This window comes from Dendrobates tinctorius, unplaced genomic scaffold (assembly GCF_039654945.1).
Source record: "Dendrobates tinctorius isolate UK_male_01 unplaced genomic scaffold, ASM3965494v1 ptg000011l, whole genome shotgun sequence".
NCBI lineage: Eukaryota > Metazoa > Chordata > Amphibia > Anura > Dendrobatidae > Dendrobates > Dendrobates tinctorius.
Window position 1 is genome coordinate 49,192,568 of NW_027361679.1, and position 72,089 is coordinate 49,264,656.

Genomic DNA, 72,089 nt, shown 5'->3' on the forward strand with positions numbered 1-72,089 from the left:
ATGTTAAGGTGGACGCCCTCTCTAGGAGTTTCTTTGTGGATTCTCTTTATGTGACCAAGCCTACTTCCATTCTAAATGAGGGTGTGGTTCTTTCCGCCATTTCTCCCAATTTGAGACTTGCCCTGGAGCAATTTCAGGAGGACAAACCTGAACGATGCCCTATGGGGAAATTGTATGTCCCTGACCAGTGGAGGAGAAGAGTAATGTCTGAAATTCATTGCTCTGCGTTAGCTGGTCATCCTGGTATTTTTGGTACCAGAGATTTGGCGAGTCGGTCTTTTTGGTGGCCTGCCTTATCTCTTAATGTCAGGAATTTTGGCAGTCCTGTGGGACTTGTTCTCGGTCCAAACCCTGTTCTCTTTCTAGTGGTTTGTTAATGCCCCTGCCGTTGCCCAGGAGGCCATGGACCCATATCTCAATTTATTTCATTTCTGATCTCCCTGTCTCTCAGAGAATAATGGTTATCTGTGATAGATTTTCTAAGATGGTCCATCTTGTACCACTCCCAAAGTTGCCATCTTCTTCTGAGTTGGTACCCTGGTTTTTACAACATTTGATTCGTTTGCACGGTATTCCTGAGAACATTGTGTCTGACAGAGGAGTCCAGTTTGTTTCCAGATTTTGGAGAGCTTTTTGTTCTAAACTGGGAATTCAGTTGTTTTTCTCCTCTGCATTTCACCCTCAGACCAATGGGCAAACAGAGAACAAACCAGACTTTGGAAACCTATTTGAGATGTTTTATATCTGCTGATCAGGATGACTTGGTCTCATTTTTGCCCTTGGCCGAATTTGCTCTAAATAATAGGGCTACTTCTGCCACTTTGATGTCTCCTTTTTTCTGCAACTTTGGGTTTCATCCTCGATTTTCTTCAGGGCAGGTGGAGTATTCGGCCTGCCCAAGTGTGGATTCTGTGGTAGAGAGAATGCAGCAGATTTGGGATCAAGTAGTGGATAAGTTGTCTCACTCTCAGAAGGCCCAACGGTTTGCCAACTGGTATAGAACCATTGGTCCCCGGTTTACAGTGGCTGACATGGTTTGTTTGTCCTCAAAAAATATTCCTATGAAAGTTGCATCTCCAAAATTCAAGCCAAGGTTCATGGGACCTTATAAGATTTTGGAAATCCTTAATCCTGTTTCTTTCCGTTTGGCTCTGCCAGGAACATTTAAGATTCACAACGTTTTTCATAAATCTTTGCTGAAAACGTTTGTGGAGCCAGTAGTTCCCATGGCTGCACCCCCTGATCCTGTATTGGTTAAGGGTAATTTGGAGTATGAGGTAGAGAAGGTATTGGATTCACGTCTGGCTAGATGGAGACTCCAGTACTTGGTCAAGAGGAAAGGCTATGGTCAGGAGGATAATTCTTGGATGTCTGCCTCTGACATTCATGCCGAGAGATTCACCGGGCCCATCCTGATCAGTGTGGTGGCTTGGATGAGGGTTTGGTGAACCCTCCTCGGGGGGGGGGGGGGTACTGTTGTGAACACTCAACCTGACTTCTGAGTTTGGGCTCCCTCTGGTAGTGGCTAAGGGTAGTGGAGCTGGTCGGGTTAACAGAAGTCCATCACCTGAAGACGATGAGTGGAAGTCAGGTGTTACAGACTGGAAAGATTTAAGTGAGCAAGTTTCCCTCAGTTGCTTCTGGTGATTTGTTTTTCTTCCTGTGCATCTTGAAGTCCGCTTGTCCCCTGCTTGGTCCTGCATCGTTCAGATAAGTTATTTGTTTGCTGGAATCATTTTGCATTTCATCCAGTTTTGCCTTTCTCTGCTTTGCTGTGTTTGTTCAGCATTGTTCCCTGCTGGGACCGGTGCAGGACCCCGCTCCATATGCCACAGCTTATAACGTCAGTCTATTCAATATTGCTAATCCCCAGTGTCTTTGGTTTTGCAGGGGATTTAGCAGAGGAGAAATAGAAGTTCGAGGCCCTGCTGCACAACTGAGACAAATACATTAGAGTCTGTAGTTTGAGAAATCGATGCCTCACAGGTCCTCAACTGGCAGCTTCATTAAAATAGTACACGCAAAATGCCAGTGTTAACGTCTACAGTGAAGAGGCGACTCTGGGATGCTGGCCATCAGGGCAGAGTGGCAAAGAAAAAGTCACATCTGAGACTGGCTAATAAAAGGAAAAGATTAATATGGGCAAAAGAACAGAGGAAGATTGGTAAAAAGTGTTATGGACAGACAAATCGAAGTTTGAGGTATTTGGATCACACAGAAGAACATTTGTGAGACGCAAAACAACTGAAAAGATGCTGGAAGAGTGCCTGACGCCGTCTGTCAAGCATGGTGGAGGTAATGTGATGGTCTGGGAATGCTTTTGTGCTGGTAAAGTGGGAGATTTGTACAAGGTATAAGGGATTTTGAATAAGGAAGGCTATCACTCCATTTTGCAACGCCATGTCATACCCCGTGGACAGTGCTTGATTGGAGCCAATTTCATTCTATAACAGGACAACGACCCAGAGCACACCTCCATTATGTAAGAACTATTTAGGGAAGAAGCAGGCAGCTGGTATTCTATCTGTAATGGAGTGGCTACCGCAGTCATCAGGTCTCAACCCCATTGAGCTGTTGTGGGAGCAGCTTGACCGTATGGTACGCAAAAAGTGCCCATCAAGCCAAGCCAACTTGTGGGAGGGGCTTCTGGAAGCATGGGGTGAAATTTCTTCAGATTACCTCAGCAAATTAACTGCTAGAATGCCAAAGATCTGCAATGCTGTGATGGCTGCAAAGGGAGCATTCTTTGACGAAAGCAAAGTTTGAAGGAGAAAATTTTATTTCACAAAAAAATCTTTTCTTCAAAACTTGTTAATGTCTGGACTAGATTTTAAATTCATTTGGTAACTCATTTCATTAATAAAAGTATGAGTTTTCATGGAAAACACAAAATTGTCTGGGTGACCCCAAACTTTTGAACGGTAGTGTATTTATTTTATTTTTTGACAGTACTGTTTTAAATGGGGGAGGCGGTTCCGTTACTGTGCAGAGCATCACTGTCACTTTTTTCTTCATCTGGTGTAGTTTAGAATTTGGGATAAAATTAAGTAATGTGTTCTGCAAGCGGTGCTCTAGATAACTGTATTATTTCCTGCAGAGACAAGCCCTGGCTGGAAGATGTGATGGTGGTCTGTGCTGGATGAAAGATGAAGAACAAAGATGAAGGACTTCACCTAGAGACGTCACTGGTGAGTCAGTGTGTTACCTGTACACTGACACTATACACTGTATACTACATACAGCGGTCTGGTGTATAATGTCACCAGTGATCACTGTATTACCTGTACACTAACACTATACACAGAGCTCCCGTGTATAATGTCAACGGTGATAACTATATTTCCTGAACATTGACACTATATACAGAGCTTCTGTGTATAATGTCACCGGTGATCACTGTATTACCTGTATGCTGACACTATATACAGAGCTACTGTGTATGTCACTGGTGATCACTGTATCACCTATACACTATATACAGAGCTCCTGTGTATAATGTCACCAGTGATCACAGTATGCAGTGTCTGTGTACAAGTAATACAAAGTACAGATCTCCTGTGTATAATGGCACTTATGGTGATATTAGTATTTTTTTTTGTAAATGATCAGTACTGTAGCATTCAGTCACTATGTGGTGGTAATATGTTGTCCAGCCATGGTGTGGCGATATTTTTCCTTGTATATGCTTTTATTTGGTTACCATGTGGTGGTAATATGTGGTCTGGTCATGATGTGGTGGTATTTGTTCCTTGTATGTGGTATTATTTGGTCACTGTGGTGGTAATATGTTGCCTGTACATAGTGTGGTGGTATTTTTTTCTTGTATGTGGTATTATTGGTTACTATGTGGTGGTAATATGGTGTGTGGACATGGTGCAGTAGTATTTGTCCCTTGTATGTGATATTATTGTTCATTTTAAAAATTGAAAAATAAATAAAAATATTCTGCAATTGTATTGGATATTTTAACAAATGTTTAATAGGATAGAGTAGAGTAGGGCCCGGCCAAAAGAGTCTACCGTGTCGTGGTGGCGGCTTAAAAAAATCTTTTGGCCAAAACGAAAGCTGCTGGCTATGTGTATGATCTGTTGATGGGACCTGTTAATGTGTGATTGGTGAGAAGTAGAGTTGAGCGAAACGGGTCAAAATTTCAAAAGTCGGGTTTCATGAAACGAAACCCGACCCTAGGATGAGGTCCGCCACGAGGTCGGCGACTTACGCGCCAAAGTCGCGTTTCAAAAGTTTGTTTTGCGCTCTTTTTCAGCCAATCAGGATCCACGGACACTGTGGGCAACGTGATGACATAGGCACGGGTCACCACCATCTTTCAGAAGGGCATGCAAGTGATTGGCTTGCTTTGGTGGGCATCACAGGGGGTATAAAAGGGCGTGCACGCCGACCGCCATCTTACTTCTGCCGATCTAAGTATAGGGAGAGGTTGCTGCTGATTCTGTAGGGAGAGCGTTAGGCAGGGAAGAAGACAAAAAAACTGCTTCTGCTGCTAGCGATTTGGCCTGCACAACACACCAGTCACTGTGTGTGCAGTGCAAGGGGAGGCTATATTGTGGTGTATCAGTGGTGTTGGTTGTTGGGCTGCCTTTTAAGGCTTCCTGACATGCTGGCATTGCTGTTTACCCACTGCTCTGCAAACTGCTTTTTTAAAAGCAATCCAATCTCCCTTATCCTCTAGTCACTTTTGTCACAGCTGTGCCATCGAGCCTGTGACATAGCGCTCAGATATCAGTGGGCCTCACACAATCCAAAAGTGTCCAGTGTCCACAAGTGTCTGCAGAAATTCAAAATCTCCCTTATCCTCTAGTCACTTTGGTCACAGCTGTGCCATCGAGCCTGTCACATAGCGCTCAGATATTCATTGGGCCTCACACAATCCAAAAGTGTCCAGTGTCCACTAGTGTGAGAAGAAATTCAAAATCTCACTTATCCTCTAGTCACTTTGCTCACAGCAGTGCCATCGAGCCTGTCACATAGCGCTCAGATATTCATTGGGCCTCACACAATCCAAAAGTGTCCAGTGTCCACTAGTGTGAGAAGAAATTCAAAATCTCACTTATCCTCTAGTCACTTGGCTCACAGCAGTGCCATCGAGCCTATCACATAGCGCTCAGATATTCATTGGGCCTCACACAATCCAAAAGTGTCCAGTGTCCACTAGTGTGAGAAGAAATTCAAAATCTCACTTATCCTCTAGTCACTTTGCTCACAGCAGTGCCATCGAGCCTGTCACATAGCGCTCAGATATTCATTGGGCCTCACACAATCCAAAAGTGTCCAGTGTCCACTAGTGTGAGAAGAAATTCAAAATCTCACTTATCCTCTAGTCACTTTGCTCACAGCAGTGTCATCGAGCCTGTCACATAGCGCTCAGATATTCATTGGGCCTCACACAATCCAAAAGTGTCCAGTGTCCACTAGTGTGAGAAGAAATTCAAAATCTCACTTATCCTCTAGTCACTTTGCTCACAGCAGTGCCATCGAGCCTGTCACATAGCGCTCAGATATTCATTGGGCCTCACACAATCCAAAAGTGTCCAGTGTCCACTAGTGTGAGAAGAAATTCAAAATCTCACTTATCCTCTAGTCACTTTGGTCACAGCAGTGCCATCGAGCCTGTCGCATAGCTCTCATATATTCATTGGGCCTCACACAATCCAAAAGTGTCCAGTGTCCACAAGTGTCTGCTGAAATTCAAAATCTCCCCTGTCCTATAGACAGCTTGTACCTTGTTTTACATTACTATATAGTTTGTTGGATTTTGTCTACATTTTTACCAAAAATGAGGAAGGCTGGTGGAAGAGGCCGTGGAATTGGGCGGGGGTTGCCAGCTGGTAATGATGGTGTTGGTGGTGGATCTGATGGTAGTGGCAAGAGCAAAATAGGACCGAATGCAGGAGGTGTTGAGCCTGCGTCATCGTCTGGCTCCATAAGGCTTCGAAGGCTTAGTTTTCTAGGAGTTGGCAAACTGCTTTTAAAGCCAGAGCATCAGGAAAAAGTTTTGTCTTACATTGCTGACTCAGCCTCCAGCTCTATCGCCTCCTCTTCTTCAGTTGTAAAAAGTAAAAGCACTGAGTCGTCACTGGAGGATCATGTTCATAAACCACACCTTTCCTTGTGTCCTTCACCCCAACCAAGATTGAAGGATGACGCAGGCCATACTACTGATTACTCCATGGAGCTGTTTTCACATACCATGCCTGGATTATCAAGTGAAATGGTGAATTACCCAGGCCAAGATGAATCTGACATGGAGTGCACTGATGCACAGCCGCTGATGGATGATTCTGCTGGTACATTCACTCAGAGCACTACATTGTCCTCGCAGTGTACAGAGCCAGATTCTGACCCTGATGAGACTCAGGTGCCCCTTCCCGCACATTATACCACCATACACGGTGACACAGAGGAAGGTGCACATGACATTGAAGAGGAGGTGATGGATGACCCAGTTGTTGACCCAGATTGGCATCCATTGGGGGAAGAGGGTGCTGCTTCCAATAGCTCAGATGAGGAGCATCCACAGCAGACATCGACATCGCAACAGCTGTTATCCGGCAGGCCCGGAGCACTCCAAAGACAGGTTCCAAAAATCAAAAGAGTTGCTGGACAGCTTGTCCAGAGGGTCAAAACATCACAGCATGCTAGGCCGCAAAATGTCTGCCAAAGTAGGAAGAGTGCAGTGTGGCACTTTTTTGAACAAAATCCCCATGATCAGGCCAAGGTTATCTGTAAGAAGTGCGCAAAGACCTTTAGCCGAGCGAAAAATCTGAAAAATTTGAATACCAGTTGCATGCTTAGACATTTAACCAGCATGCACTTGCAAGCGTGGACACAACACCAAACCTCAAGTGCCACATGTGCAACTGATCACAACGAAGGTAGTCAGCAATGCTACATTGTTTCCCCCACTGTAAGCCCACCGGTTAGCACAGCAGCAAATGTTGAGGTGTCGTTGCAAGGCCACAGCAGTCAGGGAATCCCACTGTTATATCAACGAAAGACTGATTCTAGGCCATCAGAAAGAACACCAACTCCATCACCATCATCAACCCTCTCTCAGTCCGCCCTGTCCACCGCTACTTCCACCATATGCAGCTCTCAAGTCCAGCTCACCCTCCCAGACACTATGAGTAGGTCAAGAAAGTACTCAGTCTCTCATCCGCGTACACTGGGTTTGAACGCCCACATTGCCAAACTAATCTCGTTTGAGATGATGCCCTTTCGGTTGGTGGAAAGCACAGCTTTCCGCGAACTCATGGCCTATGCAGTACCACGCTATGACCTACCCAGTCGCCACTTCTTCTCTCGCAAAGCCATCCCACCCCTCCACCATCATGTGAAAGACCGCATTGTCCATGCACTCAAGCAGTCAGTGAGCGGAAAGGTGCACCTCACAACTGATGCATGGTCCAGTCGCCATGGCCAGGGCCGTTACGTGTCCATCACTGCGCACTGGGTTAATGTGGTGGATGCAGGGTCCACAGGGGACAGCGGTGGTGGGACAGTGCTGCCTAGCCCACGGTATAGTAAACAGTTGGCTGTAGGCGTTCGACCCTCCTCCTCCTCCTCCTCCAGAAGCGAAAGCTCGTCCACAGAGCAGTCGTACGAGCACTCCATCTGCAGCTGCCACTGTTGCACACGATGTGTCCCCCTATCGAGCAGCTAGTGGAAAGCGTCAGCAGGCTGTGTTGCAGATGATGTGTTTGGGCGACAGACACACCGCCGAGGTGCTGGCCGAGTACTTGAAGCGACAAACTGAGTCATGGCTGGGCAGTGTACATCTTGAGGCAGGCAAGGTAGTTAGTGATAACGGCCGTAATTTTGTGGCAGCCATAGCCCTTTCAAAACTCAGCCACATACCTTGCTTGGCTCACACCTTGAACCTGGTGGTGCAGTGCTTCCTCAAAAATTATCCGGAGTTAACAGCCCTGCTCCAGAAGGTGCGAAGACTGTGCGCGCACATCCGCCGGTCGCCTGTACACTCCGTTCGTATGCAGAAGCTGCAGCGATTGCTCCACCTTCCCAACCACCGCCTCATTATCGACATTGCAACAAGGTGGAACTCCACCCTGCACATGGTGGAGCGGCTGTGCGAGCAGAGGCAGGCCATAATGCATTTGTGGGAGGATACATGGCCAGGCACTTTGAGAGCAGACATGGAGTTGACCGGTGTGCAGTGGTCGAAGCTGAAAGACCTCTGTAAAGTCCTTCAGTGTTTTGAGGAATGCACACGGCTGGTAAGTGCAGACGACGCCATCCTAAGCATGAGCATCCCACTTATGCATCTGCTCATGCAAACTTTGACGCACCTTAAGGAGCAGGCTTCTGCAGCCAATGTTGATGAGGAGGAAGAGGAGGAGGGAATCCTTGATGACATTCAGCCATTGTCTGCTCAGGGACCTCTCCTGGACGAGGTGGAGGAAGAAGAGGAGGAGGAGGAGGAGGATGATGGGGAGGAGGATGCATCTCGTGGGGCAAGTAAAAATGTTGGCGTGGCAAGGTCTGGTACAGGGTTTGTGCGTGACTGGAGGGATGTGGATTTGCCAGAAAGTGCTCCTCCAACCAGCACTCGCAGTGCATCATTGACACCGGGAACATTGGCCCACATGTCAGATTATGCTTTGCAGATCCTAAAAAGGGACCCCGCATTGCCAAAATGATGAACGATGACGACTACTGGTTGGCCAGCATCCTGGATCCACGCTATAAAGGCAAATTACAAAACATCATGCCACAGGAGAACCTTGACCTAATATTGGCTAATAAATAAGCAACTCTGGTAAATCGGTTGCTTGAGGCATTCCCAGCACACAGCAGCGGTGATGGTTCTCACACGAGCCGTACGGGCCGGGGTCAGCTTGGCAGAGGTGTTCGTGGTGCACACAGCAGAAGTGGCATTGGAGACAGGGGTTTCATGACAATGTTGTGGACTGATTTTTCAAGTACCGCTCACACAACTGGTAATACTGCATCGATGGAAAGTGACAGGAGACAGCAGTTGTCAACTATGGTTACAAACTACTTTTCCTCCCATATCGATGTTCTCCCACACAGGTCATTCCCCTTTGACTATTGGGCCGCTAAACTGGACACCTGGCCTGAATTGGCACAATATGCCTTACAGGAGCTCGCTTGCCCAGCTGCAAGTGTGCTATCGGAAAGAGTCTTCAGTGCAGCTGGATCAATCCTGACAGAAAAAAGGACCCGTCTGTCAACCCAAAATGTGGATGATCTAACCTTCATTAAAATGAACCACGCATGGGTTTCCAAGGATTTTGTCCCACCTTCCCCTGATGACACATAGGGTGACAGAAAAATGGCTTGCTTTGGTCCACCTCTTCCTGGGACTTGACCTATTTCACCTTTTGCATCAGCTGAATGTCCAACATCAACATATGCCACTTTCTAAAACTCCCTAACTGTGCTGCCTCCCCCCCATGGCCGGTGTCACCACCTAGCGCACGACACCGTGCGAGTGCCGTTGCCCTGGACAGGTGGGTAGGCCGACTCTTGGGCGCGGGCACTGGCACAGGGTCCCTCATAGTGCAATCAAGTGTCTCTGACGGTGGTGGTGCACACCCGCCGTCAGACACACCGCCGTACTATGAGGAGCCCAGTGCCAGTGCCGACGCCCACGAGTGGGCCCCCCTTGCTTGGGCAGGGCCCCAGCATTTGCAATCTTTACCTCTCCCTGCTCCTCCACTGTGTAGTCTGGGCCGTCAAATCCATACTGGGCCTGACACCGTTTGAGCCTGCCTCCTGATGTATAGACATATATTTTGAATGTGTACGCTATCCATACATGTTATCTGGGGATACGGAACCCTTTCTCACCTTTGTGCAATCACGTGCAATCCATACTGGGCCTGACACCATCTGAGCCTGCCTCCTGATGTATAGACATATATTTTGAATGTGTACGCTATCCATACATGTTATCGGGGATACGGAACCCTTTCTCACCTTTGTGCAATCACGTGCAATCCATACTGGGCCTGACACCGTCTGAGCCTGCCTCCTGATGTATAGACATATATTTTGAATGTGTACGCTATCCATACATGTTATCCGGGGATACGGTACCCTTTCTCACCTTTGTGCAATCACGTGTAATCCATACTGGGCCTGAGAACAGATGGCGAGCTGTTAAGCAAGCTACAGCACCTGTGGTTTGCACACGTAAGTTTTTCATTTTTTCAGGAATGACGGTTAGGCCTAATTCCGGAACTGCGGTTGACCTGCACTTACTGGGAAATCATCGTTCACGGGTAATAATTGTAATCACAGATCCCCATCACTAACGTTGTTCAGCGGGTTATCTGCACCTGTAAGCGACAAACGCTGGCCTTTTCAGTGTAGCGCACATGCAGCCACGGACATGTAAGGGCATGCCACACCAGTTATTGGCCAATCTCATGTGCCAGAGCCTCACGTGTCCCTCTAGTAAGCCAGACTCGGACCGCGGGGCATGACGGAGTCTCGTTCGTTAACGGAATTAAGCTTGCAATGTGTGCATCTGTTCTGTAGCTTGCATGGTTGAGGTTTCCCAGGTGGAGTCGAATTAAACCGTAGGCTCCACTCCTGGTGGTGCCCTTCTGGACATTCCTTTAAGGTTCAGCTTTGCAACCATACTGCCCACGTAAAACAAACACTTTGCCTTCATGAACGCTGTTTGGAGGGTCATGATTCATGGGAATAATGCTGCCCAATCAGTTAACCTGCTAGAGAGATCCTTCGTTGCTCCCAAGCATGACATCACACTCCCTAGGAGGAAGGTAATGCCACTGTGGCGACCGTACTCCTGGGGGCGACACAAGTGCACTGATGCCCAGCCACTGCTCGATGAATCTGCTGGTACATTGACCCAGACCACTACATTCCCCTCGCACGCTACACGGCCTGAATCTGACCCTGATGAAACTCAGGTTACCCTTCCCATATACAGTTCCATCTTACACGGTGACAAAAAGGAAGCTGCAGATGAAAGTGCAGGTTCGGCCCACCCGCTATCAGACACACCGCCGTACTATCGGGGGCCCTGTGCCAGTGCCGTCGCCAACGAGTGGGCCCCCCCTGCTTGCTCAGGATCACAGCACTTGCAAGTTTGAAATACTGTGCAGTGAGATGGAAGATGGGAACGACGAGGAGTCCAGACTAGTACAGGGATTCCCTAGCGAGGAGACTTATTTGATTGTTTTCAATGTTGGGACAGCAATTTTTGGGGAGCACTATACTCTGGAGAATGATAGATGGGGCCCACCATACACTGGAACATTCCAAAGGTGGACATCAGACACTGGAGCAGCATTTACAGGGCCCATTATACACTAGAGCATTAGAAATGGGGCCCATTATGTTTGGAGCATTATTTGGGCCCATAAGACAGTGGAGCTTCATCCATGGGGACCAACATATACTGTAGCATTATTTTGAGCTCATCATATACTGTTTCAAACATTATATGGGACCAATGATTCTGTATGGAGAAATAGATGGGCCTTGTCATGAGATGTAAAAAGTGAGGTATTTTTCATTGTACTATACCGCTATTTCTCTGCCGTATCGGAGCATGATGAGTTGTGGTATGTGTTAAAGGGGCGCTCTTTCGCCCAGGGCACATGAAAACCTGGAGCCAGCCCTCCCCCCCCACAACTTTAGCCAAATAACCCCCATTTTTCAGTGCGTAACTTGTATTATGAAGTTAATTAAGGTTGACAAGCTTAAGTAAGAAGAATTGATGCTTTTGGCATTCAAATGGGCACTGCTGGTGTGTTTCCTGTCCTCCTCTCACTGCCGACTTTTATTCCCCATTGACTTACATTGGGTTTCGTGTTTCGGGACGACCCCGACTTTTCCCTATAATCGGACGATCTTGCTCGACCCGACTTTTGGAAAAGTCGGGTTTCACGAAAAGAAACGCGACCCTAAAAAACCAAAAGTCGCTCAACTCTAGTGAGAAGTGCTGTTTTTCCAAGAGAAAGCGGTGGAACTGTGGACAGTTCGAGGGTTGGAGGCAGGGCTGGGGAGGAGCCTGGGCGGAGTCTCAAGGGGCCCCGAAATTCCTAGTAGCAACTCTGCCTGTGTGCACATGGGCAATATTTGCTCCCAGGAAGGTTCTGAGCCAGGAAATGCAGGAGGAATCTCCATTGTTTTTACAGCATTTGTTACACTATTACTAAGCACTAATTTATAAGATTTATCACCAGTTTTATTCACAAGAAATTTGTGTCAGCAAAATGGCTCCAAATCCTACACTCTGGGTGCTGTTGTTATATCCAGGTTGTCTGCCCCCTGTGCCATGTTCTTAAATGCCGAAACGTGCGTTTTTGCACATTTCATCTTTAATATATATATTTTTTGTTAACAATCTGATCCAATTATTCGTTTTTTGCTATATTTGTTATGTTTCCCAGTGTATGTATTTAGGTGTAGATTTAATCCTGGGTTTCTGCACTCTAAGCACCACTTTGTGTTTTTTTTGGGGGGTTGCCCTGGAATGGTGCTTCTAACCTAAGGTCCCTGCCCTTCTCCTATACTCCCTGCTGCCATCTTCACCTTTTATCGGCACCATCTTGTAACTGCATCTTCTGTCTGCGGGAAGTCAGAAGTAACAGAAACGCGCTATCAGGCCATGTTCACACGTTCAGTATGTTACCTCAGTATTTGTAAGGCAAAATCAGGAGTGGAACAATCAGAGGAAAAGTATAATAGAAACACATCACCACTTCTAGATTTCTCACCCACTCCCGATTTGGCCTTACAAATACTGATGTAAAATATCAAACACTGAACGTGCGAATATGGCTTTAGGCTGGTTTTACACATCCTGATATTTCTGGTACCGGAAAAACCGGTACTGGAGATATGTGCCGCATCGGTACCACACGGACATCCGCCAGGGAAGAAGCGCTACGGTAAGCACTGTTCCCTGGCCAGGGGCGCACCAATAATAAAAATAAAGCAAGTTGATCACTTCGCTTCAGGCGGCATTGAGTCACTGAAGACAAGTGTAAAGATCGATGTTTCAAATATATTCCTATTTAAAAGTGTATGTATTTTACATGTGCGTCAGGTTAGGATAGTAAAGAGTAAATCAGATTTATTTGTACTGATTTTACTGCGGGGGGGTGCCATTTAGCAGTTCGCCTCAGGCAGCCGAGATGCTAGGTTCACCCCTGGGTGGTGTCCCTATTGCTGGGGCAACCTCACACACGTGCCTTGCATGGCTAACTTTCCCCAACCTGATGGTACAGTAATTCCTCTGCCACTGTCCCAGCATGGATTCACTGCTGCAGAAACCACTGTTATTGTGTGCTCACTTGCACCATACCACTTAAGTATGGACAAATTGCACAACAACTTTAGGGGTCTAATTTCTCCTGTTACCCTTGGGAAAATAAAAATTGTGGGTTAAAATATCATTTTTGTGGAAAAAAATGATTTTTTATTTTTACGGCTCTACGTTATTAACTTCTCTGAAGAACTTGGAGGTTCAAAGTGCTCATCACACATCTAGATAAGTTTCTTAAGGGGTCTAGTTTCCAAAATGGGGTCACTTGTTAGGGGTTTCCACTGTTTAGGCACTCTCCAAACGCAGCATGGCGTCTGATGTCGATTCCAGCCAATTCTACGTTGAAAAAGTCAAACAGCGCTCCTTCCCTTGCGAGCTCTGCCGTGCGTCCAAAAAGTGGTTTACCCCCACATATGGGGTATCGGCATATTCAGGAGAAATTGCACAACAAATTTTGTGGTTCATTTTCTCTTTTAACACTTGTGAAAATAAAACATTGGCTCTAAATTTTTTGCAAAGAAAAGTCAAATGTAAATTTTTTCCTTCCACATTGCTTCAGTTCCTGTGAAGCACGTAAGAAATTTGTGTGACATATCCCTATGATTTAGGTCATAAAAATTTAAATTTTGAAAAATTTTCAAAATTTTCACCAGATTTCCATTTTTTTCATAAATAAGCACGAGTCATATAGAAGAAATTTTACCACTAGCATGAACTAAAATATGTCATGAAAACAGTCTCAGAATCAGTGGGATCCGTTAAAGCGTTCCAGAGATATAACCTCATAAAGTGACAGTGGTCAGAATTGTAAAAATTGGCCTGGTCATTTAGCTGCAATATGGCTCTGTCACTAAGGGGTTAATGTGCGTCCTCAGATGCACGTGCAGTTAAAATCTATTGCCGTGCAGGAGATTCCTTCCACTTGGCAACAGTTAACAGCCGCCAGCTGACGTCACCGGCGTATGATGTCACTGTCGTACCCCAGAATGACGGTACACACCGCAGATGAATCTAGCAGAGGGCAACGCTTGACCTTGGCAGGGAGTAACTTTTTTTCTGTAAAGCCGCACTATGGGGTGCATTATACGGCTATGGTGGTGCATTATACTACTATGGGGTGTATTACACTACTAGGGGGGAGCATTATACTGCTATGCATAACTATGTGGTGCATTATATTACTATGCATGACTATGGGGGCAACATGGAGAGACATGGGGGCAGTATGAAGAGACACGAGGCAAAATGGGAGGAAACGTTGGGTCCAGAATGGGAGGACACGTGGGGTCCAGAATGTGGGATATTATTTCTCTAGGGGTAAATTAAATGATATTTTTGAGGATACTGTTTTCAGTGTGGGGGAGGAGAGGTAATGTTACTGTGCATGGTGACACGGTAGCTTTTTTCTTCATCTGGCATAGTGTAAAGGTTGGAGAAAAATTGGAGATTGTGTTCTAGATAACTGTTATTTTCTGCAGAGAAGAGTCCTGGCTGGAAGAAGTGATGGCAGTGTGCACTGGATGAAGATGCAGGACTTCAACTAGAGACGTCATCGGTGAGTCACTGTATTACCTGTACAGTATACACTATATACAGAGCTCCTATGTATAATGTCACTAGTGATCACTGTATTGCCAGTATTTCCTGTACACTATATACAGAGCTCCTGTGTATAATGTCACTGGTGATCACTGTGTTACTTGTACACTGACACTATATGCAGAGCTCCTGAAAAAAAAAAAGTCACCTGTGATCACTGTATTATTTGTGCAGTGACAGTGTAGGGAAGGTGACCTGATGGATGGACTTGTCTGTAGGGAGAGAAGGGATGGTTGGTGCACTGAAGATGGATGCTTGTAATTGTAGAAGGGAAACAGCTGGGGAAAATGGAATAGGAGTGCAGTACCTAAGTTTGACCACAAGATGGCAGGGGGAGCACAGGACTTTACAGGAGCTTAGGGCTACGAAAAAGCTTAGTCATGGAGGGCGGGGAGAGAGGAACCCTGGAGGGGATTTCCCGAGGAGAGAGATAAATAGGACAGGAGAGGGTTCCAGACGGTTCCAGTCCTGGGAGGAGCTCAGGAGGAGAAGAGACAGTGAAGGAGAACAAACAGCAGAGGAGAGCTCGACCAGGGGACTGAGGAGAAAAGAAGTCAGGGAGGTGGCCCTGACACGAAGAACCGCAGAACAGACGAGGCCCCGGGGGTACCAAATTGACAACGACCTCGGACTGGTGAAGCGCTGGCGGTAGATAGGCCTAGGGCAGCCCCAGTGAAAGAGCCGTGAGGAACGTCACTACGACAGAAGGAAGGTGCAGGTACCCGGGCCTGAATACGGAGAGCAGTAAAGGTGCTGCGGTATATTGCTACGGTTGTCAGGAGGACAGCCAATAAACTCGGACCTCAAGCTAATAATGGAAAAAATTCATGGACTTAAGTGCGCTTCTGAACAAATATCGAATCCAGGTTAGATAAAAGGATTAACCATAAATGGTTAATCCTTTTATCTAACCTGGATTAGATATTTGTTCAGCAGCGCACTTAAGTCCATGAATTTTTTCCATTATAAGCTTAATGTTGTGGCGTTCACTGAGTGGACCTTTGGAAGTGCAGCAAGCTGATAACTGATCTTGTGTTTAACCCCTTAACGACCGCCGATACGCCTTTTAACGGCGGTAATTAAGGGTACTAAAACCACAGCGCCGTTAATTCACGGCGCTGTGATTTAAGTGAATAGCGCCCCCCAGGGTCGGTTTTTACCGACCCCCGCTTTTGCGATCGCCGTTATTAACCCTATAACGGCGACCGCAAAAAAAAAAAAGCCGCGATTTTACATTTAATTTCTCTCTCTTCTGATGTGATCGCACATCAGAGGAGAGAGAAATAGGGTCCCCGATCCCCCCCCGGTACCTCTCCGTGGCCCTCCGTCCCCTCCCGGTGGTCCCACGTCCCGCCGGCATCCTCCGATGGGCGCCGCCATCTTGAAAATGGCGGGCGCATGCGCAGTGCGCCCGCCGGGAATCTGCCGGCTCCGGCTGGCAGATTCCATTCATTATTTTGATCACTATGATAAACGATCATAGTGATCAAAATAAAAAAAAAGTACATAACCCCCCCGTTTATCACTCCCGTATATAGGCCAATATAATGAAATAAAGAAAATATTTTTTTTTTCAGTTTTCCATTAGGGTTAGGGCTAGGGTTGGGTTAGGGTTAGGGTTAGGGTTGGGCTAGGGTTAGGGTTGGGCTAGGGTTAGGGTTGGGTTAGGGTTGTGCTAGAGCTAGGGCTCGGGTCACGACTAGGGTTAGAATTAGGGTTAGGGCGAACTAGAATTAGGGTTAGAATTAGGATTAGGGATTAGGGTTGGGGTTAGGGTTAGGGGTGTGTTGGGGTTAGGGTTGGAGCAAGAATTGAGGGGTTTCCACTATTTGCCAACTTTGGGGGTCTAAAAATTGAGGTCTAAAAAATCACTTTTGTGGAAATAAAAAAAGACTTTTTATTTTCACAGCTCTGCGTTTATAAACTTTTGTGAAGCGCTTGGGGGTTCAAAGTGCTCACCACACATCTAGATAAGCTCCTTAGGGGGTCTAATTTCCAAAATGGGGTCACTTGTGGGGGGTTTCCACTGTTTAGGCCCATCAGGGGCTCTGCAAGCGCAACATGATGCCCGCAGACCATTCCATCAAAGTCTGCATTCCAAAATGGCACTCCTTCCCTTCCGAGCTCTCCCATGAGCCCAAACAGTGGTTTCCCCCCACATATGGGGTATCAGTGTACTCAGGACAAATCGCATAACAACTGTTACCCTTGTAAAAAATAAAAATTTGGGGGCGAAAAGATCATTTTTGTGGAAAAAAATAGATTTCTTATTTTCACGGCTCTACGTTATAAACTTCTGTGAAGCCCTTGGGGGTTCAAAGTGCTCACCACACATCTAGATAAGTTCCTTAATGGGTCTAGTTTCCAAAATGGGGTCACTTGTTGGAGGTTTCAACTGTTTAGGCACATTAAGGGCTCTCCGAACGCAACATGGCATCCGATCTCAATTCCAGCCAATTCTGCGTTGAAAAAGTCAAGCGGCGCTCCATCCCTTACGAGCTCTGCCGTGTGCTGAAAAAGTGGTTTACCCGCACATATAGGGTATCAGCATATTCAGGAGAAATTGTACAACAAATTTTGTGGTTGATTTTCTCTTTTAACACTTGTGAAAATAAAAAAAATTGGTTCTGAAGTAAATTTTTTGCAAAAAAAAGTTAAATGTTAATTTTTTCCTTCCACATTGCTTTAGTTCCTGTGAAGCACTTAAAGGGTTAATAAACTTCTTGAATGTGGTTTTGAGCACCTTGAGGGGTCTAGTGTTTAGAATGGTGCCACTTTTGGGTATTTTCTGTCATGTACACCCCTCAAAATGACTTTAAATATGATGTGGTCCCTAAAAAAAATGGTTTTGTAAATTTTGTTGTAAAAATGAGAAATCGCTGGTCGACTTTTAACCCTTATAACTTCCTAACAAAAAAAACTTTTGCTTCCAAAATTGTGCTGATGTAAAGTAGACATGTGGGAAATGTTATTTATTAAGAAATTTGTGTGACACATCTCTCTGATTTGAGGGCATAAAAATTTAAATTTTAAAATTGCAAAATTTTCAAAATTTTTGCCATATTTCCATTTTTTTCATAAATAAACACAAGACTTATCGAATAAATTTTACCACTAACATGAAGTACAATATGTCACGAAAAAACAATCTTAGAATCAGCGGGATCCATTAAAGCGTTCCAGAGTTATAACCTCAAAGGGACAGTGGTCAGAATTGTAAAAATTGGCCTGGTCATTAAGCTGCAAACTGGCTCTGTCGCTAAGGGGTTAAAACTCTCCTGGAAAGGGTGAGTATATTTCTTTTATTTCCTTCAAACATCAACTCAGATAAGACCCTATTGCGCTCTTTTTATTCCTATAGTTTTTACATATAATAAACTCGGACCTGTTGTACCCGAAAATCTGCCTCCATCTCAGTGTCGTCTGTGCTAAGTAAGCAGTGGACCACCCCCCCAATCTGGCCCTTACTACAACAGTATACTATACAGAGCTCTTGTGTATAATGTAATTGGTGAACATTTTATTACTTGTACACTATATGCTATATAGAATCATAGAATCATAGAATCGTAGAGTTGGAAGGGACCTCCTGGGCCATCTGGTCCAACCCCCTGCTCAAAGCAGGATTCGCTAAATCATCCCAGTCAGATGTCTGTCTAGCCTCTGTTTGAAGACATCCATTGAAGGAGAACTCGCCACTTCTCGTGGCAGCTTGTTCCACTCATTGATCACTAACTGTCAAAAAGTTTTTTCTATTATCTAATCTGTGTCTCCTCCCTTTCAGTTTCATCCCATTGCTTCTAGTCTTTCCTTGTGCAAATGAGAATAAAGTTGATCCTTCTACAATGTGACAGCCCTTTAGATATTTGTAGACAGCTATTAAGTCTCCTCTCAGTCTTCTCTTTTGCAAACTAAACAATCCCAAATCCTGCAACCTTTCCTCATAAGACAGGGTTTGAAGACCGGTCACCATTCTGGTTGCTCTTTTCTGAACTTGCTCCAGTTTGTTGATGTCTTTTTTTAAAATGTGGTGCCCAAAACTGGACACAATATTCCAGATGAGGTCTGACCAAAGAGGAGTAGAGGGAAATAATGACTTCACGTGATCTAGACTGTATGCTTCTGTTAATACATCCTAGAATTGCATTTGCTTTTTTTGCTGCTGCATCACACTGTTGACTCATATTCAGTCTGTGATCTATTAGTATACCCAAGTCTTTTTCACATGTGCTCTTGCTTAGGCCTATTCCTCCCATAGAGCTCCTGTGTATAATGTCATTGGTGAACACTGTATTGCTTGTACACTATATACTATATACAGAGCTCCTGTGTTTAATGTCACTGGTGGTCACTGTATTACCTGTACACTATATAAAGCGCTCCTGTGAATAATGTCACTGGTGATCACTGTATTATCTGTACACTGACAGTACGTACAGTGCTCTTGTGTATACTGTCTCTGGTGATTCAGTCACTATGTGGTTGTAATATGTAGTCCAGCCATGGTGTGGCCTTATTCGTCCCTTGTATGTGGTATTATTAGGTAACTATGTGGTGGTAATATTTTGTCCCGCTATAGTGTTGTGGTATTTGTTCCTTGTATGTCGTATTATTCGGTAAACATGTGGTGGTAGTATGTGGTCTGGTCTTGGTGTGGTGTTTGTTCCTTGTATGTGGTATTATTCGGTAACTATGTGGAGGTTGTAACAAATGGAAGTGGAGGCACAGATGAAGTGTACATTTGTTTATTGAAATTTTCATGGAACCACTGTCCAAGGGGCTCCAAAGGGGGCGTCACTATGCTAACCTCAGACACCCGTAGTAAGACCCCTCAAACAGGATCAGATTGGGTCACCCGGTGAACGCAAGGTGCTGCCTCCAGTTAGACCCTGGACACGTGAAAGCTGACCAAGCTGGACAGGCGGGCTGGCAGGAACTGTAGGAAGAGGAGGACTTGGCAGAAGGAGTGTGGCCGAATCAGGTAGGGGGTAGCAACTGGCACGGAGAGGCGATGGTGTTACTGGCATCGTCCTAGGAGATGTGGATAGGCACGGCAGGCACACAGAGGAGACAAACCAGTATTATAGAGATACTGGCAGAGCCACGCTGGTACGGGGAACCTGGAAAATAGCAACAGGAACACTTGGTGCTCAGGCACCTCTCATAGGACAGAGGTGCCAGATATAGTACAAGACACTCAGCCATAAGTTGAGACCCTATTAGGAAATAGCACGCTGTCTCTTTAAGAGACCAGGAGTGCGCGCGCATGCACCCTCAGTCGTGCCTGGAGACCTGCAGGCCAGGACGCCGCAGCAGAAGAAGGAAGCATGGGACATGGGACAAAGGCTTCCGAGGATCGGAGTCCCTGCTGGGGCTCATGCAGAGGCGCCAGTCCCAAGGTAACAGATGGGAATGGAGGGTACAGCGTCATTCCTGCAGGGGAAGGGGACCGGAACTATGCAAAGGTGCTGGCGCTACAATACCCCCCTTTACGCCCCCTCTTCTTTAAGCTTGCAAAAAATCTCTTCAGTAGGAGAGGGGCCTGGATATCCTCTTTGGGCTCCCATGACCTCTCCTCAGGACTGAAGTCCTTCCAATATACCAAGATAAAGGTCTTTCCTCTTACCCTTTTTGTGTCCAAAATATTCTCTACCTCAAAGACATCCTCCTCACTGATGGGATCAGGAGTGGTACCTGGATCCTTAAAGAAAGAGCTCAAGATTACCAGTTTGAGGAGGGAAACATAAAAGGAGTTAGGCACATGCAAAGAGGCAGGCAATTTCAACTTGTAAGAAACAGCATTCATTTGTTTTATGACCTTGAAGGGACCAATGAAGCGAGGTCCCAGTTTGTAGGATGGCATCTTCAGATGAATGTACTTGGAGGAGAGCCACACTTTATACCCAGGTTGAAAGGTCAGAGTATCCAGGCGTCTCTTGTCGGCATGCTTCTTCACCCACTGCGACGCTCTCTAGAGCGGTCTTGGTATCTCTCCACACTTTAGAGAAGCCCACAGTAAGAGCGTCAACAGCTGGAATCCCCGAAGACCCAGAGATAGGAAGAGGAATTCCGGGTTGGTTTCCAAGCACAATCTGGAAGGGAGACTTATTAGAGGACTCACATGGTTGTTATAGGAGGACTCCGCCCACAGTAGTACCTTGACTCAGTCATTGTGAGGCACGTTGATGAAGTAACATAGAAATCCAGACACAATCTGATTGATCCTCTACACCTGACCATTGGATTGGGTATTATAAGCAGAAGAGATATTCAGCTCCAAATTCATTAGTTTTCCAGAACTTTGAAGTGAACTGGACACCCCTGTGGGATACAATGTGGAGTGGAAACCTGTGGAGATGGAAAATATGCTGGATGAATTAGTCAGCAAGAATGAGCAGAAGGAAGACCAGGCAAAGGAATAAAGTGAGCCATCTTGGAAAAACAACAACCCAGATAATGGAGCAGCCAGAGGAGACGGGGAGGTCTGTAATGAAGTCCATAGCCATGTGCTGCCAGGGGACTAAAGGAATGGGAAGTGGCAGAAGGTGTCCTGATGGAAGGTGCTTCATAGTTTTGCTTCAGGCACAGGAGGGACAAACAGAGACGTACTCCACAATGTCTTTTCCCATTGTAGGCCATGTGACGGGAATTGAGTTGTTAAGTCTTCCACTGTCTGGCATGACCGACCAACTTGGAAGAGTGACCCCACTGAAGAACTCGCCTCCTGTCTGAACTGGATACCAATGTCTTACCAGGGGGAACCTGAGACAGACTGACAGAGGCTACAGTCACCATCCTGTACAGCTCAATGATGTGCTGAGGCTCTTTCTCCAAGTCGGGAGGCAGAAAAGCCCTAGAGAGTACATCGGCCTTTGTTCTTGCTGGCAGGGTGAAAATGAAGAACGAAGTTGAATCATGCGAAGAACAAGGACCACCTGGCCTAGCGTGGATTCAGCCTCTGTGCAGACTGGAGGTAGGCTAGGTTCTTATGGTCGGTGAATATAACGACCTCGTGGACGGCTCCCTCAAGAAGATGACGCCACTATTGCGGAGCCAACTTAATTGTCAGCAACTCTCGATCCTCAATGGAATACTGTATATACTCGAGTATAAGTCGATCCGAGTATAAGTCGACCCCCCTAATTTTGCCACAAAAAACTGGGAGAACTTATTGACTCGAGTATAAGTCTAGGGTGGGAAATGCTCCATAGATTATTCCCCCATATGGTGTCCTCAGAAGAAACTCCATAGATTATTCCCCCATATGCTGCTCCCATAAGAAGCTCCATAGATTGTTCCCTCATATGCTGCCCCCACAAGAAGCTCCAGATTATTCCCCCATATGCTGCCCCCCCATAAGAAGCTCCATATATTGTTCCTTCATATGCTGCCCCCACAAGAAGCTCCATATTGTTCCCCCATATGCTGCCCCCATAAGAAGCTCCATATTGTTCCCTCATATGCTGCCCCCACAAGAAGCTCCATATTGTTCCCCCATATGCTGCCCCCATAAGAAGCTCCTTAGATTATTCCCCCATGTGCTGCCGCTGCTGCTGCTGCATGTAAAAATAAAAAAAAATGACATACTCACCTCTCCGTCGCTGGGTGTCAGATTCTCACCTGTCCTGCGTCCATGGCTGCTCACCGCTATCTGCACGTCATCAGTCAGTGACGTTCAGACTGCAGGGGGCACACATTAACCACGTCACCGCGCCCTCTGCTGTCTGAAGTCACTGACCGATGACAGACAGCAGCAAGCAGCCATGGACGCAGGACAGGTGAGTATCGCTGTATTTACCCGTCCTGACGCTGTCTTGAGCCCCCAGCTTCTCCGCGCTCTCTCTTCCTGCCTTCAGCGGTCACGTGGTGCCGCTCATTAAAATTCATCAATATGCGCATATTGATGAGTTTTAATGAGCGGCACCACGTGACCGCTGAAGGCAGGAAGAGAGAGCACGGGGAGAAGCTGGGGGCTCAAGACAGCGTCAGGACGGGTAAGTATGACCTGACACATCCGCCCCCTCCGACCCCTTTGTATATGACTCGAATATAAGTCGAGAGGGGGACTTTCAGCCCAATTTTTTGGGCTGAAAATCTCGTCTTATATTCGAGTATATACGGTAGTTTCTCTCAGAAATAGAAAAAAAATCTTCGAGAAAAAGCCACAGGAGACCATTCGCCCGGTGGAAGACTTCTGGGAGAGAACTGCCCCAGCGCCTGTGGAGGAAGTATCCACCTTGAGGAAGAATTGTTTATTTGCGACAGGTCGATGGAGCACAGGTGCAGAAGAGAAGGCTTTCTTCAGCGAAGTAAAGGCCTCCCCCACTTCAGTAGACTAATCCTTGGAGTTGGCGCCCTTTCAGGTCAGAGCTGAGATGGGAGCAGTCTGGAGAGTAGATCAAGATGTCATCCAGGTAGTCAACAACACAAGAATAGAGGAGATCCCTAAAAATTTCATTCACAAACTCCTGAAAGACCACGGGAGTGTTACTGAGAATGAATGGCATGACCCGGTTTTCATAGTGACCATCTCGGGTGTTGAAGGCGGTCTTCCACTCATCTCGCTAGTGAATGCGGATCAGGTTGTAGGCCCCTCTGAGATCCAACTTGGTTAAGATCTTGGCTCCCCTGAGTCAAACAGCTCTGAAATAAGTGGCAATGGGTATTTGTTTTTTTACAGTGATCTGGTTTAGGCCCCTATAGTCAATACAGGGCCGTAGAGATCCGTCCTTCTTCTTGACAAAATAGAAACCTGTGCCCGTCGGAGAAGATGACTTATGGATGAATCCTCTAGCTAGGTTCTCCTTGATGTACTCTGACATGGCTTGGGTCTCTGCCTGGAAAAGAGGAAAGATACGACCCCGAGGAGGAGATGACCCTGGGAGCAGATCAATAGGACAGTCATATGACCTGTGGGGAGGCAGCATCTCCGCTTCTTCCTTATCGAAGATGTCAGAGAATTACCAGTAGGAGGATGGTAAACGCGGCAGGGTAGATGGCACCACTGGGAGGTGAACAGGACGAATGAGAACGAGACAACTGTTGAAACAGGAGTTTCTCCAGTGCAAAACTTCGCTTGTCTTGCAATTTAACACAGGCTTGTGCGCTTGAAGCCAACGTAGACCTAAGAGCAGAGGGTGAAACAAACCAGGCAAAACATGAAAAGAGATTTTATCAGTGTGTCAGGCCTAGCCGAAGTTCCACTGACTCAGGGTTCTGGAGGTGCTGGACAGGAATCTGGTAACGGTCCACCATGGCTTGCTGGATGAAGTTCCCAGTGGACCTGGAATCCAAGTAGCCTGACTCGGAAAACTGACTGTGCCACAGAACAAGGACACAGTTGTCAGCAGAGAAGGAGAGGAGCGATCCTCACCCAGGAAAGCCTCTCCTACAGTCCCTAGACTCTAGAAATGCCACAGTAGAAACACCTCCCCTCCGAGCAGTGCACCTCCTGGCTCTGTTTTGCCAAGCTCACTCAGTCAACTTGCATAGTCTCCGAGGGAAAAGCCGAGATCTGAGAAACAATCGGCCTCTGGAAACTGGGAGCCAAACGATAAGGTCTCCTCTCTCACTTAGTCACCCTGGAGCGTTCTTGATACCGGAGGTCGATCCGGGTCACCAGGGATATCAGGTCATCTAGAGATGTAGGGACCTCTTGGCCCGCCAGTTCATCCTTTATTCTTCCTGACAGACCCTCCCAGAATACAGCCACCAATGCCTCATCATTCCAGGACAGCACAGAGGAAAGGGTGCAGAACCAGACAGCGTACTGGGCCACCATGAGATCCTCCTAGCGTAGACAAAGAAGAGAGGAAGCTGTCAAAGTTGCACGACCTGGCTCATCAAAGGTCCTACGGAAAGCACTAAGGAAGGACTGGAGGTCGTTGACTAAAGGATCCCCTCTCACCCACAACATTCAGTCAAGCGAGGGCCACTGCAGCGAGGTGAGACATAACGAATGCTACCTTGGCCCGATCAGATGCAAACAGATGGCCCAGAAGTTCAAAGTGAAGTGTGCACTGCTTAATGGACCCCCAACACTGGGTGGGATCGCTGTCCAACCGGGTGGGAGCCGTCAGACGATGTCCTTTACCTGACGCATAACTGGGAGCCTGGAAACCAGCAGCGGAGGTGGTTGCAGCCTGAACAGGATGAAGCCATAGATGTCACCAAGTCCACGCAACCAGTCAAATTCTGCAGATAAGTCGTGATCTTCTCCTGCTGGTATCTTAAGTGGGTGACTTCCTGATATAGCTCTACGGCCAGAGGTGGTTTGGAGCCAGCGGGTTCCATGGCCTGAGCAATCTGTAGCAAATGGAAACGGAGGCGCAGATGTTAAAGTGTACATTCGTTTATTGAAATTTTCGTGTAAACATGGGACCACTGTCCAGGGGGTATGTGAACCTCAGCCACCCATATTAAGAGCCCCCAAACAGGGCCAGATTGGGTCGCCCACGGGGTACGCAAGGTCCTACCTCCAGTTAGACCCCGGACACGTGGAAGCAGACCCAGCTGGACAGGTGGGCTGGCAGGAACTGCAGGAAGCGGAGGACTTGGCAGAAGACAAGCGGCTGAATCGGGTAGCGGGCAGCAGCTGGCATGGAGAGGCGCAGGTGGTACTGGCGTCATCCTAGGAGGTGTGGAAAGGCACGTCAGGCACATTGAGGAGACAAACCGGTATTAGCAAGATACTGGCAGAACACTGGCACCCTGGTACGGGAAACCTGGAAAATAGCAACAGGAACACTTGGTGCTCTGGCACCTCCCATAGGACAGAGGTGCCTGATATAGTACAAGACATTCAGCCATAGGTTGAGACCCTATTAGGAAATAGCGCGTTGTCTCTTTAGGAGACTGAGAGTGCGTGTGCGCCCTCAGGAGTCATGCCTGGAGACTTGCGGGCCGCGGGCAGAGTCCAGGACACAGCAGCAGAGGGAGGAAGCGTGGAGCATGGGACAAAGGCTTCAGAGGATCGGCGTCCCTGCTGGGGATCGTGCAGAGGCGCCGGTACCGAGGTAACAGATGCATACCGGGGAGCAGGCCGAAAACGGAGTGTATAGCGGCGTCCTTGCAGGGAAAGGGGACTAGAACTATGCAAGGGCGCCAGCGCAACAGTGGTAATATGTGGTCTGGTCATGGTGTAGTGGTATTTGTCCCTTGTATGTGGTATTATACAGTAGGTCACTATGTGGTATTATTGTTCATTTTAAAAAGTATGTGACACATTCCCTTAAAGAAACACAAATAAAAATATACCTAAAACGAGTATTGGATATTTTAACAAATATTTAATAGGTTAGAGTGGAGTAGAGCCTTGCCAAAAGAGTATACATAGTCATAGTGATGGCTTAAAAAAATTATTTTCGCCAAAACAAAAGCCGCTGGCTATGTATGTGATCTGGTCTTAGATGGGAACTGATAATGTGTGATTGGTGAGGACGTGGTGCAAATGTGGAGTTTTTCTCTGAGTGGGTGGTGGGACTGTGCAAGGTTTGAGGGTTGGAGGTGCAGCTGGGGTGGAGCCTGATCAGAGTCTCAAGGGGGCCTGAAAATTTTGCCAGTATGGGACCCTGAAATTCCTGGTAGCAGCCCTGACTGTAGGGGTAAACAAGAGGAGATTCTGCGGCTGGAGACCTGTGTGAGAACACTTGCCACAGTGACAGAAGGAAGTAGCAGCAGATGCGGTTGATTGGATTGTCAGTGGTTGGCAAGGCCACCTAGACCGCATTTTAGCGCAGTAAGATTCCCATACTAAGGCATGCTGATCACGCATGTGCTGGTTCATGCATGGTGTAGTTAAATTATGAAAAATGTTGCCTCTACTGAGATGTTTTTTGTAAAGTTAGCAGATCACGTGAGTTGGGTCATTCTTTGCAGTCTCAAAAAAGGCCCAGGCTAGGCAACCTTTGCCACCCCTGCGAACTGCAATCTCATGATGGCTGCTGGCCACAGCGAAAGTTGTTGTTGAGGATGCAATGATTGTCATAGTTACCTCACTCCTTGTCTGTGTGGCAAGCCGCAAGGTATTCTCCTCATCTTCCTTCTCCTCCACCTCCTCTGCTGATCTATTCAGATGCAGGCCACTGGGTTCGCACCAAGTGGGATCTACAACCTCATCATCAGCCTCTCTGTTCTTCCACTCCTCATCCTGAGAGTCACCCTCCTCCTCTTCCTGTCCTGACAGCATAATACAGTCTGTGTGTACCTCAGGTATCTGAGTCTCATCAGGATCATCTCCACCCCCGGGGGTTACATCTGGTGATGAGAGTCTGTATTCTGCTTGGACCCTACTTTGTCCAGCTCTGGTTTCAACAGGCAAAAATTTGGGGCATCAGTGCAGATGATTTCCTTGTCGGGATTCTGTGAATCTTTGGAGAAGACGTCTGATGCCTATGAAATAGAATGTGTGAACAGCTATGCAGACTTGCCTATGTTTCTCCACAATCAGTTTGGCGATTGGAAGGTTGTGACACAGGGGGGGGGGACATGGGTAATTGGGGTGCCACCTCTGAGGATTGTACTGTGTGTGATGTTAAGGTGGAGGAAGAGGAGGAGAGGCCACTTGATGCACCGCTTGTCATCCACTGGAGGACATGGTCTTTCTTGCCCTCATCTACAAGGTGTACCACTTTGCGGCTGACAAAGAAAGGGAGATGAGTAGCCTGTCCAGGAACAGATGTAGTCAGTTGTCTTTGGATAGGATGAGCCGGTGTTTGTTCAGTAGAACTTTCAGAAGCATTACTACCTATCCCAAGTACACGTTGAACACCAAGCCTATTTCTCCTTCCACTATGACCACACTTTTTCCCCACTCATGTTGGATGTACCCTTCCCCTCTTTTAACCAGCTGTTTCACAACCTTAGGCTTAGACCTGTGAGTCAAATGTCAATAAATTAACAATCAGTATTTATTTTCTGAGATAATGTGCCTGCACAACAATATTAGCCCAAACTATTTTGATTAGGAAATGGGGCCTGGTGCCTGCACCTTAATATTAGCCCCAACTTTTTAATTAGTAAATGGGTCCTCCTGCCTGAACCTCAATATTAGCCTAAACTATTTTGATTAGGAAAGGGGGCCTTCTGCCTCCTCCCCAATATTAGCCCAAATTATTTTGATTAGTAAATGTGACTTCCTGAGTCATGACTGCAACACCATATTAGCCCAAACAATTTGGATTAGGAAATGGGGCCTGGTGCCTGCACCCCAATATAAGCCCAAAATATATTGATTAGGAAATGTGACCTCCTGAATCCTGACTGCAAAACATTATTAGCCCAAAAGATTTGGATTAGAAAATGTGGACTCCTGCCTGTACAACACTGTTAGTACAAACTAGTTAGATGCTGGATGGTCTATTTCACACAGGACAGGATCCTATTCAAGTATATGACAACATTGTTCCCAGCAGTGACCAGGGAGTCAGAGATGCATCCAGGTGTTTTCCACATTTTCCCATTTCAGCAATTTTCCTGCCCCTCCAGCCCTTTTGTTAGGGTCTTCCGGAAAAATGCTTGTGTTTCCCATTGACTTCCATTATACTTATTACTAGAGTCGAGCTCTACTGAGTGTCCGAACTGCTTGATTTAAGTACCAAGCATTTGAGCATTTTCGTGCTCGCTCATCACTAATAATTATCATGATTATTATTGAGCGGCCTTTGGCTCGATCTCGAGCCATGGCGAAATGATGTATGAACACTCTGTAGTAAGATCGATCTTGTGCAAGCCTAGAAAGGTCCAGGGTCTTCTCTGTCATTATTTTGATTGTACCAAGCCATCAGGTTTCTGGTCTCTCTTTGCCTTGTTCCTTCTATTCTTCCATCCATAATGTCCCTCTCTAGTGATTGCTCTCTTTATATGATGCTATGAATATGATAGGATATGTCCAACGTAGACAAGTCATAGCTTGATGATCCTTGCTTTGAGTAACATATCTGGCCTGATTTGTTCCAAAATTGATTTGTCTGTTCTTTCTGTAATACATGGTAGGTATTGGATACATGATATTGTATTCACTTACTGTCATGTAGTGGAAAGGGACTGTGGCCACCTAACAGATCCCACGAACTAGGGGCACCCTAGGCTATCCCTGTCCCCCGAATTTCCCCGGATGGTGGCGACACGGAGGTCTCTTATCTTGCTATGCTCCTATCTTAACCCTTATCTGCACCCTCCCACACCCAAAGAGGTGAGAGGCTGATTATTGGAAAACATTAACCAGACAGACAGCGGTTAATAGACAGGAATAAAAGAAAACTACAATCAATAAATACACTCACAAAACAACAGGGAAACAGGGGAGAAATAGGAGGCATAAGCCAAATGGGAGAGGAAAAGGATGAAGACAGAAACCAACTCCACTCAGAAATCTCTTGAAAAACACTCCAACCTATTCCAAACACTAGACCCTATAGGTGGCGCTAGACATCAAGTCTTTGAAGAGGCTATTTGCAAATTTAAATTTCCAGAGGATCACTGCATGGCCTAAAAGTCTCCTTGCACCAGCTTAGCACTCTCCACAAGGAGAAACTTTCCCCCTGAGTCTACAATTAAAGTAATTAATTTTCATTTTTCTTCTTCACTTAGCACAGTACATTATAACAGCTATAACTATAATTCTTCCAGCCAATATTTGTTGATGCAAAATACAACAAATGGACATATATGGCTGATCACTTCTAGCGCAATATCCCCACATTATCCCCCACTTCCACAATATCAGTACCTAACTTGTCTCCCACAGTAACAGTGTAACCAAATATAAAAAAAACAAAAAACAATACAATAGTCATATTCACCTATGTGTCACCCATGCAGTAGGTGGTTCACTGAATTTCATTAAAGAGTATTACTAATCTGAGGCTTTTTAAACAAATAAAAATGATGTCAGCCTGGTGATTTTATTAAATATAAGTTATTTTCATCATGGCTCATAAGTGCTCCTAATGCATCGGGAAATGGTCAACTTTCCACTAAAGCCACTCTCGCAGTGAAAGAGTAAGGCCGGGGTCACACTGGCGAGGAATACGGCTGAGTGAGAGGCGCTAAAAGCACGCATTAGACACGGACCAATGATTCTCTATGGGGTCCCTCACACCAGCCGTATATATTTCTCATCCGTATTCTACGCTCGGTGCCAATCGCAGCATGCTGCGATTGTCAGCGTACTACGGCCGTAATACACCAATGCAAGTCTATGGGTGCGCAAAAATACGGATTACACACGGAACACACGTGTGACTTGCGAGAAATACGCACCAGGTGTCTTTTAGCAAAGCCGGCAATTCAGTGCGCTATACAGTAAACTCACACTGACAGGTTTAATAAAGTAAGAAAGAATGGATATAGACACATAGAATACACATATATATATACTGTATATACATTCTATGTGTCTATATCTATTCTTTGGTTTCTGTTAGAAACCCTGTCATAGGGCTCCATTATATGTCCATTTTGCAAGACTGCGAGAAAATCTCGCTATACGGATGCCATACGGATTACATACGGATGCTTTCATGCGCAAAATACGCGACCACACCTTGATTACAGATGACATACGGAGCACTGTTTAGGGGCCATTCATCCGTATTAGGCTAGTTTCGCACTAGCGTTTATGAGCGCAGCGACAGCCTGCGCACGGCCGCCGCTAAGCCCCGCCCCCTGCCGCGCCTCCGCCGGTAGCTCCGCCTACCGGCGCATGACGCTGCATGCGTCCCCTATCTTTATCACTGGGGGCGCAGGCCGTGCGCAATATGCGGTTGGCGGCGCATGCGCTTTTTTGATGGTGCGCCGGCGCAACCAAACTGCAGCAGGTTGCGTTTGGCGCAGGTCGGCGCACCGTCAAAAGGACGCATGTGCCACCAAACGCATATTGCGCACGGCCTGCGCCCCCAGTGATAAAGATAGGGGACGCAGGACGCATGCAGCGTCATGCGCCGGTAGGCGGAGCTACCGGCGGAGGCGCGGCAGGGGCGGGGCTTAGCGGCGGCCGTGCGCAGGCCGTCGCTGCGCTCATAAACGCTAGTGTGAAACTAGCCTTACGCATGTAAAATGCTGACCGTATTTTGCATCGGTTAGTGTGACCCCGGCCTAAGGCTGGAGTCACGCATAGCGACTCACCAGCGATCCTGACAACGATATCAATGTGTCAGGATCACTGGTGAATCACTATGTGATCACTGGTGAGCTGTCAAACTGACAGCTTCACCAGCGATCAGCACAGCGACGCTGTGCACGTTAGTAACCAGCGTGCTGATGCAGGGAGCTGGTAACTAATGTACACATCGGGTATCTAGGGACGCACGTCCCTTGGATACCCGATGTGTACGTTAGTTACCAGCTTCCTGCATCAGCGCGCTGGTAACTAACGTACACATCAGGTATCTAAGGGATGCAAGTCCCTTGGAAACCCGATGTGTACATTAGTTACCAGCAGATCGCTGGTCTCCCGCCTGTCACACGCAGCGATGCGTGGTGGCCAGCGGGAGACCAGCGACCAAAAAAAGTCCTGGCCTTTCCTGCACCGATCAGCGATACCGGCAGGGGGGCCGGTCGCTGATCGCTGTCACACACAGTGATCTCACTGGTGAGATCGCTGTTGTGTCACAAAAATTGTGACTCAGCAGCGATCTCGCTAGCGAGATCGCTATGTGTGACGTGGCCTTAAGATCTTTGCACTAAACCAGCGATGCTGTGCACTCTGTTACCAACTGATAACAGCTTTAACAATGTTGACATTCAGTCACAGCTTACTAAAGTATGTCGCAGTGCTCAATTAATGGAAACAACAAGATCACATGAAATTTACTTTTTCACTGTGTAGGAGGAAGAGTCCCCACTGTGTATCCGGCCCGGAACCAAGGGGACTGTCACCAAGGTTCCTAGGGGGACTGTTTCCGAGGGACATGATTAGGGGACAGAACACAGAGAGTTCTAGAAAGGTTGAGGGTGGAGCCAATATAAAAGGGGATGAGGATGCCAGCAGAGGTCAGTCGACGGAGCAGGAGAGAAGGAGCAAGGAAGCTAGAGGGTGCCAGAGAGCCTGAGCCAGAGCAAGGAGAGCAGAGCAGCGACGGGAGAGACTGAAGGGAGACTCACCGCCGCCAAAAGGGAGATGGCACCGAGCCGTCCAACAGAGAGACGCCGACTGCCTGCTCGCGCTCCCAGCGGCCGCCACCACCCGACTCCACCCCGTAGGTGCAACCTGCCTGTGCTCCCAGTGTCTGCCACCGCCTGACTCCACCCCATGGGTGCGGCCTGTCTGCTGCCACCTGCAGGCGCCACCGCCCGACTCCACCCCGTGTGTGCGGCCGCCGCCGCCCGATTCCAGCCCGCGGGTGTGGCCTGTCCTCTGCCGCCAACGGCTGCGGCCTGTTTACCGCCGCTGCCCATCCCCAGCTGGTGGCTGTGACCTACACCGCCCGGTCCCCGGGCAACACCATCCCACCTCCACCGGGAGGTGCGACGCAGAGGAACTCTTCAGGGGCCTGCTGTGCCCCCACTTCGCCGGGGCGTAGGGACGCCCGAAGTCTCTTCCAAATCCTCGTCGGCTGGGCCCAGCGGCTGAAACACCGACCACCACTCTGCCGGACAGAGAGGATAAGTGACACGTTGTAGATAATACTCAGGACCCGTAGTCTGCCATAACGCGGCCCTATAGTGACCGGTCTTTGCCGGGATAGGCGTGTTCGCTTTGCAAGTGTATTCTTGTTTTGATCCCTGCGAGGATAACTATTGTTGGCTTGTTTGGTTGCTCGAGATAGCCCTAAAGGCATATATATATAAAAGTTACATCTTAAGTTCATCCTGTCTCGTCACTGCATCCCGCGTACCTGCGATTACTACAACTGAACAAGTGGCTGTGTAAAGATCCACCTTTTTGCAGCTCTATGCATACCAAAGTTCGAACCCAACTTTGGCATAAAGTGATGCCATTTGAGTCGCAATTAGGAACACTATTGATACTAACTTAGATTTAATAAAATCACCAGTCTAGGGCTGCCCACTCTTATTAAGTAAAAAGGGCAGCCCCAGATTGGTGATAGGTACTCTCTAAGGCCTCTTTCACACATCAGGTTTTCGCCGTCAGGCGCGATCCGGCGCTTTTGACAGAAACCGGATCCGGCGAAATGCAATGCCGGATCCGGTTTCCCCCCCATTGACTTGCATTTGCGCCGGATCGCGCCGGATGGCCATGCGTTTCATCCGGCTTTCGCCGAATCCGGCAATGTGTCGCGATCCGGCGTCTGGAAAAAACGGCTACTGTAACGTTTTTTGTCTCCGGCGAAAAAGCCGGACACGCCGGATCCGGCGCGTCCGGCTTTTTCACACAATGAAAGCCTATGAGCGCCGCAATGCGCCTGATCCGGCGAAAGCCGGATCCGGTGGCCGGATCCGGTTTTTTTGGTCTGAGCATGCTCAGTAGCTCTGCCCACAAGACATATATAAAAGCAAGACAGTGGGACCCACAGCCACACCCAACATGCCACCCAAGAAAGCAACCAAGCGCAGCAGGAGAAGGCAGGAGACCACTGCAGCACCATCAGCACCACCACCACCCCAAATGGAGCAGCAAATGGAACATGCTGAGGAGGGGAGGCCAGCAGCAGATGAGAGACGTTAATTATCAAATCCCCCATTCCTCCAAACTAGGGCTATTGAATATCAAGATATTCATTGGCCCTTTGTTTCTCTTTATTCAACAGCCGCCCAATAGATGCAGCAGCAGCAGCAATGGCAGCAGCTGGAACACCACCCACAGGCATGGAGTGTGGCCACCAGGAAGACAGCACATCATCTTCTGGGAGCCCTCCCTCGCATCGTCAGCGTTTGACGGTAAGTTTTTATTTCCAAAATCCATCATCTCTGTAATATATGTCTATTCATTGCCTTTTATTTCAAAACAGGATTCACAAGATGAAGAGGAGCTCCCAGAAGAAGAAGGAAGGGGTGGACAGACACTTGGAGTGGGCTCACAATTGGTAAGTTTTTTGCATCAAACGCAGAAACACAACATCACACTACACACAACACATAGAAAACAATGTTCTGCAGACCACACACAGCAAACAAATGCCTACATCCAAAGACATAACATTTTTTGTTTTCTTCTCTAGTCTTCCCAATCTGGTGCTCGGCCAAGAGGTCCTCGCAGTGCCTCCCAGGGTCGTCGGCGACAGCAACGCGGCGGTCACCAGCGTGTAAGTATAAATATTTTTGCTTTGTTTTTTTGCACTTTTTATTTCATTTCTTTTGTGGAGGCTAATTATGTTATTTTTGTCTTTTTCTTTAACAGCCTTCACAGCGTGCTCCCGACTCTGACGGTGAGGATGGAGGACTCGATGTGGACCACCTCATCGATCTCGTCAGAGAAAGGGAGCCGCTCTGGAATATGGCTGACCGCCGCCACGCTGACCTTATCGTTACCCGACGACTCTGGGAGGAAATCTGTTCGCTCCTTGTGGGCCGCTGGGAGGACCTCGATGTTCGGGCCCAGATTAAAGAGCGTAAGTATATACAGTACCGGTTGCTTGATGTAAACCAGTGTTTCCCGAACTCCAGTCCTCGTGGTCCCCACGGATCATGTGTTCAGGATTTCTATTTACTATGGAAATCCTGAAAACATGACCCCTGGGGACCATGAGGACTGGAGTTTGTGAAACACTGATGTTGTATACTAACCACTCCTTTCTCGTTTCAGGGAACAGAATTGTGAATCGGTGGCGGTCTGTGAGGGATCGTTTCAAGAAGGAGTTCAATAAAGAGATGCGGGCCCAGAGTGGATCTGGAGGACGCAGGAGCAAGTACAAGTACGCACAAGCCCTGTCGTTCCTCCGGGAAACAATGGTCACTAGAAGGTAAATATTACACACCACATGTGAAAAAAAATGTTAGATGTAACTATTTTTTTTCAGCCAGGGCCATACCATGTCAGTATTTTAATTGTTTTTTTTTCTCTTTATTCCACAGCACGGTGAGCAGCACTCGGGAGCCTGCACGATTGGACCCTTCTGAGGCGATCCCTGGGGAGACCGGCACCGAGGGACACTTCGACCGCCCTGGTACATCTGCACCTTCCCAGCCTTCCCACACATTCGACCCATCTGTCCCATCCACCAGCACAGGAGCATTGTGGCCGCCTACATTACATGAAGCTGCTGGTGAGGAGATCGCTTTCCCTTTACCCCACCCTTCTGCCCCTGCCACCTCTAGTACACCTGCGGGTACTGGGCGGCAGCGGCAGAGGGGTCAGGAAAAGAGTTATGCGCCAGAGTTCTTGCATCTGAATGCATCTTTCCAGAACTGTCTAAAAGTCTTGTCAGAGCAAATCTCCGCAGGCTTTCAGCAGATCAACTCCAGCATTCTGGAGGTGAAGACACTTCTGCAAACCATGCATTCAGAAGCAAGATCTTCGCCAAACCACACCTTTTTCAGGTCTGTTGTGGAGCGCATGGCAACACTATCTCCTACCCAGCAGATGCATGTAATGCATTCGTGCCACGGTGCTCTACAGCAGGTTACCTCCCAACCTCCACCTCCCACCACTGTAGTTCCTCCACCTGCACCCCCTCCAGCCACTTTCCATCCTCCCCCTCCTATTACACCTGCACCCCCTCCAGCCACTTTCCATCCTCCCCCTCCTATTACATCTGCACCCCCTCCAGCCACTTTCCATCCTCCCCCTCCTATTACATCTGCACCCCCTCCAGCCACTTTCCATCCTCCCCCTCCTATTACATCTGCACCCCCTCCAGCCACTTTCCATCCTCCCCCTCCTATTACATACCAGCAACCTCACCAGTACCAGCAACCTTCCCAGTACCAGCAACCTCCCCAGTACCAGACATCTCCCCACTTCCAGCAACCTGCCCCGTACCAAACTCCTTCCCCGTACCAAACTCCTTCCCCGTACCAAACTCCTTCCCCATACAACTTTCCATCAACATCATCTGCTCCTACAGTCCCTGCCCAACCCTCCACTCCACCGCCCACCACCTCTTCTGCCTCCCACATGTCCACCCATTCTGTAGCTTTTTCCACACCATCACCTCTAACTGTTCCTTCCCCACCACGATCCCAGTCCTCTCTCCACACTCCCATTGTCGAAGTGTCCCGCAGCCCCTCCAGCAGTATTTCCACCCCACACTACACAGATTTATGATGTGTTTTGTAATAAAAATGCCCTGTTGGTTTCAAACCTTTATTAAAAAAGTTTTTTTAACTTTAAAAACAGTTTACAAAAAAAAATATTTTAAATAAAAGTTAAATTATTGTTTACACTGGTTGTCTGTCATTTCTTTCTGCGGCGAAATATGTTTAAAAAAAAGGTTAAATACAGGGTATTTAAAAGGTAAAAAGGTATTCAAAACCAGGTATATAACTGTGGGTAAATTTTAGCTTTTTGCCACAGTTGTGTTCCTGGTTGTGTTTGAAGCAAAGTATTTCACCTGAAAAGTTGTGTTTATTGTTGGTGATTTCCTAACAATGTACACAACTTTTGTTAAAAGGTGAAATACTTTGCATAAAACACAACCAGGTACACACCTGTGGCCTAAAGCTAAAAATAGTAAGACCATGACAAGATAGCCAACTTTGGTTGGCAAAGGTATATACTGTTGGTCCAGAAGGTACACAAGTTTGGTTAGGGCACAAATCTTTCACACTCTGTCATCCTGCCAGTGTACTCTGCCTTGAGGTGACATAAAGTATAGTGCAAAATTGTCCCTCATTACTGAAACCGTCACAGAACTTCTAGTGGTAATATTTCCAATGACAACATCCATCTTCGCCAGTAACTTGCTCTTCTCTCTAACCTGCACTTTCTCCTCTACAACCTGTCAAAGAAGGGCTGTAGGAACATGCTATATATAGTTTTCCAGTAGCCAATCCCGTTTGGAAGGCCACAAGGGTCAATTTTAAAAACCAGATCCGGCGTAATCCGTCGAAAAACGGATAGAAAAACGGATGAACCGGATGAGACGGATCCGGTTTTGTCTGTCAAGAACAAGACGGATCCGGCAGAAAACCGGATCCGGCACATCAGGTTTTACAAAACATTTGCCGGATCCGGCATTCCGGCGCGATGCCGAAAACCTGATGTGTGAAAGTAGCCTAAGAGTGGTTTCACATTTGCTTTTAAGGCCGCAGCGTCGGCCTGTGCACGGCTGCCGCTAAGCCCCGCCCCATGCCGTGCCTCCGCCAGTAGCTCCGCCTACAGACGCATGACACTACATGCGTCCCCTATCTTTAGCACTGGGGACGCAGGCATGTGTTTGGCGGCGCATGCATCCTTTTGACGCTGCGCCGACCAGCGCCAAATGCAACAGGTTGCAATTTGGTGCGCTAGGCGCAGCGTCAAAAGGACGCATGCGCCGCCAAATGCATCCCTGCGCACGGCCTGCATCCCCAGTGCTAAAGATAGGGGACGCAGGACGCATGCAGCGTCATGCGTCCGTAGGCGGAGCTACTGGCGGAGGCACGGCAGGGGGTGGGGCTTAGAGGCGGCCTTGCGCAGGCCGACGCTGCGGCCTTAAACGCAAATGTGAAACCACCCTAACCTTTTCCATTCTACGTGTTCAGATAGTGGACAGCGGGAATGAGATTGCTGTATGGAGATTCATGGTTTCTGGGTAGACAGTCACACAGCATTATGAACCCGATTCAACAAAACACAATAAGACCATTTCAATAAAACACCAGTCTTAAAGATTCATTAAGAAGTACATGCCTCCTAATGAATTTGGCAAATTTTACAACAGCCATGTGCTTCTGCCAGAATTGTTTCTCCAGTCTGCGATTAGAGTACATTTCTGACCAAATTTACATAACTAAGATTTCATAAATTTTGATGAATTACTGGGCAGGTTTAACCATACCTACTCCTACCCAATTTGTCAGGGATTAAAATAAAAATGGCAAAATTCACAAAAATTTGGCAACACTTCAAGTTGTTTTACGCGAGAAAACTGGTGAAAATACCATAATGGATCAGGCCCAATGTGTAGGACTGTGTTTTTAGTGATGAGCGAGCGTGCTTGGATAAGGTGTTATCCAAGCATGCTCGTGTGCTAATAGAATATCTTCAGCATGCTCTAATACTATGTTTGCGTTGCTTTGGCTGAATGTATTGCAGATGTTGAAGAGCCTTGAGACATGCAGCCGTGGCGTCTCGAACAAAGTATTTAAGCACGCCGAAGATGCTCTATTAGCAAATGAGCTTGCACATCAGAGCATGCTCGCTCATCACTGAAAAACACAACAATACATATTGGTCTCGATTCATTATGGTGCTTTCACCAGTTTTCTAAGCTAAAACAACCTGAAGTATTGAAAAAAAAAAAAAAATGTTGTGACTTTGGCCATTTTTACTCTAATCCCTGACAAATTGGGTAGGACTAGGTATGGATAAGCCCGCCCAGTAATTCATCAAAATTTACAAGATCTTAGTTATGTAAATTCTAGCATGCTCGCTCATCACTATTTATAATCCGTATATAATATCTTAATAAGTGTTTATATGCTACAGAGTACATTCTGCCCTCATTTAGGAATTTTAAGGATTCTACTAATTTCTGAAATATCTGAGAAAAGTTAAAGGAAACCAGAACATCAGTTCAACCATTAATTCAGATAAAGAGTAATTTAATTTGTAAAGAATTACTGTTGATTTTGCCTGCAAATTTTCACAAGTAAAATCCACAGTGGATTATAATACTATACTATGCATGCGGATTAGGCTGGTTTCACATTAGCGTTTTTTAGCGCAACGTGCGCGTCCATGCGCCCCTATGTTTAATTGGGCACATGGCCTAGCGTTTGCACGTGTTCGTATGCGTTTTCATGCACTTTTTTGTAGTGCGCGCCTAAGCGCACCCGACGCAACCTGGTGCATTTTTGGGTCCGTCCAACGGCGTAAAATAACGCATGCGCACGGAGTGTGCAAAAATAACACATTACAGTCTATGGGAGCGCAAGCGTGCGCATGGACATGACGCCTGCGTTTGAAATCGCATGCGTTTTAAGAGTTAACACGGCTAGAAACTTATTAAAATGCATGCACCTAAAAAACGCAAACGCATGCAAAATGCATGATGCTTTTTTTCCATGCGTTTCTATTGCGCAGGAAGCGCAGCGCTAAAAAACGCTAATGTGAAACTAGCCTTAGATTTTACAGATCTTATTCACATCCTACATATTTTGCAGATTTTTTTTTTTCATCAAAATCGACATGAAGTGCAGATTTTTAAGTCCAAATCACGGCAATTTCTCTTTCACTGCTGATTTCAAACCTCTCTGTGAAGCCGAGGTAAATTACTCAGTGAATCCAAAGCAAAATACATATGTTACCTGCGCAAAATCTTGGTGCAAATTTTTTCCTGTACTAAATGTTTGCCTTGAAAATTTTGCTTTGTGACTTTGCCTTTTCTAGTGACTGCCTGAGGTGCTAGAGTTCACCTTTTTAAAACAGCAGCTATCCATGATATGGGCAGCTGCTAGAGTTCAACTGATTTGATAAAATGACAGGTGTTGGATGAAAATGGGCAAATTAGTTATAGTAGTAACACCGCAAATGGAATGATGCTAACATCTAGTGATGAGCGAGTATACTCGCTACTTGAGATTTCCCGAGCATGCTCAGGTGATCTCCGAGTAATTGGATGTGCTCGGAGATTTAGTTTCTGTCGCCGTAGCTGCATGATTTTCTGCTGCTAGCCAGCCTGAATACTCGTGGTGATTGCCTGTTTGTTAAGAAATCCCCACATGTATTCAGGCTGTCTAGTAGCTGCAAATCATGCAGCTGCTGAGACAGAAACTAAATCTCCGAGCACATCCAAATACTCTGAGATCACTCGAGCACTCTCAACACTAAAATTGACTTCCGGGAGAAGTCCGGTACGAACCCCAAGCTTTGCATTTCGGGTTCGCTCATCTCTACTAGCAAGCTTTCCAGACTATTCAGGTCTCATCAGGCTCAGAGACCTACGTAATCTCAAAAGCTTGCTATTTCTTACCATCTTTTCAATTAGCCATTAAAAAGGTATCAACCACCGAGGACTCTCAAATTTTAATATTTTTCTCTCTGCTAACAAGGCACAAAGATATATTTTTTTCTGTGACTAGTTAACAGTCAATAAAAAAAAAAATTAGGTCGCAACCTCACTAGGACTGTGACATGGCCACTTCATCTTGTCTAAAAATTAGCCTCAGAGGGTAAGTGGGTCACCAAACTGTTTGTTTTTTTTTTTGTCCTTGATGTCAATTAAAGGGAATCTGTCACCCCATTTTTGCTCTATGAGCTGCGGCCACCGCCATCAGGGGCTTATTTACAGCATTCTGTAATGCTGTAGACAAGCCCCCCGATGTAACCTGAAAGAGAAGAAAAACGAGTTTGATTATACTCACCTGGGGTCCGGTCCGATGGGTGTCGCAGTCCGGTCCGGCGCCTCCCATCTTCTAGCGATGACGTCCTCCTCCTTACTTCTGCAGCGGCTCCTGTGCAAGCGTACTTTATCTGTCCTGTTGAGGGCAGAGCAGAGTACTGCAGTGCGCAGGCCCTCTCTGACCTTTCCCGGTGGAAAGGAGGACGTCATCGCTAGAAGATGGGAGGCGCCGGACCGCGACACCCAACGCACCCGACAGCGTCCTCTGGTGAGTATAATCTATCCTGTTTTTCTTATTTTTCAGGTTACATCGGGGCTTATCTACAGAATTACAGAATGCTGTAGATAAGCTCCTGATGGCGGTGGCCGCAGCTCATAGAGCAAAAATGGGGTGACAGATTCCATTTAAAACTTAATTGCCCCTCTTACTTGGCGGTGTGTGGTTATGGATGTGCACAAAATTTTGCTTTGGTGAGCTATGCATGCTGTATAATTCGTTCCTCTTTCTCTTCTTTGAAAGTTGGGAGAATGAATAACACTCAATAGTTTGGACAAATACTGTCACCCCATTCTCCCAAGTTATAACAGTGTGGGTTTTTTCAGTGCTATGTTGTAATTTGATTTCCTTTTTATTGAATTGGGATGCTGGATTTGCAATTTTGGAAAGTGAAAAGTTTTCATGCAGACTTCCTCCTTTTGGGAAATAAAACTAGGGTCTACTGTGGAGAATGGTCACAGAGCAGAAGAGCTGACGAAAGTTGCTGTAGTTACTGCAGATTGGAAAATGACAGCAAAGTTGTTAGCTGTAGTTTGCCTGCTGGGACTGCAGTTCTGGGTTCATCAAGTAGTTGGTGAGTAGATTATTGTATTTTCTATAGTTTTACAGAAAGTCTATAACAAATCATTTCACATTTCAGAAAGCATGTTGTCAGAAACCGATGTGTTTCTTATTGCATTTCTTATCATACATTCTATGTTATATACAGTTTCAGTCTCTTACTTTTAAAGTGTTTTTCCTATTAAATACATGAATAACCTTTCCATGGGATAGGTGGGTAAAGTATAATCTCTAGTGATCTAACTGTTGTAACTCCCACAATCCTGAGAACATTTGATGTAAAATACACAGTGTGAATGGAGCAGCGGAGTACAGGATTGACCAACACTCCAATAACTCCGCCGAGTCTCTGTGCCAATCGATTTCTTACGCACGGCGAATACACCGGAAAAAAATTACGCTGATCATGATTGCCCCTAACACTGGGCCGAGTGCTATGCGGTGTTTTAGCGCACAGCACTTGGCCGTATTGTACGATAGTGTGACCCCGGCCTTAAGTCACCGATCACTGAGTGAGAACTTTCTAACTTGTGATTTTTTTTCATGCACCCATTGATTTGCATTGGCGAGTCTCGTCCGATATACGCGGCCACTCACAGCAGTGTGATCTGAGCTGAGAAAAAAAATAGCAGATGAGCACTGAATCATTAAATAACATTAGTCAGTGTGCAATCCAATTTTTTTACTGGATTACACTTGTCCGTTTTTAACGCAGATGAGCCCTTACACAGACAATTGTTCCATCAGTCACATATAAGTAAATGGAGCAGTAGTTAAGCATGCAAATCACCTCTCCATTGACAAAGGGGACTGGGACCTTCATTCTGGAGATTGGTGATAGTACTCGTCAGCTTTGCTGCATAGGTTGGTACAGTATGAGTAAGGTCATCTCATTAATGTCAGCTTTATTGTACTTTCTCAAGCCAAGATAACACAACATAGAAAGACTATTCACACACATAAAGCTCTAAAAACATGTCCTCTCTATTCCCTGGTATAGTGGGTAAGGTATCACCTGGAGACTGTGATAATCTACAAGATTTCCATTAAATTCGCAGCAATAAAGCGCATTCACCTTTCCTGTCTACACAGAAAGCAAAATTGGTGAATGCCAAATTTTTGGGGTTTTTGACATCTCTTTTTGACAATTTTGAAAAGTGTCAAGATAAGGCTGGTTTCACATTAGCGTTTTTTGGCGCAGTGCATCGTGCACGTCCATGCGCATGCGCCATGCACCCCTATGTTTAACATGACGGGCGCATGGTCTAGCGTTTGCACGCGCACGTATGTGTTTTCATGTGCATGCGGTTTTTTTGTAGTGTGCGCCTAGGCGCACCCGACGCAACCTGTTGCATTTTTGGGTCTGTCCAACGCCGTAAAAAACGCATGCGCACGCTAGCACACGGAATGCGCAAAAATAACACATTGCAGTCTATGGAACGCAGGCGTGTGCATGGACATGCGCACGCCTGCGTTTAAAATCGCATGCGTTTTAAGAGTTAACATGGCTACGAACTGGTTAAAACGCATGCGCCTAAAAAATACAAACGCATGCAAAACGCATGATGCGTTTTTTGCTTGAGTTTCTATTGTGCACGAAGCGCAGCGCTAAAAAACGCTAATTTGAAACTAGCCTAACAGAGTGTGACGACTTTTACCTGTGGTAAGAAAGTTATTCAGTTCAAGTTCCAAAGAATTTTATAGGTATCATCGATTGGAGCACCAAAAAGTTGCACAGTTGTCCGAAACAATCAATATCCGACTTGATCGATACATGCAAGTATAAAAATGAAGCATCATCAGTTGTCCAATTATGTCTTATATAAAATACTGTATGAAATTCTGATTGTAGACTCACACCTCTTACTACCCTACAATCATTATGGGATTTTTCAGACTGTTATAGGTCATGTACCAGTTTTCCGTGTGTAACATTCACCCTTTAACAGTGTATATGTGATTTGTTAGTTTTTTAATTCAGATTTCACATCACTTGTGTGATTTCAGGTTCACAGTTAGATAGAGTGCCAGGTGGGAGATGTCGGTGTCTGAAAGTGACAACGGATGCTATACCAAAGCATTTGATTAAGAAGATTGAAATTATACCTTTACGTGTTTATTGTCCAAATATCGAAATTGTGTAAGTATAGAAGCTATGGTTTTATAGATTAAATATATGGAAATATATTATTGATAATATTAGAAATGAAGTTGGAAAAGTCTTCTCAGCAGAGGGGCAATGTGGCAGTATATAGTAATTTGGTATATAAAATAGAATAAGGATATTACCCATGCTGCAACAGCCACATGGCCCAAAACTGCAGCCCCATTCGGTGTGTGGTGTAGTTAATCAGTGTAAATTGGCCACACAGGTTGGTTATACCACAGCTCTATCTGTGAAACTAAAAATGTTAAAAGGAATTTGTCAGCATGTGTTGCTATGTAACCCAACAGCAGCAAAATGTAGGAGCAGATCCTGATTCCAGGGATGTGTCACTTATTAGGCTGCGTGCTGTAGTTTCTATACAATCAGTGTTTTATCAGCAGGAGATTATCACTAGAGGACTAGGTCTCTTGTGCAGGCTAGTCAGGCTAATCTGTGTAACCCCACCACTGACTGGCAGCTTGCTGACAATTATCCGTATGCACAGGAAGCTGCAAGTCAGGGGTTTATTGCGGAGTTATACACAGCTCAGAAGTCTGAGCTCTGCTACATCAACATCAGACAAAACATGGATTCTATAACAACTACACAAAATGCAGTAATTGATACATCCCTGGGAATCAGGCTCTACTGTAAGTTTCTACATTATGTTGCTATCAGATTCCCTAGCAAAAACCTGCTGATAGATTCCCTTTAACTATCATGGTAATGTCCACACAGTTTTACGGGGAAGATTGTGGTATTGCCGGAAAAATAGCGCAGCCACTTAGCACTTTATTTGAAAACCCAATCTACACCTCATAGGACTGGCTTTTAGCCACATGCTGGCAGCAATATGGGGAGGGAGCCTCAGGCTTGATGTACATGGCCTTGCAATTTTCATTTTTGTGCTTTCATTACTTGCACCCCTTCTTCCCAGTGCCATACATTTTTTATTTTTCCATCAATATGGCCATGTGAGGGCTTTTAGTTTTGTGAGAGGAGTTCTAATTTTGAATGACACCATTGATTTTCCTTTGGAGCACACTGGAAAACTGGGAACAAAAATCCAAGTTCGCTGAAATTGCAAAAAAAGTGCAGATTCCATGTTTACTAAATACTAAAAATTGACCTGGCAATATGATTCTCCAGATCAGTTCGAGTTTGAAGATACCACACACATCAAGCATGTATAGGTTCTTTTTTATTTAAGTGGTTGAAAAAAAAAATGAAATTTGTAAGAAAAGAAAAATTTGCTCAGGTCACCATTTTCTGAGACCCTTAGCGTCTCCATTTTCCACGATATGGGGGGCTGGATGAGGGCTTATTTTTGAGCCCAAGGCTATCGTTTATATTGATAACATTTTGGAGTAGATTCGAAGTTTTGACCACCTGTTATCACATTTTATTGCAATGTTGCTGTGGACCAAAAAATCGTAATTCTAGAAAAAAATGTTTCCTTGTTATTCCGTTTCTGAACTCGGCGATACCAAATATGAGTATTTTTTTAATTGATTTATTTTCATTTGGCCAAAAAAGAGGATTTCAACTTTTGTGTTTTGTTATATTTTTTAAAACTTTTCTTTTTAAAAAAAAAATGTTTTTACTGGCTTCAATAGCTGCGATCATCCAATTACTTGTGCTACACATAGCAGTGCTTCAGAAATCACAGTGTTCATAGTACAGTCATGGCCAAAAGTTTTGAGAATGACACAAATATTAATTTTTACAAAGTCTACGGCTTCATTTTTTCTAATGGCAATTTGCATATACTCCAGAATGTTATAAAGAGTGATCAGCTTAACAGCAATTACTTGCAAAGTCAATATTTGCCTAGAAAATTAACTTTATCCCCCAAAACACATTTCAACATCATTGCAGCCCTGCCTTAAAAGGACCAGCTAACATCGTTTCAGTGATTGCTCCATTAACACAGGTGTGGGTGTTGATGAGGACAGGGCTGGAGATCAATCTGTCATGATTAAGTACAGTTGTGGCCAAAAGTATTGACACCCCTACAATTCTGTCAGATAATACTCAGTTTCTTCCTGAAAATGATTTCAAACACAAATTCTTTGGTATTATTATGTTCATTTAATTTGTCTTAAATTAAAAAAACACAAAAAGAATTGTCCTAAAGCCAAATTGGATATAATTCCACACCAAACATAAAATAGAGGGTGGACAAAAGTATTGGCACTGTTCAAAAAATCATGTGATGCTTCTCTAATTTGTGTAATTAACAGCACCTGTAACTTACCTGTGGCACCTAACAGGTGTTGGCAATAACTAAATCACACTTGCAGCCAGTTGACATGGATTAAAGTTGACTCAACCTCTGTCCTGTGTCCTTGTGTGTACCACATTGAGCATGGAGAAAAGAAAGAAGACCAAAGAACTGTCTGAGGACTTGAGAAACCAAATTGTGAGGAAGCATGAGCAATCTCAAGGCTACAAGTCCATCTCCAAAGACCTGAATGTTCCTGTGTCTACTGTGTGCAGTGTCATCAAGAAGTTTAAAGCCCATGGCACTGTGGCTAACCTCCCTAGATGTGGACGGAAAAGAAAAATTGACAAGAGATTTCAATGCAAGATTGTGCGGATGTTGCATAAAGAACCTCGACTAACATCCAAACAAGTTCAAGCTGCCCTGCAGTCCGAGGGTACAACAGTGTCAACCCGTACTATCCGTCGGCGTCTGAATGAAAAGGGACTGTATGGTAGGAGACCCAGGAAGACCCCACTTCTTACCCCTAGACATAAAAAAGCCAGGCTGGAGTTTGCCAAAACTTACCTGAAAAAGCCTAAAACGTTTTGGAAGAATGTTCTCTGGTCAGATGAGACAAAAGTAGAGCTTTTTGGGCAAAGGCGTCAAAACAGAGTTTACAGGAGAAAAAAAGAGGCATTCAAAGAAAAGAACACGGTCCCTACAGTCAAACATGGCAGAGGTTCCCTAATGTTTTGGGGTTGCTTTGCTGCCTCTGGCACTGGACGGCTTGACCGTGTGCATGGCATTATGAAGTCAGAAGACTACCAACAAATTTTGCAGCATAATGTAGGGCCCAGTGTGAGAAAGCTGGGTCTCCCTCAGAGGTCATGGGTCTTCCAGCAGGACAATGACCCAAAACACACTTCAAAAAGCACTAGAAAATGGTTTGAGAGAAAGCACTGGAGACTTCTAAGGTGGCCAGCAATGAGTCCAGACCTGAATCCCATAGAACACCTGTGGAGAGATCTAAAAATGGCAGTTTGGAGAAGGCACCCTTCAAATATCAGGGACCTGGAGCAGTTTGCCAAAGAAGAATGGTCTAAAATTCCAGCAGAGCATTGTAAGAAACTCATTGAGGGTTACCGGAAGCGGTTGGTCACAGTTATTTTGGCTAAAGGTTGTGCAACCAAGTATTAGACTGAGGGTGCCAATACTTTTGTCTGGCCCATTTTTGGAGTTTTTTGTGAAATGATCAATGTTTTGCTTTTTGCTTCATTCTCTTTTGTGTTTTTCATTTAAGACAAATTAAATGAAGATAATAATACCAAAGAATTTGTGTTTGCAATCATTTTCAGGAAGAAACTGAGTATTATCTGACAGAATTGCAGGGGTGTCAATACTTTTGGCCACAACTGTAAGAATGACACCACTGGACACTTTAAAAGGAGGCTGGTGCTTGGCATCATTGTTTCTCTTCTGTTAACCATGGTTATCTCTAAAGAAACACGTGCAGTCATCATTGCACTGCACAAAAATGGCCTAACAGGGAAGAGTATCGCAGCTAGAAAGATTGCACCTCAGTCAACAATCTATCGCATCATCAAGAACTTCAAGGAGAGAGGTTCCCTTGTTGCCAAAAAGGCTCCAGGGCGCCCAAGAAAGACCAGCAAGCGCCAGGACCGTCTCTTAAAAGTGTTTCAGCTGCGGGATCGGGCTACCAGCAGTGCAGAGCTTGCTCAGGAATGGCAGCAGGCAGGTGTGAGTGCATCTGCACGCACTGTGAGGCGGAGACTCTTGGAGCAAGGCCAGGTCTCAAGGAGGGCAGCAAAGAAGCCACTTCACTCCAGGAAAAACATCATGGACAGATTGATATTCTGCAAGAGGTACAGGGAGTGGACTGCTGAGGACTGGGGTAAAGTCATTTTCTCTGATGAATCCCCTTTTCGATTGTTTGGGACATCTGGAAAACGGCTTATTTGGAGAAGACCAGGTGAGCGCTACCACCAGTCTTGTCTCATGCCAACTGTCAAGCATCCTGAAACCATTCATGTGTGGGGTTGCTTCTCAGCCAAGGGAATGGGCTCTCTCTCAGTCTTGCCTAAAAACACAGCCATGAATAAAGAATGGTATCAGAATGTCCTCCAAGAGCAGTTTGGCGATCAACAATGCCTTTTTCAACATGATGGAGCACCTTGCCATAAAGCAAAGGTGATAACTAAATGGCTCAGGGAACAAAACAGAGATTTTGGGACCATGGCCTGGAAACTCCCCAGATCTTAATCCCATTGAGAACTTGTGGTCAATCATCAAGAGACGGATGGACAAACAAAAACCTTCAAATTCAGACAAAATAAAAGCATTGATTTTGCAAGAATGAACTGCTATCAGTCAGGATTTGATCCAGAAGTTGATTGAGAGCATGCCAGGGAGAATTGCTGAGGTCCTGAAAAAGAAGGGTCAACACTGCAAATATTGACTTGCTGCATTAACTCATTCTAACTGTCAATATAACCTTTTGCTAGTCATAATATGATTGCAATTATATTTCTGTATGTGATAAAAATATCTGACAAACACACATAAAAACCAGAGGCCAGCAGATCATGTGAAAATATAATATTTGTGTCATTCTTTTGGCCATGACTGTAGATTAGCAAGGACAGTCAGAAGGGTCTTCTGCAGACTCCTGGCTGTCATGACAACCCATCGGCGCCCCGCAATCCCGTGACAGGGGACTTGGGTTGTGACGCACCTCCAAACGGCGCGCATTTCATGCCTCTGTCAGTGATTGACAGTGCTATTTAACTGGCTATCAACCACCATGGCTGTTAGAGGCATATCATAGCTGATCAGATCAGCTGTCATGTGCAGGGAAAGAAGCGGGTTCAGCGCCGAAGCCTGAATCAAAGGTAGGGGCATAAGCTTGGATGTAACTGTACATCCAAGCTCGTGATGGGGTTAAGCAGAGACATAACTTAATGTTCGTGGGTCTCATTGGAAAGTAAACTTATGTGAGGGTCCTTGGATTCATTTTTGGTTGTAAATCTAAAGTTCATACAGGTAGCTCTAATGTCTTTACAAGAGAGAATTTAGGATATCTATCTATATATATTATATATATATTTTAAATTGCTTCTTTATTTTTTCTAAATAACGCTATTAAGGGAAGAGTCAGATGTCCCTATAACTCGTCCCAACCAGAGCACATGTATTTCTATGCAGCTGTCATGCTTGGGTTGGGAGAGCCGCCACCAAGTCCAAGCATTGTGCTGTGATTAATGCTATATAATTCTCTTCTAGAGTAACAACAAAGGCTGATCAATTTGTATGCATTGATGCAGAAGCAAAGTGGTTTAAAAACATGCTGCCTCGTCTAATGCAGTAAGTAGATGGATTTTAATGCCCGTTTTAGAATAAACCTCTACTGGCAGTTTTACAGATGTTAACATAAATCTACAACACATACAACGAGTCATGATAGAGCATTAGAGATGGGAGAATATATTCTCAGGACTCAAGTCCATCGGCCAGATTAGTAATCTGGGACCACTGTACAGGAGGCTGGTGAATCTTCTTACCTTTGGCATTCCTGATTCTTCTTTTAATAAGCCAGGCTGATGTTATATTGTGTGTAATGTGCTGCTGCATTGCAGTACAGCACAACCTCCATCAGGGGGTGCTGAAGAGGGAAGAGAGGTTGCACACACACACAGTGTAGTAACACAGAGCAGCAGCACAGGTGTCACAGGTAACTAGTGGTCAGTCTAGCTGAAGTCAGCAACTGTCAGGAGCAGAAGTATCAAGGGAGACAGCAAGTGCATAGTCAGGGACGAGCAAGAAGTTAGGACCTACCGGGAACGTGGTATCAGAAACGTAAGACGTGAGACGTTGTTAGAGTACAAGCCAGAGGGTCAAAAGCAAGTCGGGAAGCGTGGTATCAGAAACAGAAAAACCAGAAGCAGAGTCTAGAGATCAAGCTGAGTCATATACAAGTTCAGGTAATCAGGGGCAGAAGGAACACTAAAGGAGTACAGGTCAGAGGCACTAGCTTGGAAGCTTGCAGTATAGCTGACGCTGGCCCGCAGGCTGCAGAGGACTGAAATAACCCAGCCAGCTCCAGAACGAGGCGGAGGGGTTTACCCTCACATAACCAGTCCAGAGAGGAGACAGCAGAAACCAAACTCTGGACTGGATCATGACAGTGTGTGTGTATAATGCCGCAATGATGATGTCATACCAGCTTGGCTAATCAAAAGAAGAGCCGGGAATGCTGGGAGGTTAAGAAATTTACAGGCCTCTCATCCAGTGGTCGCATATTACTGACCTGGCCAATGGACCAAAATCCTACAAACTGATTTTACTATCTCTATTGAACGTTCATTGCAAATATTCCACTGGTATTAACAAACATTTGATATAATAAAAATTGGAGGTTTTGCTATAACATATATGAATAATACCCTGTAGCTTATATAAACAGCATATAACTAGGTACCAGAAGACAAATGTGTCCGGCAAGGTGAACCATTGTGTTCTGGGCAATACCTTGTAATAGTTAAAATAGATCTGTATTTTCAACAAAAATTGCATAAATAAATAGTACAGGTGATTATAAGAAACTTTCTCCCACCAGCTCAGAGTCAATTGACAATGTAGAGCTAGAGTTTGCAGAGGGGAGAATTGGTGAAAATGCAGAATACAAGATATATAAGGGCCAGAAATAGTCTTATTTCTCATGTACACACACTACAGCGTATTCTGAAAAGTTACTTGAAAAAATGGTTACCCTTTCCATATACTTGTACTGTGAAGGTGATTTTATCTACATAACACACAGCATGATGTAACAGTAAACTACTATTTTCAATTTTTTAGAAATGTTTGCTTGAATATCAGTGAACATGACTCCACAGCATAGTCTATATTTTAATTTTTGTATTTTAGACGCACGCTAACACCAATTAATAAATCACTCAAACACAGGGAGAATAAGAACACAAGTCTTTTTAACTAATTCTAAACCGAGGTTCCCAATACTGCGAGCTACAATGCTAACATATTTGTCTCTATGCTCTATGCTCGAGAGTGTGGAAAAATAGGTATTAGACCTACCGGTAATGATGTTTCCAGGAGTCCATCCTGACAGCACCATGGAGGATGTCCTCCTCCTCCTTACAGGGACAGGAAAAGCATACGAGAGGTTAAAAGGTCCCGTCCCACCCCATTTCCCTCAGTGATTTAACTAGTACCACAGCGTGGATAATGTAAGTAACACTTTAATGATACAATCATATTACAGCATCTGACATAAGATAAACAGGGAGGGAACTACCCATGCTGTCAGGATGGACTCCTGGAAACATCATTACTAGTAGGTCTAATACCTATTTTCCAGGACGTCCCCCTGACAGCACCATGGAGAGTACCAAAGCACTTCCTCAGGGTGGGATTACCACCTGGAGAACCTTTCTCCCAAATGCGGTCTGTTGACCAGCTAGCACATCAAGCTTGTAGTGCTTGCAGAATGTATTAAGTCTGGCCCAGGTTGCTGATCTACAGATTTGGTCAACCGAGGTGCCCGCCCGTTCGTTCCACGAGGCCGATACTGCCCTTGTAGAGTGGGCCTTTATAGTATCTGGCGGGTTGGCGCCTTCAGCTTGGTAGGCGTCTGAGATTACTGAAGTAATCCATCTTGCGATGGTTGCCTTAGCGGCTTTTTTCCCCTTGTTTTTACCCCCAAAAAGGACGAACAGATTTGGGTCAATACGCCAGCTGCTGATGGCCTCCAAATAGACTATAACCGCGCGTCTCACATCCAGTGAGTGAAGACGCTGTTCCTTTTCATTACGGGGGTTGTCACAGAAGGATGGTAATACTATCTCCTGGTTTATATTTTGGCAAGAGGCTACCTTTGGAATAAATGCCGGATCTAATCTCAAGATTATACGATCTTCTCTGATCTGGAGATACGGGTCTCTGGTGGACAGGGCCTGGATTTCCCCTATTCTCTTGGCCGTGGTAATGGCTACAAGGAAGACCATTCTGTAAGTGAGAGTTGAAATGGTCATAAGGATCCCTACATAGGAACCTGAGTACCAGGCCAAGGACCCAAGGCGGGGTGAGTTGCCTAATCGTGTGGCGAAGACGTTGCGTGGCCTTTGTAAATCTTGCTACCCAAGGGTGAGAAGCTAACGGGTAATCAAAGAAGGAGCTTAAGGCCGAAATTTGGACCTTTAAAGTGCTGGGCTTAAGACCTTTATTAAACCCGGATTGTAGAAAGTTTAAGATACTAGGGAGGTCAGGGGTACCCGCCAGGAGATCGGACCTGCCACCGTTCAGACAATCTCTTCCATATCTTCCGGTATATTGCGGACGTAACCGGTTTCCTGCTGGCCTGTAGGGTAGATATGACCTAATCTGATAAGCCTTTTGCCTTCAGGATGTCCCTTTCAGGATCCAAGCAGAGAGATCGAGTCTTGCTGGATTCGGATGGCTGATCGGCTGATGGCTGATGACGTCTTTCTTCAGAGGTAGCTCGACTGGCTTTTCCACTGCCATGGCCCCCAGTAGGGGAAACCAGCTCCTCTTTGGCCAGTATGGAACGACCATTATCACCTTTTCCCAGTCCTCGCAGATTTTCTTGAGTACCGCTGGTATGAGCACTAGTGGTGGGAACGTGTAAGAGAGGGGTTCTTCCCAGGCCTGGCTCTGGGCGTCTACACCTTCCGGGTGGTCCGCCGGGTTAAAAGGAGTAGAATCTGGAGACCTTTGAGTTTTTTTGGCTTGCAAACAGGTCTATACTGGGGGTCCCCCAACGCTGACACAGTTGAAGAAACATCTTTTCGTTCAGTTCCCACTCTGTCGGGCAGACCTGCTGTCTGCTTAGGTAGTCCGCTACTACGTTCTGGGAACCCTCTAGGTGGACTGCCATTACTGAGAGGACTGTTCCCTCTGCCCAGGTGAATATTCTTCCTGCTAGGGCCTGGAGCTGTCGGTGCCTGGGGCCTCTCTGGTGCTTCAGGAACGACACTGCTGTTACGTTGTCGGATGAAACGCGGACGTGTCGGTTCTTCAGGACCGCCCGGTTCCGCCGCAGGGTTTCCCAGACCGCATAGAGTTCCCTGAAGTTGGAGGATCTGCTTCTGATGTCTACTGGCCATCTTCCCTGGAAGATTTTACCTTTTACATGGGCCCCCCATCCCCACGTACTGGCATTTGTGGTGAGTACCACGTATGGAGAGGTTGTCCATATTACGCCCACCTGGAGATTCCTGGGCTGTGTCCACCAACATAGTGATTTTTTCACTAGTCGTGGCAGCCTTATGGGTCTGTCGAGTGAAGCCTGACTCCTGTCCCATATTGCGAGGATCTCCTTTTGTAACGGTCTCGAATGGAACTGGGCCCATCTGCTGCACGGAATGCAAGCAGTCATTAAGCCCAGAACCTCCATTGAGCCTCTTATGGAGGAACGATGCTTCAAGAGGTCCATGGCTCTGTCTTGAATAGTCTTCTGCCTTCCTTTTGGTAGCAAGGATATCCTGTCTTGTGAGTCTAAGAGAACTCCGAGGAAGACCTTCCTGCACTCTGGTATGAGGTCTGACTTCTGTCAGTTGATCACCCAGCCGAGGAACTCCATTACTTTAATTGCCCGGTTCCTGTCTTGAATGAGCGCTTCTTCGGATCCTGCCACCAGGAGGAAATCGTCTAAGTATGGTATGATCACGATTCCTTGGCTTCTCAGGTAGGCCACTACCTCCGCTACCAGCTTTGTGAAGATTCGGGGAGCCGACGCCAGCCTGAATGGAAGGCATTGGAACTGGAAGTGGCAGGTCCGGGCTGGTAATTTGACTGCGAATCTTAGCAGGCTTTGGGATGACGGATGGATAGGGACCTGATAGTAAGCACGAGGGTGCACATGACAACGTCCCTGTCTATTAGCTGTATTGTGGACCGAATTGATTTCATCCGGAACCTCTTGTACCTGACCCAGGCATTTACAGGCTTTAAATTTATAATAGTTTGGGCCTCGCCGGATGGTTTGGCAATGGAGAACAGGGAGTAGTGTCCCTTTCCCCTTTCTGTCAGAGGAACCGGTACTATAACTTCTGAACTGATCATGTCCTGTATGTCCGCCCACAAGGCGGAGTCCGCCGGGACTACGGTGGGGGCAATGTATCTGTCAGGGGGAGGGGAGTAGAGTTCTATACTGTAACCTCCCACAATGGTTCTGAGGACCCATTGGTTGTGGGTGACTCGGGCCCAATTTACTGTGAAGTGGCGAAGTCTTCCCCCGATACTTATGGTGTCATTGCCTCCTAGATCTGGAGGTTGACGCAAAAAGGGAGCCTTTGCTTCTCCCACCTTGGCTGTGGGAGCTCCTATAGGAGCCTCTGTTGATCCTGGCTTGGCTCCTAAAGTCGGCCTGTCTCCTATAGGAGGGGCCTCTCCGAAAGGACTTGGGCCGCTTAGGTTTTTCTTCTGGGAAACCTTTATTTTTGTCGGACACCAGCTCAAAAATGTTATCTAGGCTGGTCTGAATACCCTTAAGCCCGAGAAGGGGATGGAACTTAGCTTCGCCTTAGAGGTGTTATCCCCTGACCAGGATTTAAGCCAGACCGCTCTTCTAGCTGCGTTAGAAAGGGAGCTGTTTCTGGCTGCAAACCTTACTGATTCGGCTGACGTATCCGACAGGAACGCCGTGGCCGATTTCATGAGGGGAAGGGATGCTAGGATCTCAGATCTAGGGGTCTTGTGGGTTAGGTTTTCCTCCAACTGCCCCATCCACAGAAACATAGACCTGGCCACCGAGGTGGCTGCTATGTTAGCCCTGATGAGGGCTGCCAAAGTCTCCCATGTCCTTTTGAATAAAACGTCCGCCTTCCTGTCCATCGGGTCCCAGAGACTTGATGAGTCCTCGAACGGGATGGCGGTCTTCTTGGTGACCTTGGCTACAGGAACATTGATCTTTGGCACTTCCTCCCATGATCGTGTTTTCTCGGGATCAAAAGGCAGTCGACTTTTAAAGTCACGAGATAGTGTGAGTCGGCGTTCCGCCTCCTTCCACTCCTCAAGGACCATTGTTTTGATGTGTTCACTTACGGGGAACACTGTCTGTGTCCGAGCCACCAGTCCTCCAAACATCAAGTCCTGTCTAGACTGTGGCTTAGGAACTTCCTCAATCTGCATGGTGTTCCTCACCGCCTGGACCAACTCGCCCGTGTCCTCTAGCCTGAGCAGGTATTTCCTGCCTCGATCCTGTCTGTCTGCCGGGATCTCTCCTTCCTCCTCTAGATCCGAGTCCCGTAATTCTGACCCCTCGATAGAGCTTGCTTCGGACACTAGCTCTGCCTCCCACCTCGGACGCTTGCGGCTTGGCCCTGAACTGGGGAACTGCTGCTGTGCAAGGCCGACTCTGGAGGCCTGGACTTCCTCCCGTATCAAGGATCTCATCTCGGAGAGGAGGGATGGCTGCTCGTCTCTTATGACCCTTGATGTGCAGGGTCCGCAGAGGGTTTTACCATAGGTGTCTGTCAGCTTTACCCTGCATACAGGGCATCTGTCCGACTTGGATGCGGCCTTGGCAGGGTCCTTAGTCACTGCCGGGGGGGCTGCTGGGGTTCCCTTATCCTATTAATTTAAGATAGGGTAGTCAGGCCCTGGGCTGCGGGAGTGGCTGTGGGGAGGGAGGTCTGCGCTAGGCGCACTTACCCCTCCATTCGCCGGAACCTCTGTATCCATCCTTGCCACGGTCTGCGCTACCAGAGAGACGCTGAGCTCCTGGAGCGCGCACGGAGATTCAATCCCGGCGCGCGACGTCACCGGAAGTGATGCACGTCTTCTCGCGATAGGCGGGAAATCACTCCAGCCGCTTCCGCCGCTATCCCCACCTGCGCCGCTGACGGCGCTCTCTTCGTGATGCCGGTGCCTGGCCAGCTGCCTGCGGGGAACCGGCCTTCGCCTGCCATGGCGGCCACCAGCTGGAGCAGAGAGCCTCCCACCGGGAGGAGCGGCTCACTCCAGGAGCGTCGTCCTGCTCCTAGCCTTTGGGGCAGAGGGACTCCCCACCGGGAAGATTCGGCCCTGGGTGTCTTGACAGGGGGAAAGTTTGGACTGGCCGCCCGATTCCCCTGGGCCCTCCGGTAAGCTCTGCAGTGCTTTCTCTCGTGTGTCCCTCCATGCAGGGACAGGAAAAACACTGAGGGAAATGGGGTGGGACGGGACCTTTTAACCTCTCGTGTGCTTTTCCTGTCCCTGTAAGGAGGAGGAGGATGTCCTCCATGGTGCTGTCAGGGGGACGTCCTGGAAATATGGGTGTACTTCTATGTCACAAGAAAGCACTAGTCTTACCAATGTGGAATTGTAGGTATACATTATGCATTGGTGCCCAAGGCCTTGAAGCCACGGCTCTGGTGGAAGAGCGACTGAAATGTATATCTTGTTACAGATTAGATCACTTTGTACTTGGCTGGATTATTTTATATTATTTGTCTATAAGTAATATAATATCTATGCCTTAAAGACAAGTGTTTATTTCTGTTATCCCTTTGGCAGATTAAAGAAGCAAAACCAGGAGAGACGAGCAAAGCTCCAGAGCACACAAGAATAAACTATGTTATGTGATCTTGTGATTATTGCCAAGAATCAAGAAATATTTCCTTTGCTTTATCTTCATGAACAATGAACAATTACTGTTATACATCAGTTGCTTCATAAGCATTGTAATGTATAATACCTTGGTAAATGGGTGAGAAATGCTATAGGATTCATTTTGATCACACTGGTCAATTATCCTCCTTAGTTTGCTATTCTTGAATTATTGTAATTGACCAGTGTAAAATAAGCAGATCAATAATAAATAATATCAGAAAAAAATGCAGACATTTCTTTAAAGACTATTTGAAATATTTATAAGTCCACTGAGCTTATCATTCATCGGTCATAAATATTCTTATGACTGACAGATCACTCCCTATATACATTGCTTAGTTTTATCTCTTTCCCATTTAGTTTTTAAAAATTAAAGTCATTAATGGACACCTAGCTAAGAGACAGCAGAGAAGAATTTTCTTAAGCAAGATTTTGTATCGGTTATTTTAAAAGAAATCTATTTTTGAACAACAAACATTAACAAAGGATCTCGTTCAGCACATAATGACTGTTCAACCCAAGTAAAGGTGCTCAGTGCACTCTTGGTGTGGCAAAACATTTAAGGGCATCTTCTGACCTGCTTGTTTTCCATCAATCTTTGTTCTTCTCCAGCTCTATAAAACCAGAGCTGTCAATGCAAAAAAGGGTGGCGATAGAAGGAAAACAATTAGGTGGGAAGGTGCACTTAAATGTTTGACATCGCCAAGGGTGCACCAAGCGCCTTAACTTGAGATGAACAGTCATTCCGTGCTGACACAGATAAACTAATAGCCAAGTTAAAAATTATTGAGTATTAGTAGTTTTCTTACTTGTTATCTTACAATTATTAAATGTATGCTTTAGCACTTAAGGCTCCATTATACTAATGTTGGTAGGCTGAGATGATGTTAGGGAAAGAAGGACCCGGCATGTTAGATTTCCAATAGCTGATACTTTTGTCATCAAGGAAAACAAACAAGCACTCAACCAAGCCGAGCATTCCTATGTATGGAGGAATCGAGGGAGAGAGCAATTTGCCTAATGATAGTTCATCTGACAGCTATCTAATGTGTATGAGGGTTTAAAGTGGTTTTCCCACGAACAAAAGTTCAGTTTAATCAATAGATCTTGGAATAATAATAAATTCCACAATTGGATGTGTTTAAATAAAGTGTTCCTATGCTGAGATAATCTTATAAATGTGCCCCTGCTGTGTACTGTGTAATGGCTGTGTCTGACTGTGCAGGAACATGGTCTGATCATCCCACAGCTCCTGGGCAGGGGAGGAAGCAATAGAGTATACAGACAGGACAGCAGGGGATCACAACTGATTCGTTCTGTGGGGTAAAATATTTGCTGCTTGTTTTTAAACAATGTTTTACTTCAAAGAAACAATTTGTGATCCAATGCTGTAATGTGTGTATACTTCCCCCCCCCTCCCTGCCCAGGGGATGTGGTACTATTAGACCATGTTCCTGTACGTATAGAAAGAACACTGTGAGCACAACTCAAGATGGTGCTAAGGTTAGGTTCCCAAACCGTTAAAGCAACAAATATGAACCTAGCACTCAACTTAAAGGTATTTGCAAGGCGGTTTATTGTGGTACACGAAAAAAGACGTTTCGGTCAATGTGACTTTCTTCAGTTATGAGGAGAATAATCTAAGGTAATGAGCTTGTCAGAATATAGGAGAGAGGCAAACGTGGACACCGCATCTGGAGGCACGTTTGCCCCTCTCCTATATTCTGAAACATTTCATTTCCAGCACAATTCTTATCAATGAAAACATTGATCGACTGATGTATCCAATTTTTTTTATTTGATCCACCAAAATGTATTCGATCTATCATGCCAGTTTGCTCTGTTACTTATTGTAGCCATAACACTCATATGATCACAGACTTAATACAAGGTTTGCAGATAAGTACTTGTCTATCCCAATGGTCGGCAGTTATGATGTTCATACTGTGAAATGTAAGTGAGATTTGGATAGCACTGCAGCCTTGTAGCGCTGGGGTCCTGGGTTCAAATCCTACCAAGGACAACATCTGTAAGGAGTTTGTATGTTCTCCCCATGGGTTTCCTCTGGGTTCTCCAGTTTCTGCACACACTCCAAAGACATACTGATAGGAAATCTAGATTGTGAGCCCCATTGGGGATAGTGCCAATAATGTTTGTAATGCGCTGTGGAATTAATGGCACTATCTAAATGAGTAAACATAAAAAAAATAAAAATAAATTTGTACATGCATATATTATTTACAAGTATATGAAAATCAAAAGTATTTTAGCTTAAATGTAGTCTCAAAGAGTTTTAATTTGTAAGTTAAATTTTTACATCTCTTTGAGTAACCTCAATAAAGTTGTACTTATTTCTTTCACCCTCTGTACTGTTTTTGTTGCTAAAATGATAGAATATATTTACTTAAACACGTGAGAATGTTGACAGGCACAGGCATTGTTTTCTGTAGGAGCCTAAGCATTTAGAATGTAACAATGAAACATAAAGAACAATTCCTAATAAGACCTTTCTTTTCCAAGAGCCTCATTCATAACAATTAGATTGTGGAAAATGTTATGGTTCCATCCTTTGCCTCTCTGTTCTCCACCCTAAAGTTAAGACAAATTTTGTTGGTTCCCAACCATAGGTTTAAAATGAATCCCGACCCCAAACTTTACGAAGGAATAACTCAATTATAAAGTGAACCTGTCAAGTAATTAAGAGAAAGGCATAACAGAGGGAGAGATAATGGGCTCCAGCATGGTAAATTCTGATGAGACTTCTAGGAGAAAATGTGAGGGTCCTTATTTCTGTGCCCTTACTGGTAAATATATAGCTAGGATATACGTCATTCTGCATAAAGACACGGTGCCCGGATAAGATACCACACCATGTATCCAAAAAAGACAAAGAATCTGAAACTCTCAAAGATGCCAGCTCAAATCTCCTCGGCAGTATATCCCTATACTGCATAGCGCAATTCCGCACAGTATACTTTCTGTAATCTGTCTGAAGGATGTCTTGTTGACCGAAACGTTACTGATTTCATTTGTTGGACTGTAATTCTGAATAAAACGAAAATATTCCTTGCCCTTTGAGATTCTTTTTCTTTTGCCATACAGATACATGTACAATCTTCTCTATGCAGACTGACGCAGCTGTCAATACTTGTATAAGGGTGGGGTAATCAGGACTCTCCTCTTTCTCTTTGGAAGCCTTTCAGGATTTTCTTTCCTTTTTTTACTTAGAAATCATTTAAAGATAGTTTTTTTTTTATTTTAATCCATAAATTGTGACCCTTTTAATTTCACTCTAGGCGACCACCCACTCCCCCTATCCCTTGTTCTGCTCTGTTAATATTCACTTGCATAACCACAAATATGTCTAACTGTCCTTTACCTTTGACCAGACAAAGGACTATACCTTTTGTTCTTTGTCTGGACATTAGCTATAAGTCTGCAGTCACTGTATGTAACTGCAGACCTGTGAATCCTCACATTGTGTGCACTGTATGCTGTGAGGATTATCCAGTGCTGGAGAAAGGAGCTGGCAGTCATGTGACCACAAGAATGCGATATGTATACTCCTGGCCACATTCCAACTAGACTGTTTCTGGCCTCCCTCAATACACTTGCATTAAGTGAAGCCTCACCCATCTAGTCGGAATGTGACTGGAATTATGCATATTGTATACTTGTGGTCACAGGATCACCCTCTCCTGGCGCCGACACCAGAGAATCTTAACAGTGAACAGTGCATGCAATGTGAGGATTAAGAAGTCTGCAGTCTCATAGAGTGACTCCATTTAACAAACTGTCTAGCTAAAAGCAGGGATGAATTTGTGAACGAGTGTCAGATGATGTGGCCAATAGCAGAATTGTGGGCCCTCAGAGTCAATGTTACTGGTGGACCCTTGGCACCCCAGTCCAACACTGATTATTTCACAGGGTCATTCTAAATAAGAGGGTTGAGGAGAGGAACAAGTCAGGAGGTTTTATCCTTGTCCATTGTTTTGGCATGGCATGTTGCAAAGCCTCTCTCACATTCCTAGACTACCATTGTGAATGTTAGGCTATACAAAAGGGGTGCAATAGTCGTATCAACTTCATCCAACATTATGATTTTCCTGTTGTGCTGGAAATGTTGTAATATGTGACATTTTTTGTTGCACTTGTCCTGATTTGTACTTACTGACCTCACCTCTGTTTCATGGCAGGCCATGTGTTTTGAAAAATTAGAAAAAATTGGATTGGAAAGGGATAATAGATTGCGGGGAAAAATAACATATTGTACAGGTCCTCTGTAGACTATCAAAAAGGAGGAAGTACCACAAAACAAAGGGCCCGATTCATTATTTTATTTCTGCCTATCTGCTTAGTTTATGGTGTTTTTAGCTAGTTTGTTATTTGCACAAAATTCATCTTTTAATTTACAACATTGTTTGAGTCATTTTTATATGTGTTTCTTTGATTTGGGTTTTTTTATTTATGTTTTTTGTTATATTTGCCAATGTGCGCAGTTTTTGCTCGAACAACCTTGGAGATGGAGTGGGACATTCATACTAAGTGAGGGGCTGTGGGCGTTATACTGAGTGGTAAACTGTGGCGCAATTATACTAAGAATCTGTGGGGCCATTATACTTTGTGAGGGGCTGTGGGGACCATCATACTGTGTAAGGGCTGTGGTGGAAATATATTGAGTGGGGACCATAATACTGAGTAAGGGCTGGAATCACATTGAGTTTGTGGGGGAACTATAGTGACATTGTAAGGGAGGTCCAGGACCATAGTCATGGCCGAGCACTTTTGCGCATCTGTGCCCTGGCCTCCTCTTACATGAAAACAGCATTCTCTCACCAGCATACCTGCATCTTCTCTCTCTGCCGTCAGGGATACCACTGTGGTGCTGAAGCCTTTCTGCAATTGGTTTCACAAGAATTGAGACACAGTACGGTTTAAGTGCAAAATGTGAAACTTTACTTGAACAACTTGGCAGCACATTCTTTAAAGTTACAGCATCAACAGCAAGTTCCATGCAGTTCTCATCCTGTTCTTTCCCTGTACTCAGTTCCACGTCCTCCAGTACATTATGGGGTACTAGCACCTTAGGCGGTACCTCAGCATTCTCCCTGTTCAGACTTCCTGTGATTGGGAATTCTCTGGCCCGTTTTGCCCCGGTCCTGAGAGCATCAGCCCATGCAACTATCTGCGCCCTGTACTTTCCCAAACTGCTTCCTTTCTCCAGCTACGAACTGCTGCATTCCTGCTGCTTGACACCATACTTCTGTCCTAAAGACTCCGAATGGCTAAGCTTCTCTTCTTTAACGTTGCATGACTGCTGTGGCGTCTTGGGCCTAGAGCCCATGTGGACTATTTGGATGCCCTCTCCCTTCTCACTACCTAAAAGAACATTTCTAGCTTACCACACAGCAGCCCCTCCTACAGTTAACCCCTTCCTATACTATTCACTAGCTGAAAGCTCTGTACATTATAATGCCCCCCATCTAGTGGCCCATCTACAATTACCCTATACACTATACATAGCAGCATTCCAACAGTATAACATTATACATACTGTATATACATCCACAAAGACATGGTAAAACACATAACAGTGTAGCAGTACCATTGTATAAGAGTGGTAAAACACTAAATAGTGTAGCAGTACCATCGTACATTACAAGCATACATACACCAATAGAATATACGGCACAGGGATGAAGGAGAAAGGCATAAACAAATGTAATATATTATAACCCCTACAACATCATAATGTTATACATCCCCTGAATAAAGATTCCATAGGTAGTACAACCCTCCTCAGGCCAGGTACACAACATCCATATGCAGTACATCAGCCTCCATCTGCAATAAATAATTCCTCAGCACCTGTAAAAAGCCTCCATCTGTAGCACATGCGCCTCAATCCCAGTATGGTCTCCATATGTAGCACATAGCTCCTCAGACTCTATGTACCACCTTCAGATGCAGTAGTACATCACTCCACATCCCCTGTATAGACCCCCATATGCAGAACATCACTCCTCATCCCCTGTAAAAAGCATTCACATGTAAGACACTGCTCTTCAGCCTCTGTATATAGCCTCTATATGCAGTAGATGATCCTCAGCTCTGTATGCAGCCCACATATACAGTCAAAAACAGGAAGAGAAAAATTATAGAAATAAAAAATATATTGCCAGCTCACCCATCAATGCATTTCATAAGCTTCAGGAGCACGGACCCGCTGTGTCCAAGCGTGTGTAATCCAAAAAAAAGAAGTGTCAAGCTCAACCGATTTCGTGAAGATAAAAATTTCTTTATTCGCAAAACTTGCAACATAGAGGAAAAATCTTCAGCACAATACCAAATGGGTATGAATCTCAACGCGTTTCTTGAGACTAAGCTTCCTTAATCATGACAATCAGAGGGTGTGGCTAAGAGGCAGCAGACACAGCGTGTGCGGAAGCAGTCAGTCTTGACGGGAACAGGCGAGGCGCAGCAGGGAGAGAAGAGTGCTCCATCCGTCGAGCACTGGGACTGCGGCGGCTCACACCCACATACTGCCATCACCAGCGGGGAATACAGTGCCTGGTAACTGCCAGAGAGCGAGGTGTCGTGCACTTCTTGACCGTGAGTACAGTGCACGTGCCACATAGAGAAAACCGGACATTTACGGCCTACTTTGCCAGTTTATACCTGCCCGCTCACGTTGGATCCTGATAGTGCTGCGGCCTCATTTGTTCCAGCCGCATATGCTTATGGATTAGGGGTTCAGTGGAAAGTGCCGGAGACTGACCACTGCGGCCAGAAGATTGACCGCCGTTACCAGCAGGACCTTTTTGGACAAGCACCGCGCCAGCTGTTGTTGGCGCTACTAACTCCCAAGTAGTATCTGCAGTCTGAGGAACTTCTGACACGATAAGTGTGCAAAAGAACTGCCATTACCTTGCTCATTAACTCTGCATATCCTTTTCAATTGAACTGTTTATTCCTTAGTTTAACCATTCACCTGCCTGCGAGGAGTTAACCCCCGTTCAATTAGAACTGTCAAAATTGTTAACCCTTGCTCTGTCTCCTGTCTGTCACTACATCCCAACCCTGCTCACACTTGGTGTAGTCGGCAAGATGCAGTCCACAGGCTCAGAAGAGACAGACCAAGCAGCCATGGGTACCCCAAGGGCCAGTATACCACTGGGGGCCATGCTGAGCAACCTCCCAAAGTTCACAGAGATCAAAACTTTACTATGAGACTGGACTGAGCAGGTCAAGGGCATGTTGAGGATGCACCCTATGACCCCCATGATGCAGGCAGAGATTGCCATGATGGCTCTGTACAGAGTAGCAAGGTGCTCCATCATGTTCCACCCCCCCTGAGCGAAACACCTTTAGCAAGGTGCTACAAATCCTAGAGGAAATGCACGGGGAACCTGCGGACGTCAGGGAATTGCGCATGCGCTTGTTTAGTCGTGTCCCAAGGGAGGAGGAGTCAGTGGCTCAATACATGAATGCGCTGCAGGGGATCCACACTGCGATCGCTAAGCGGGATGACGTAGGCGTAGGATATAATTCTGAGAGACCAGCTAATGGCAGGCTTTAGAGTTGCACTGCTTAAATAGGCTCTGCAGGAAAGCTTTCGGGTTAATCCGCGTATGACTTTTCTGGAGGTTGGGGCGGAGGTGCACGTGTGAGCAAGAGCAGGGGGTGACAGCCCCAGCAGGGAATGTCCGGAGCGGGGAGATATCCATTCTGCTTGCAACTGAACCAAGTTGGGTGAGCGAAATCCGTAAGGAAATCCAGGACATACGAGAAGAATGGATTGACTTAAGGAAGAAACCTCCCATAACCCTGGACCCCTCCAGAGGCAGAACTGGTCCCGAGCCTCGCCAGGAAAAGAGACACCATCACACAGAAAGACAGCCAATCTGTTTCGCATGTGGAGACATTGGACATTATGCCAGTGGATGCTTATGCCGTGGAGATCTCCCAATAGCCATCTGTTAAACTAGTGGATTCCGTGGCTGGGGGACGCCACCCAGAGCCTGAGCAGTCAAGAAGGAGAAAAGGAAGTTCCACAAGTTTGATTTCTCTGAGTCCTCTTGTATGGGCCAAAATGGATGGTCGGGCCATCCGCTGTTTAGCTGATACTGGCTCTCAAGTAACCACTATGCCTGAGACTTATTTCAGATGTCATTTTCTCGAGGCGATGCGGCCTGAATGGGACCCAGTAATTAAGTTGATGGCGGCCAATCAGTTGCCAATCCTGGTCACACGGGTGGTCTGGATGCAAATCACTGTGTACGGCAAAGATGTGGGCCATAAAGGAGTCGTCTTAACCGCCGAGAACCCTGGCAATGGTCCCAATGTGACTTTAGGAATGAACGTGTTAAAAGAACTCGGGAGCATCCTGGTTAATGAATCGGCAGATGTGTTCCTGAATCGATGGAGCCCTCATACCCCTCAGAGAAAAGTGTTTCAACAGTTAATACGGGTGGCCCAAGCTAAGAGACGTCAAGTGAAGGAAAAACATTGGGGAAGGAGGTTGTTCTGGCCGCTGCCAACCTCATTTTAATACCAGGTCAGACTGTGCTCACTCTGCCCATCCGAGCCTGTACCCCTCTTGAATCAGTAGAAGACCAGATAGAGCCAGCTTTAATGGAACAACTACCCTCTGGGCTCCTCATTGCACGGATGTTAGCCACTGTTCACGACGGTAATGTGCCGATGCAATGTATCAACCTAGGAGAGAACAATCTTAGGCTCTCGCCCAAAATGGAAGTAGCACAGATAATGGGTATGCCAGAAGAGTTGATACCACCAGAGGCCGCTCAATTGATGGTGAAACAAGGGGATCCCTGGATAGTGGCCATTCCAGTGTCCTCTGAACCACTACCTAATCACCTTAAAGAAGGATGCCGGATCCCGGATCAGATGCGGGTTGAACTAACGGAACTCTCACCACAGCAGGTACAAGTGAAAGCGGTGCTAGCGCGATAACAGGACGCTTTTGCCCATCATGACGATGATTTCGGCTGCACCACAGCCATCACCCATGAGATTCCAACGGGAAACACCGCACCCATTCGTGAACGGTATCGACAAATCCCACCACAGATGTACCAGGAGGTGAAAGAGATGTTGGTGCATATTCTGCAGAGTGGGGTCATCCAAGAAATCCAAAGCTCGTGGGCTGCCTCCATTGTTCTAGTACAAAAAAAAGACAGTACCCTTCTGTGTAGATTACTGGAAGCTGAACGCCTGCACTGTGCGAGATTCGTTCCCACTACCAAGAATTGAGGAGTCATTGTCTGCTCTGGGAAAAGCGAGATGCTTCTCGTCGTTGGATCTGGCCAGTGGATATTGGCAAGTGCCCATATCTGAGCAACACCAGGCGAAGACAGCATGCATACTACCCATGGGATTGTTCAAATTCAATTGGATGCCTTTTGGCCTTACCAATGCACCCGGGACCTTTCAACAATTGATGGAGATGTTTGGGAGACCTGAACTTTGAAGCTACCCTCATCTATTTGTATGACATCATCGTCTATGCCAATACCTTCGAGGAGCATCAACAATGACTGGAAAAAATGTTGAGTAGCCTGCAGAAGCTTGGCCTGAAATTGAAACCTCAGAAGTGGCATCTCTTCCGCAAGCAGATTGAAAATCTGGGACATTTTGTATCCACTGAAGGGATAAGACCGGCATGTGAGAAGATAGCAGCAGTGCAAGACTGGCCCACTTTGAAGACCGAGAAGGATGTCTGGGCTTTTTTGGGACTTACTGGATACCATCGACGGTTCGTGAAAAATTTCACTCGTATTGTTAATCCGCTGCTGGAAGTGTTGATGGGAAAACCGTCCGGTGCAAAGAATCAGACCATCCAGTGGGGAGATAGCCAGGAAGAAGCTTTCTGAGTCCTTGAAATGGACCTGACCGAAGCAGCCGTGCTGGTCTATGCAGACTTCTCTGAACCTTTCATCCTTCACATCGATGGAAGTCTACATGGACTAGGAGCTGTCACAGATGCAGGACGGAAAAGAGCGAGAGATTATTATGCGAGCCAATGTCTCCACAACTCCGAACGAAATCCAGATAATAATAGCTCTTTCAAGCTGGAACTGTTGGTGTTAGTGTGGGCAATGACCGAGAAATTCGCTGAGTAACTGTCTGGGTCTGAGTTGGGTGGCCCGTATGGCAAAGTACCGATACAAGATCGCATATCGGAGAGGAGCTGAGACTACACATGCCGATGCTCTATCTAGAGTGACTCACCTGGGCATAACTGGGACGAAGAGCGGCAGGCCGAAGAGATCCCTTGGTTTCCCCGCCATGACATTTGGTGGCAACGCAGGGACAGATCGGGGAGACGTCCGGAGAACACACCCTGGGAGGACACCGTGATGACTGGGTACAGCTTCAGCAGGAGGATAGGGAACTTGCTCAGTTTAGGCAATTGGTGGCTTTGAAGCAACTTCCCAGTCGAAGAGAAAGAGAGGCCCTGTCCCTGGGAACACTGCAGATCCTCCGGCAGTGGGAGAGGCTCCAATTGGAAGATGGCTTGTTCCAAATGGGATTAAAGTTATAAAAAATTTAATTTTGCTTTTATTCTTTTAGATTTGGATTTTCAGTGCTCGTTATATGGAAACATAATTCTCCAGTATAATCTGCATGGATTTTCTTGAATACTAAATATTTTTTATATTCTTGAATTATTTTTAATGTTGTAACTTATTTTTAGACCTCTTAGGGTACTACCCTTTTAGGGTACTACTGTTCTATATGCTGCAGCACTACAGTATTGCAGTAAATACTGAAAACGGAGGTCTGTGAAGTTCAGCTTATGGTTGGGCTTCACAGGAATACAAAGATGGGAGCAATGGTGGACTTGTATGAGGGAGAGTCCCCTCTGTGAAACCGGACCGGAACCAAGGGGACTGTCACCAAAGTTCCCAGGGAGACTGTTTCTGGGGGACATATTGAGAAGACGGACTAGACACAGCTCTAGAAGGAGTGGGACGGAGCCTATGTAAAAGGTGCTGAGGACACCAGCAGGGGGCAGTCGACTGAACAGGAGAGAAGGAGCAGGAGGTTTAGGCGACGCCAGAGAGCCAAAGCCCGCAGGAGTGAGCGACAGCCAGAGCGGATGGAGGGAGACCCACGACTGCCAGGAGGGAGACAGCATATGGCGGTCCAGGAGGGAGCCGCCGTCCAAACGACCGCGCACCCGCTCCCGTCACTCCAACCCGCGACAGCGGCCTACCTGCTGCTTTCCGCGGCCGCCACTGCCCACTCCAGCCCGCGGTTACGGCCTGCCCGCTGCCGACCGCAGCCGCCGCTACCCGACTCCAGCCCGCAGTTGTGGCCTACCCGCTGATGTCCATGGCCGCTACTGCTCAACTCCAGCCCGCGGTTGCGGCCGACCCGCTGCGGTCCGCGGCCACTGCCTACCCAACATCAGTCCGTGGTCGCGGCCTACCAGCGGTCGTCCGCAGCCGCCACCACCCATCTCCAGCCCGTGGCTGTGGCCCATCCACTGCAGCCCGCGGCCACTGCCGGCCCACTCCAGCCCATGGCTGCGGCCTGCCTGCTGCCGCCCGCAGCCGGCGCCATTCAACTCCAGGTCGGGGCTTACACGCTCCGGGCCCCAACCACGGTCACATCGCCAGGAGGCGCCACGCAGAGGAACTCCACGGGGTCCTGTTGTGCCCTTGCTCCATCTGGGTGTAGGAACGTCAGAAGCCTGCGACAACTCCTCGTCAGCTGGGCCCAGCAGCTGAGACATCGAATGGTCATCGATCACCACTCTGCCAGATGTCAGAGGAGGATAAGTGACATGCCGTAGTTGTATAATCATAGTTTCTGGACTCTTAGTCAGCCGCATTGTGGCCTTATAGGTACCGGTTCCAACCGGGCAGTTAACAGTGTGTTACTTGTGTAATGTTGTTCTGATCCCTGCGAGGATAACGTTTGTTATTTTGCTGGTTACTTGAGATAGCCCTAAAGGGAAATCCATACATATCTATATAAAAGTTACAATTAAAGGTTACTTCGGCTCCCGTCTCATCACTGCATCCCGCGTGCCTGCGATTACTACAGACTTAAGCAAGCCTCACTACCATAGTAACTCATTGATACCTTGTGATTGAGTTGTGGGGGGCTGATAGGATCCAGGGCGCAAGGACACTGGCCACCACTCCTTTTAAGTGTTGCTGTCAAAAATTGACAATAGCATCTAAATCAGGAGTGGGCAATCTTTTTACTGCCAAGGGACATTTGAATATTTATGCCATCCTTCAGGGGCCGTACAAATTGCATGCTAACTCCACCCACAAAGTACGTCCTGTCACTGGTGTAGTACGTGTGCCGACTGGGGGGTGTTCCCTTCTGGCCGCGAGACAGACTGATGACAGATGCAGAAACACATTCAATCAGGTCCAACTTTATTGGGTGTCCTCTTGACATCCACAGCAAACACGACAGCTTCTGCTCCTAGGCCCAGATACCTGTCACCTCCTCCTACTCCTGTTTGGTGAAGACCCCTGGGTTCTTCCACCGTGGCTGCCGTTAGGCCCATTGCCACAGCGTTTCCCCCACCCGAGTCTGCCCACTGCGACACTTCCTGCTCCTTCAATGTCCAGCCGTCCGGTACCCCAGGCCTCCTTTAGTCAGCGCCTTTCTGACCTGCAGCTCTCCTCTCAGGGCCACCCCCTCTGAGTCTCCATCTCTCTTCTCTCTCTTTCCTGAGCTCTTCCTTCCTCCTTCTTCTCCTGAGCTCTTCTCCATTTTGTCGCCTCCTGGGTGTCTGTCCTGCCCCTGGGACTCTCCTTCCTTTTATTTCCTCATCCTGGAAATCCCCTTCCCAGTCCCGTGACTCCACCCACCATGAATCTGCGGTTTCCCTAGCCTAAAGCTGCTGTTGAGTTCTTTTCTCACATTCTCTATGTCTCCATCTTGTGGCCAAAACCCAGTACTACATCATCTTTTCCTAATTCTAGCTGTTGTCCCACACATATACTTTCAAATTAGAATAAAGCCTTGTACACATCCCCTTTTACATTTTCCTTCTTCATCAGACAGGTCCATAGGTCAGTTCACCCTCCTATACTGGCACTGGTGTCAGTATGTAATCTGTCATTGCACGCGCCTCAGGGTTCAATAACGAATGCTCCGTGCATGTGCTCACAGAGCAAGAAGAAATTTATAGGCCAGAGGCCATCAAAGTACAGCTACCAGCCCAAGCACTTTGGTACCCGGGAATTTGCCCGAGGGCTGGATAAAAGGTCATCAAGGGCCGTAAACGGCTAGCGGACCTTATCTAACTGGATAACCTCTTTCTGACATTAGACGTACTATTCCGTCCATGTGACCTGGACTTTAGTTGCTTCATCTACATCCTATAGAAGCGATCAGCCTGCACAAAATGAGTGTTCCACAGTGGGACAAAGTGTAAAAATTAGAATTAAATAAAAAAATGTAAAAAAAAATCATTGTAAAAATGTATAAAAAAAAATACAAAAATAATTATTCTATTATTAAATCAATATTTGAATAAAAAAGAATCTAAACAATAAAAGTACACATATTTGATATCGCCGCGTTCGTAATGACCCGACCTATAAAACTGTCCCACTAGTGAACACCATAAAAAAACAAGGCAAAAAACAATGCTTTATCATCATACTGCCGAACAAAAAGTCGAATAACAGGCGATCAAAAAGACTGATATAAATAAACATGGTACCGCTGAAAATGTCATCTTGTCCCGCAAAAATTGAGCCACCATACAGCATCATCAGTGTAAAAGTAAAAAAGTTATAGCTGTCAGAATAAAGTAATGCAAAAACAATTATTTTTTCAATAAAATAGTTATTATATAAAAGCGCCAAAACATAAAAAAGATATAAATGAGGTATCACTGTAATTGTACTGACCCGAACAATAAAACTGCCTTATCAATTTTACCACACGTAGAAAGGTATAAATGCCCCCCCCAGAAAAAAGAAATTCATGACTTGCTGGTTTTTGTTCATTCTGTCTCTCAAAAATTGGAATAGAAAGCGATCAAAAAATGTCATGTGCCCAAAAAGTATACCAATGAAAACATCAGCTTGTCCCGCAAAAAACAAGACCTGACATGACTCTGTGGGCCAAAATGTGGAAAAATTATAGCTCTCAAAATGTGGTGATGCAAAAACTATTTTTTTGCAATAAAAAGCGTCTTTTAGCATGTGACAGATGCCAAACATAAAAACCCGCTATAACACCTCTTTCACACATCTTGATATTTCCGCTACCGGAGATGTCAATGTCCATGTGTGTAAAACTTGCGGCACACGTGTGGCATGTGTGTGCTGCATCAGTACCACACAGACGGGCGCCAGGGATGAAGGGTTGCAGTAAGCCATGCCGAGTCCTACTGCACGCCTGTCTACCTCCACCACCAGGCCAAGTCCTGCTGCACACCAGTCTACCTCCACCATCATGCAGAGTCCTGCTGCGCATCAGTCTACCTCTACCACCATGCCGAGTCCTGCTGCACATCAGCCTCAAGCCACCACTCCCACCCTCCAAAAGAAAAAAAGAAGCAAACAGAAGGTCAGTACCAGTTCAGCACAGCAAACCAAGAAGAAGACTAGGACCAGCAAACGTTCCCCCAAAAACTTTCCTACCACCTCCACCCTCACCTTCCAATGTGTCTCTGTTTAATAATTTGTCTCTCCCCTCCCACGCTTCCACTTCTAATCTGTCTACTTCCATCCTTGACCTCCCAGATCAAGGCATTTTGTAGGCACTTCCTCTGGAACCCTTTCATCATCCACACATGTTAGTCAATCATCCCAGCTCCACACCCCCCATGTCCATAATATTTCACCCTCCCACATGCCCCAAAGCTAATTTTTTATTAAATAAAAATTTGTTTTTGTTTGCACATTCAGAGTGTTCTTTATTTCTGTATGCGCCGTCGCCTCAAACACACACTTATGTGTATTGTATTGTTGAGGGAACTTGGAACAGGTGTTTCACTAGAGGTTTTTTATTATTTAAGTTAGCAAACATCACAGGAAAATTTTAACATTACAGGTACATTTTAACATTACAGTTAATTTTACCATTACAGTTAAAATTTAACATTATAGGTACATTTTAACATTACAGGTAAATTTTACCATTACAGTTAAATTTTAACATTACAGGTACATTTTAGCGGCTTAAACCATTTCGTCTTGCCATGCCGGACGTCCATTATCAGAAACAAAGTATGCAGCAAATGTATCCCTCATTTGGGCAACTTCCACTGAAGTCCTCAGAGGGTGATCTTGGTAATCACGCAATGTGGTAGTAACAGGTTCCTCTAGTTATAAGTTTGGTCACGCTTTAGCCAGGATGTAGTTTTGCAGAACAACACGCGCTTTTACAATCTCATCAATAGTATCAATTTTTAGATTAATGGCTGTTCCCAAAATGCACCATTTAGAGACCAGCAATCCAAAGGCACACTCCAGAGTTCTTCGTGCCCTTGTCAGTCGGTAGTTGAAAATCTTTTTTGTGTTATTTAAGTCCCGACTTGAGTACGGTTTTAGGAGGTTGGCACACATTTGGAACGCTTCATCCCCAACCACAACAAACAGCATTGGCGGTCCTTCAGTGTTGGGAAGAGGTCGTGGCTGTGGAAAATTAAAATAATTTCCATACAAACGTTGGTCCATGTCAGAGTTTTTAAAAGTCGGTGAATCATTTCCTCGCCCAAATGAGCTGATGTCAATGGCGACAAATCTACAGTCAGCATCTGTAATCACCATCAGAACAATAGAAAAGTATTTTTTATAATTAAAAAACTCAGATTCTCTTCCAACTGATTTCCTAATGCGAATGTGTTTGCCATCCACAGCCCCCAAACAGTTAGGAAAATTATAAATGTCCATAAATTTTTCAGCCTTTTCCAGCCACAGTTCCACAGTTCAGTTGTGGGCTGGGGGAGG

General features: G+C 46.0%; 1 protein-coding gene across 2 annotated transcripts; it reads left to right on the forward strand.

Annotated features, from left to right (window-relative positions):
• The first annotated feature begins 40,405 nt into the window (after positions 1-40,405).
• Positions 40,406-59,199, forward strand: LOC141047101 (C-X-C motif chemokine 10-like). 2 transcript variants are annotated; one of them, XM_073542068.1, is made up of 5 exons: positions 40,406-40,558; positions 41,004-41,141; positions 43,136-43,268; positions 48,781-48,861; positions 56,032-59,199. In XM_073542068.1, exons 1-5 carry the CDS (start codon positions 40,510-40,512, stop codon positions 56,084-56,086), a joined length of 456 nt encoding a protein of 151 aa, XP_073398169.1. In that variant the 5' UTR covers positions 40,406-40,509; the 3' UTR covers positions 56,087-59,199. The 2 variants fall into 2 exon arrangements, with proteins under 2 accessions (XP_073398169.1, XP_073398173.1); XM_073542072.1 differs by lacking the exon at positions 40,406-40,558 and having other exon boundaries at positions 40,970-41,141.
• The last annotated feature ends 12,890 nt before the right edge of the window (positions 59,200-72,089 follow it).

Bases quoted from the DNA above. Each gene is read 5' to 3' on its own strand.
- LOC141047101 (XM_073542068.1), top strand. From the start codon at position 40,510: ATGGGAGGCGCCGGACCGCGACACCCAACGCACCCGACAGCGTCCTCT. The intron at 40,559-41,003 runs GTGAGTATAATC...AAATAAAACTAG, and splicing joins GCACCCGACAGCGTCCTCTG to GGTCTACTGTGGAGAATGGT. The intron at 43,269-48,780 runs GTAAGTATAGAA...ATTCTCTTCTAG, and splicing joins TGTCCAAATATCGAAATTGT to AGTAACAACAAAGGCTGATC.